Below are 72089 nucleotides of genomic sequence, written 5' to 3'. Positions count from 1 at the left end.
CCAAAATGGGTGTAGTGTAACTATGGCAATAGCTTTAGTGTAGCAGGTCATGAAAATGGATGTAGCATAACCACTGAAATTCATGTAGTGTGACCATATAAGTATAGCATAACAATGAAAATGGGTGTAGTATAAACATGGAAATGTGTGTGTTGTAACCATGGACATGGGTGTAGTCTAACCATAAACTATGTGCAGTGTAAACATGGAAATCATGAAAATGGGTCTATCATAACCAATAAAATGTATGTAGTGTAACCTTGGGAATGGGTGTAGTGTACCCATGGGAATGTGTGTAGTGTAACCATGGGAATGGGTGTAGTGTAACCATGGGAATCGGAGTAGTGTAGCCATTGGAATGGGTGTAGTGTAACCTTGGGAATGGGTATAGTGAAACCATGCGGATGGGTGTAGTGTAATCTTGGGAATGGGTTTAGGGTAACCACTGGGAATGGGTGTAGTGTAACTATGGGAATGGGTGTAGTGAAACCATGGGAATGGGTGTAGTGTAACCATGGGAATGGGTTTAGTTAAACCATGGGAATGGGTGTAGTGTAACCATGCGAATGGGTGTGGTGTAACCTTGGGAATGGGTGTCGTGTAACCATGAGAACAGGTGTGGTGTAACTTTGGGAATGGGTGTCGTGTAACCATGGAAATGTGTGTAGTGCACGATTATTACCACTATATGTGCAGTGTAACCACCGAATTGTGTTTAGTGTAACAATGGAAATATGCGCAACGTAACCATGGAAATAGGCTTAGCGTAATCATGAAAAGGAGTGTAGCATGACTACGGAAATGGGTGTCGTATAACCAGGAAAATAGATGTAGTAAAACTATGGAATTTCTTGCAATCTAATCCTAGAAATGTCTGCAATCTAACCATAGTAATGAGTGTAGTGCAACCATGGTAACAGGTGTAGTCCATTTATCCATGGTTTAGCTCTACTTTAGATGAATTTGTTTCTGTTTATAAATTCTGTTTAAAACATCTGGATTATCTCAGTTAGACAGCAAGAGAACACCTACTTGGTGACTGCACCCTGCTGGCTTTAAAAGTAAAACAAAATCAGAACTTTTTTTCAAATGCTAAAAAGGTCAAAAAGGTCAAAAGGTCAACTATTAAAGACAGCATTCAAAGTGGTCCTCAGCCGACCTCCTTGAATATGACCTTTGTGCCTCAAAATCCTTGGAAAACCTTGAGCTGTGAGAGTGTTTGTGTCAGAGGTGGAAGCTAAGGAGTCTAGTCTTGTTACAGTACTTGAGTATATTCTTCCCTGAAATTAGTTTTTTGAGCTCAATCCCAGATGATCTCTTCTCACTAACAAAGTATTCAACTCTACACTTCTCATAAATCAGCTTCTACTCTGAGTAAGCATTTAGAGAAAACGACTGATCTTTCTTAAACAGCTGCTACATTCACTTATTATTTCTCTAAAATGTGTATTTTTACTATATTTAGATTAACAAACACAATTGATCTCTATTAAACATAGAGATGCTGCATATACATTCTATTTTCAGTGCTTGTTAGCTAACTAATATGACTATCGTTTGCTATGTTCAAGGTCAGCTAATGTGTTAGCTTAGATAGTCCGTAAAACCAGTGAAACACTGAGCATTGGAGTTTCTTTCTGAAGGAAAATATTAATTTAACCCCTTAAATGGCCTGGGCCTACTGTTGGGCCCAAGGTTTTGTTATCTAAGAATAGCTTAACCAGTTTGTATTGAAGTCCCTGTAGTTACTGAATAATAAGACTTAGTATGTAATAGGCCTGGGATTTTAGAGGGTTAAAGGAAGTTAAAATAGTTACTGTAACATCCTGTGTTACCCTGTTCTATTCTTTGTTTTCCCTTGTTAACCTTCCCTCATGCCTCTGCCATGTGCCTTTGTTTCTTTCAGTTTTCAGCCCTGCCCTTTTGTCACACCCCTCACCTGTGTCTTGTGTAAAACCCCACCAAGCAATTACTCCCAGGTGTTTCTTGTTGGTGTTCCTGGTATATAAACCCCTGTTTTTGTCTTGTGTTTGCTTGGCATTGTTCTTCTAGTGTTTATTAGCTCTTTCTTTGTTTTGCCATTTTTACAGTTTGCTTAGTTTAGTTCTTTAGTCCGGTTATATTCTTTCTTCCTGTTCCCTGATTTTTTTTCCTGTTATTTTATATGGGTTCTAATAAAACCAAAACGCACATGCATCCTGTTTTGTCTCCTGCTCGCCTCATGTTACAAGTACACTGCAAAAAAATAGTATGTTGTAAAGTAAAATTATCTCAATTCTTGTCGATCTATGTAATATTTCCCATTATTAGATAGTTGTGCACTTATTATAAGCTTATGTAGTTCATTTCTAGATATTTTCACCTGTTTTGAGTATTTTTATTAAGAAAGTTAAAAATATATATATATAAACTTTAAAAAAAGGACATTTCTTAAAACAAGCAAAATTATCTGCCAATAGAGTGAGATACATTTACTCAATAAAATCACTTAAAACAAGTATAAAAAGTGAAAATAGATTAAATAATCTTGACATAAGCTACAACAATCTCAGCAGGAGAAATATTAGATTTATTGACTAGATTTAAGATTATTTTACTTGCTAAGATACCATTTTTGCACTATACTGAACAATTAATTTGATGAGTAACTTACTTTTTTAGTACTTTAACTTGTACTGACGTGAACTAGCTCTACAGTAGCAGTGCTCTAAAGTAAGCAGGAACTTTCTGTACTTTTTCCAGTCTTGGCAAAACACAGCCTTAAAAAGAATAAAGTCAAATATGCACAAAGCCTCGCCAAGAGCTGAAATGAGATCAGACGAGCTGCTGTCTGCACTGGGTTCTCTGAGTGTCTGTGGTCTGTGGGGGGCTGGAGTGCTGCCTGTACACATCACTGCACTGTCAGCTGATACATCAAGACTGGAGTTCCAACATTCGTCTAATTCACCCCTAAAGTAAGATTTAGCAAGAGTCATACTGGCTCTGTTTGGTGAGAAGGTTTCCAGAAGGTTCATCAGATGTAGAACCGTGCCATTTGTAGCGCAGTTCCTTTTAGTTCACACTTAACTGATTAACCGTTAACCAACTAAAACATAAATGTTATTTGTGTATTATGTTACATGTTCGACCAATGTTTTCAGTTAAAAGGTTCATTTGATGTCCAACTGCAACTTTTCATTCATCTTCAGAAGCGTTTTTGAACTGTAGGGGAGCGCGGGGAACAACCTAACACAGGGCACAATTTAACACACACTTTTTACGAAGTTAAAGGAGATGAAGAAGTACCGACTTTTAGGCACTTCACCACATTCCCAGCTGTGGTCTCCCACAAAAATTCAGAGCAAATCCTCAGCATTATAAAGAACAGAGAGCAGGCAGTGATTTGCTGTAGTAGCAGAATGTGCTGCTCCTCATTTAGCTGAGGGTGTGAATAATGCCTCTTACAATCAGTCTCCATTGTGTGCTGTTGGAAAGAAGTGTAATCAAACTCAAGAGCCTGAGATTGATTTCTTTAAAATGCTAGGTAGGAGACAAGAGTGACAGGCCCATTGTTGCTGCATCAAGACCCCACATACTGTACATTTTCCATTATTTGCATTAGAAAACATGGCTCTTGGGTGAGTTCTGGGGACGCCATGGAGATATTTTATCTGTCTAGCTACAAGACCTATCTACAGTTATTAGAGTCTTCTCTAATTGTTGTACTTTCACTCACAGGCCATTTTATTAGAAACACCTACTTTGTGGTTCCACTCATTGGTCACTTTATTAGAAACACCTACCATATAGGTTGACTACATAGGTGTACAGTTACAAATTGTAGCCCAACTGTTGCTGCAGTTTATCAGCTCCCTTCCATTCATCCATCCATTCATCCATCCATTTCTATCCATCATTGGTCAATTTCTGACCAAAGGACCTCTACTGATTGGACATTATTCGGATGGTGTTTCTTTTTACAGTGAAGCTACGAGGCTACTGTAGCTAGCAAGTAATGGAAGCTTATATCCTGTCCATTAGCATGCTAGCTTGCGAACTGCATGCTGAATTCTTTACACATGTGCCTCAAATCATGTGGAGCTGTTGAGTAAACCTCCTTATGTGGTATCTGACATGGTGTGACACGCTCTGATCTATAAACAAGGAAAAAGTATGGACCAAATTCAGGCTTTAACCCTTAGAAACCTAAATTTTGGGGAATTTTTTGGTATTTTTTGGGTCAATTACAATTGCAATTATAAAGTACATGTGACAGTCACACATGCCATATGTTGTTATTTTCAGGAGACCTACTGGGCTACTCAGATGCTAACAGAAATTTGATATCTTTATGAATTTGGGTCATTTTTGATCAAAAATCTACCTAGCGCCTGCTAAATTTTGTATTTTTTTAATTATAGAGATCTTGAAAATGGTAGTAGTTATCGTTTCAGAAATTGTTAGTCTGGAGTGTCTGTGAGCTGAAAGTGCAATAATTTTGATAGTGATTCATTTTATTGGTTATTAAGAGTAAAAATAAACAATCAGCATAACGCAGACAGGTACTTAATACTCAAAATCAATGTAAACTGAAAGCCCTTTGTTTATAATATGAAGGCTAAAAGCAGAGATGTAATATAACAGTAGCGAGTGGGTTTTGGGTGATTTTGGAGCTGGATTGCTGAGTTTGATGAATGATCTGATGTGTGAATCATGGCACTGTTTTAACCCTTTGTTGGAATATGAAGGCCAAATAGCAGAGCAATATTATCAGGAATTTAGGTGATTTTCCGAGCCAAATTACTCACAATGCTGATGTCACAGCTTGATGACATGATGCTTGCTAGTCTGCTGAATGTCCTGATATGTGGATGATGTTTGTATCTTAAAACGTTCTTAAGTTATGAAGGCTAGAAGTGATGTACCGTTTTGTCCGCAAAGTGCGGTCTCCGGATCCTGAGGGTTAACTGCTGTATAGACAAATACAGTAGTAACAGCTAGCTTGAAGCTTGAATTTTATAGATACGTGTTTAATACAGTGCCATACAAGCAAGTCTGAAGTTTGAAGTGAGTATTTATTACTTATTAGCCTCGTAGCTCGAATGCAAAACTAAGGAAGCTTCAGACACCAAACATGCTTTGGCTGATCAACTACTGAATGGAGTAAACTTGAAGGCGAGTAAACTTAAAGGGAAAATTGTGTCAATGTGAATTTTCACCAAACTATTTGCTTAAATATCAAATATCATTGATCCTAAGAGGGAATCTTACCTAATGTTGACGTGTGACAGCAATTAGCCGTATGTGGGTCAGTGTCACGGGGGAGGGGTGAAGTTGAGATGTTTCTGGCTGATTCACTGATTCATGCTAATCTGCAGAGAAATGGGCTATTTTGAAAGGGAAGAGGGGGAGGAATAATATGTAGGGCAGGAAATGTGGGGCGCATTGCACAATAACCCCCACACATGTAGATTAACAGCCATCTACTCACAATAAGAGACACTGGATCGCATAACATCTCTCAAACGCAAACACACTCCCATTAACACGCTTAATAAACAAGGTCTCTTTACTCCCAAGGGTGAACATTGGGAGAGAACTAAAAAAGTTCAATCAGGCTGACGTGTGAAACTCAGTTGGTGAAAAGTACATTTATGCATGCATTAAAAAAGTACTGTACAGAAGGTTCTTTGCTCAAATGTGCACATTATTCCCACATGAGCGAACATTACATTATTAAATTATATTAAAGATATTTTATATAATACTTTGAACACTATCATGCAAAAGTCATAATAAAGAAAATAGTAAAAAAAACAGGAGTTTCCAAAACTGAGGTTAATAAAATTAATGGCTAGAGAGAAATTGGGGCTCCTAACAACCACCTGGAAGACCTAGTAGACCAACACTGTCCCCATCAGCTAAATAGCACTTAAAGCTTGCATCTTTGAGGGAGAGGAGAAAATCAAGCTGCTTCAGATCTGAAAACATCTACAGGTGTTTCTGTCCATCCTTCCACTGTGAGAAGACGACTCAGCGCTATGGGTCTAAAAAGGATGTGTAGCTGTTCAAGAAGCCTCACTGAGAAAAGGAGACGGACACATCAAACAAAGAAGCTGAACAATGGACTGACCACCCCAGAGTCCAGACCTCAACTTCGCTGAAAGTGTTTGGATTAGTTCAGAAAATGATCAACCAGCTTCTAAGACTGAACTTTAGAGGTGTGTCTGCAGATTTCTTTGAGAAACTGAAAGTGAGGAAAATGTGCCATAACTTTTGCACAGGCCATATTATATGTTTCATTTTTTTCCCAAATATGTTACATTCAGAAAATAAACAGTAATTGTGCATTGAAATATGCAGAAGTGTGTTCTCTATAGAGGATGTGTTCAAAAATCAACAACACATCATTTGACAGGGGTGTTCAAGCCTCTGCATACGACTGTATATGAGTTTATTCTGTCATCTTTTAATTCTTGTGATGAGTTTGTAAATTTTTTCTGCCGCAACTTTTTTTTGATTTCTGCTGTAAAAGATGCCGAAAGATGAAACTCTAGATTTCTTCCCTGTCTTTTCTTTCACTCCGCCTCCATCCATATGTTCTCTCTCTTTTCTTATTTCCCTCTCTCTGTCTTTTTTCACATATGCCTCTCTATATTCCTCTCTCTGTCTCTCTCTCTCTTTCTCTCTCTCCCTCTCTCTCTCTCTCTCTCTCTCTCTCTCTCTCTCTCTGTCATCTCAGAGGCAAATGAAAGATGAAAGCCAGTCTGAGGTCTTACTCATTCCTCCTGTCACTTGACACTGCCAAATTTACAGTTTCTCCCCTCATTACTGCATTGCTGCTACCTCAGGCCTCTCTCTCTCTTTCTCTCTCTCCCTCTCTCTCACACAACCCTCTAAACACAGTGTCATCAGATCAGTCAAGTCCATTAACCCCCACATAACTGCATAAAAACCATTAAAATAATAATAACTTGCAACATACTGGACAGATTTTATCATTTAACTTTGTAAAGAAGGGCAAATTAACTGAAAAACCGCACACAGCCAACAGAGCTGAAAACTTGGCAAAGTTAGCTAAAGGCCTCCATACAGTAATCTGAAGGCCTAGCAAAGTTAGCAAAAGACATCCATATGGCAAGTTATCTAAAAACACAATGTAGCATCTGCAAGGCAGAGGCAGGACCAGGAAGCCACTAAGACCTACCACAGTGTTATTGTTATCTATAAAAACTGGCAAAAGTATGTACAAAATTCAGGCATCTAGATGGATGCTGCTTGTGTTTTAGCTATGCTAATATACTTTAGTCTGTATGTTTGTAGATATCAGTGTGTCAAACAGTGTCACTCCAGCATACCTAGAATGACTTGCAGGTCTGTCTCATTATAAGGAGTTAAAGCATACAGAAACTAAGCCACAGAAATAGTACATGGTGAATCTGATGCTACAACTATGAACGAATTTGCATGTGATCTGCCCATTTAGCCTGCAGCAGGTTAGCATTGCTCATTCCCATTGAAGTTACATAGAGTGTTGGTCATGCAGGCAGTCTGTAGCAGAGTTATTGGAGTGGAAGATGTACGGAAAACGTCGTGCTGTTCCAGGCTGTCAGGAAGCAAATGGATCACTGTAGCCTTCCAAAGCATCCACATGTTTCAGCCTTGTACAGTGTAGGGGTTTTACTCCACTTGACATTGTGCTTAATGATGATATTAACCTTAAGTGTAAAAAAAATCACTGTAACACAGGGCCACTTATGGCTTATTGCTTTGGTAAAATGAATTATGACTGCTTTGGTACATAAACCCACACAAACGTTACAAATACACATCATAAAATAAAATAGAAAAGAAATAGAAAAATAATAAAAGAAAACATACAATAAGTGACCTATAAGGGTGAGGCATACATTCAGTGTTCAAGTTTGGAAAAAAAAAAAAACATAGGGAGATGGTGGGTTCAGGGTCAGCCTTTGCACTAGGCAAAGGCAGGCAGTCGCCTAGGGCCCCAAGAGCCAAGGGCCCATGAAAATATACCTTAAATATACTGTATGAGACGATGTTAATTAACCAATTCCAAAATGTATATACAATGTATAATGTATAGCTGCTCTCTGCCATTGTGGTTATCATTTTCAATAATGTCAATGTACCCCCTCCTTAGCCATGATTACAAAGAACTATACCATTTTGTTGCATGATGACTCAACTATGTCAAGTGTTATGGCCCTGCAGCCAAATCTAGGGGACAATGGGGTCAGTAACATATGATTTAAATGTGAAGTTTGGAGGACGAACCAGGAAAGAGCAAGACATCAGTTTCTAGTTTTTACCATTTATTGCACACTAGGGTAATGTTACAACCAAGCTATGACCACAGTGAGACCTCCAGGAATGTGATTATTTACATTTAACAATATTTACAAAATGTCAGTTATACCTGCTGCTTAAGTGAAAGAGATTCTGGACCTGGATGGCACTAAAGGAAAGAAGTCATCAAAACAAACAAAAGAAAAAAATACCCTTGCTCTTTAGTTTAAGTGCTTACCTAACAGCAAACAAAAGAGCTATCTACACTGATCTTACCTATGCTAAACATATAAATACAAGCATGGCACCCACCCCTTACCTAATGTGTCCATACACTGGGCTACTACATGGTGTAAAATGTATGAGCGCGCCCATCTAGCCTGTCCAGAACCCCAAGAAAGCACCACAGTATGAGAGGGAAATAGAACTAGAGAGATGTAAAGCAGCAAGGGAGTAAAGCTAGTATGATTTAACAACTCGAGGCATAGAGGCACAAAGCTGACATGATTAAGACAAATGACCAAACTAGCAAAGCTAGCACAGATACTAGAGTCAGCCATATACAAAAGCTGCATGAGTAAAAGAGTACAAAGCTTATGCGTCTGTGTCTATAAACAACAAAGACCAGTACACAGCTATTAGCACAGGGGGATCTCAGGCCTCTCGACAAGCTTTGCCGAGCTGCTTTTAAAACTCAGGTCCCTCCGCCAGTGCTGGAACTCTGCATGATGATTGGTCATAGAACGGTAAAAAGTAAAAAGAGATAGGAACCAAACAGGAGAGGAGACATTTGAGACAAACAGGGGAAAAGAGAACAATGAGCAAATGAGAGAGAAAGAGAGACACTGGACCAGATATCCCTTTATCCAACCTGAACAAGTAACACAAGATAGATTGAAATAAACCAGGCAATCAAGCAATTATCTACATAATGGAGAGGAAGTTGTTCAGTGTGATTTTCAGACTGTTGAGAAAAATTAAGGTTATCCAAGCGCAACTGAGAAACACAAGAACAGGGAGAACAGAGTGCTGCACAGGCTCAGCAGCCTGAACACAATGAGGTCGGCCTTCAGGGGTTACTGTGCAATTACGAATCATGTCAGAAATTGGAATGTTTGATATTTTAATTTATTTCTTTAAAGCCTGCAGCTTAGTATACCAATGTCAAATGATCCATCTGTACTAAACTTAATAAGTTATCATACCATAGAAAGGACTTAAGGATCATGCACCCTCTATCTGCAAAAAGGCCCCGGTCCAACATATTAGACCTAATTGAGCTGACCGGCGCTTGGACCCCGCAGATTGCCATTTGCGGCTATATTTTATATTATTTTTACCTTCTATTGGATTAAATATTAAGATAATCCCTGAACATTTTTCAGTTATCTTAATTTCAAACATATCTCACTGGTTAACGCTGGTTGACGAAATGTTACACTGCTTCCAAACAGGCAGCATAGCTGTCGTACTGCATTTACAGTTTTGTTTTATAACACAGATCCAAAAGGGCTGAAACTAGAACATCAACAACATCCTCAGGCTAGAAGTTAACACTGTGAGAAGAAGCAGCGGTGAGAGAGAAAGAGAGAAGGGTGAGAACACAGGCAGAAAACGAATAAAGGAACAGTCACTGTGCTTCACAGATCAAAACATCGAGCTGAAGATTAACCTGGCATTGGTCACAGAGCATTATGGTCAGAATTCACTCTTCAGAGTATCCGCACACAATCACACAGATGGGAGGATAGCAGGATGAATGGATGGCCATATGGATGCATATGTGGATGAAGTAATGGACGAATGGAGGGAGGAATAGATGAATGGATGTACGGATGGATTAATGGATGTACAGAAGGAGAGATTTAGGACAGTTAGAGGGCAGGCTTTAAAGATCAGATCAGATTAGATAAGCATTATGCATAAAAATATGCATTAAAATAGCAGCCTTCAGAAAAAAGATCCTCATGCTGGCAATCATTGTTTATTTGCTAAATTTAACATATTGGGGAAAAAAATTTAAAGCAATAGCACATTTCATAATATATATATATCACTGTTGCACTGTTGTCAGGACAAATCCTTGCAACTCCATCTTTGTCATTTTTCAGTTTTTTACATAATTTGAAAATGCTTGTTGCTGTTTACATTGTGTGTCAATTTCATGAAGAATGGACCAAAAGAAATGGCCAAAAATGACTTGGAAAAATGTCTGGTTCCATTGACTTACAGTAAAAGTAAAGAAGGTTTTTCCTTTTCCTGTTAAGTGTAAAGTTATCATTTTGGAGATACAAGGTATATATATAACAAATAAACAAATAAAATTATAAGTATTATATGTTGTGTTATAAAATTGTAAATATATATTTTTTCAATATGTTCTCAAGTCTAGTCAGGAAGAATTACATTTTAGTGTAATAAATAATATTTCAGAAATGCTAAAGTAAAGTGAACACAATAAAACAATACTTAACTATATGAACTACTACATTGGCTGCATAAAATAAATACAAAGTAAATAAAATACAATAAATACAAATAGAATGATGAAAAAATTTAAAGTGAAACCATCAACGGTGTCATCATGAGACATTTTTCTACCAATATTATGATAAACAGAAATTACTTGTGAGGCCCCATGTGATTTGGGGTGCCTAATTTATTTTCATTTTTAATTATTCATCTATAATTTGTGTACAACATTTACTCGGCATGCACAGCATATTTAAGATTTCCTACAGATTGTCTATGATGTTGAAGTCAGGGGATTGTGAGGGCCATCCCAAAAGCTTTAGCTTGCAACTCTTGAAGTTCATGTTGGATTTTGAGGTATGTTTTGGATCAGTTTCTTGTTGTAGAAGCTAGAATCTTTTAAGCTTCAGGTTCTTGACAAACTGTCTGACATTTGCTTCCAGAATTTGCTGTTATTTAGTGGAATCTATTCATCCATCTATCTGTGCAGTGCTTCCTGTGCCATGGGCTGCCACGCACCCAGCAAAGGTGTTCGAATGCTGCCCCTTTTCCTTTCATGATTGTGGAGTTCAATTTTTACTTCTTCAGTCTGCAGCACTTGTCTCCAAACCATCTCTAATTCATCTTGTTCTGTATATTTCAGACATTGACTTTTGTGATGAGGTTACAGGTAAGGTTTCTTTCTGATGACTCTTCCATGCAGATCATGTTTGTGCAAGCAATGTTGCACAGTCGAATGGTGCACCACCACTCCTGTGTCAGCTGAAGCTTCCTGCAGGTTCTTTGCTGTCATGTGGGGGTTTTGCTTTGCATTTTTTGGCCAGCATATGAGTTTTTCTGTCTGAGAGATTTCTTGGTCTTCCAGATCTTGCCTTGCTTTACACAGTGCCCCTTAACTGCTGTTTCTTAATGACATTTTGGATGGTGGAAACTGCAACTCTAAGCACATAGACATATTTTACAGCCTACTCTGCTTTGTAGGCATCAGTTAGCTTTATTTTCAGATCCTCAGCCAGCTTTTTGAGGAGGCCTTGGTTGTTTAGTATTAGCAAGATTTGAGAAGTCAAAGAATTTATGTGGAACGGTCATCAGCTAATAATTCTTAATGACGATTCTTGACCTACCTATCCAGTCCTAACAAGTCAATTAAGGTTTAACAATTGAAGTTTAAACAGGTTCTGAAACCACCTAAGCAAGTCTATTGGAGATTACTTAACAACTTGACACGGCTTAAAGCAAGTGTGTGTTTATTTAAGCTTGCCGTTTAAACTGAGGCTAGTACATTAGTAAGCGTTTTACATAGCTCTGCTGAGTGTAGGCTGCAGCTTATGAATGCATTATGCCCCTTTATCAGAGCTTCTGTTCTTCAGCTTTTTTCCAGCTAACCAAACATCCTGTCAGCATGTGTAAATACAGCCCTCTGATCAACACCAGCCTTCTTTCCTCTTTTACGAGAACTGATTTGATTCCCCCTGCAAATAAAACACTCCAGCTCGTTTGCGGTCAGACTAATCGCTGTATGGGACAGTGAAAACACGCTCCATTTCCATATTCGAATTTTCAGTAAATCACACAGAGATAAAGGTGCAAAAAGGGGCTTTTAGAAGAGCTTCTTAACAAGGGTCATTACAGAAAAGCAGCTGACCAGCATTGTACGTTGGACCATTACCCCATTTTGATGAAATTTCCATCTCAGCATGTGTAGATATTGGAGCTGATAAGGTGTGCTGGAAGCAGAGATGCAGGGAGGAAGTCACACGATGTAAACACTGGCATATGGCACATATAAACAAAGAAAGCTCAGACAAATACACTGAATTAGGAGGAAAAGCTGCTACACAGAAATTACAGTAACACTTCACTGTTGAAGCTGTGCTTATAAGGTTACATGAGACTTATAAGTCATAAAAGCTGCTTTTGTCAAATGTGATGACAAGTTAAGACCTACACTGTGTGGCCAAAAGTATGTGGACACCTGACCATCACACCTATATGAGCTTGTTGGGCATCCCATACCAAAACAATGGGCATTAATATGGAGATGCCCCCTTCTGTGAAGGCTTTACACAAGATTTTGGAGTGTGTCTGTGGGAATTTGTGCCCATTCAGTCAAAAGAGCATTTGTGTGGTTAGACATGGATGTTGGACGAGAATGCTTGGCTCGCAATTGATGATCCAGTTCATCCCAAAGTGACGAACCCAGTGAGGTTGAGGACAGGGCTCTGTGCAGGCCACTGGAGTTCCTCCACACTACACTCTTTATGGAGCTCGCTTTGTATACAGGGGCTCAGTCATGCTGGAACAGGAGAGAGTCGTCACCAAACTGCTGTCACAAAGTGGGAAGCGCATAATTGTGTAAAATGTCTTTGTATGTTACAGCATTAATCATCATCCTTCACTGGAACTAAGGGGCCTAAACCCTGAAAAACAGCCACAGTCCATTATCCCTCCTCCACCAAACTTTACTGTTAGCCCTATGCACTCTGGTAGGTAGCGTTCTCCTGGCATCCACCAAACTCAGATAGCGAAGCATGATTCATCAATCTAGAGAACATGTTTCACTTAGAGAACACGTCACTGCTTGTGTTTGTTTAAAAACATCACAAATTGACTTGCGGCAAAGCTGGCATCCTATGATAGTGCTACGTTTAAAGTCACTGAGCTCTTCAGCATGACTCATTCTGCTGCCAGTGTTTGTCTATAGAGACTGCGTGGCTGCGTGCTTGATTTAATACACCTGTAGCTGAAACACCTGAACTAAATAATTGGAGAGGGGTGTCTACATACTTGTTTGTAGTGTATGTCAGGTGATATTTTCTGACATTGAATTGTATCAACTGACTTTGTAGCTTAGTGTATGTCACAGTGACATATATATCACATGTATCACATATCACAGCAATGCTGATGATGTGATGTAGCTTTAATCTTATAAACAGAGAAATGAATCACACTTCACCTAAGAGCCACAGAAAACTTACTATTTTTCAACAGCCTGGCTTTTCAAGCCAGGTTATTTTATCAGCACTGTGTCACTGTGACATACATTGAGCTACAAAGTCGCTTCAGGAGGTGTTATGACACAAACTAATGTGAGAAAAAAATCACCTGACACAGAGAGGTCAACTTGACATCAGAGTTGGCAAATACGACCTTTGAGATAAAAAGAGGTTTATTGGAAAAACTGTTTATAAATGCTAATGTAGGTTTATGTCAGTGGTCATGATGGGCTTGTACAGGTGTCTTGTAGCATTTTAAATGCAGGGGTCAACATAAATTCCAACATACACCAAAAACATTAAATACACATTACATAAAATCAAGTATCTGTGTGCTTATCTGCAAATACGATACTCAATCGAAGCATGAGAGAAATAGAAATAAGAGAAAAGAGAGAGGCCAGTGCATTTTTCAGTGCCATAAACAATCAGCATCATCATTAGATTATCATATCTCACTCTGTAGTCTTTTAAGAGAACCAGTCTGAGCGAATGACTGTCAGGTCTCCCCCTCCTTCTCTCTCTCTCTCTCTCTCGCTCTCTCTCTCTCAAGTCAAGTCAGTGTTTATTTATAAAGCACTTTTTACAACAGGCATTGTCACAAAGCAGCTTTACAGAACAATCCAGGTCCAAGCACCCATGAGCATCGCCAATGGCAACAGTGGCTAGGAAAAACTCCCTAAGAACAAGAGGAAGAAACCTTGAGAGGAGCCAAGACTCACAAGGGGAACCCATCCTCCTCTGGTAGACAGCGTATAGCTAAACAATACCAAATAAGCAATATGAACAGAGAATAAGGTTTTAATGTAAGTATAAAATATTAAAATACAGAAAATGGGAAAAGCTGGTGAACCATTGATTAAAAAGTTTGAGTCAGCAGCAGCAGCAGTATTATCAGGAGGGTCAGTTCATGCAAGTGAGGTTTGCACAGCATTGTACAGCGGGAAGCTCCATGGTGGTCAAACTGATCCAGAAAGTGTGCAATCACTGGGCACCTGATGAAGGTAGATGAAGAAACACAAAGACAGTTAGTTTTATTAAGAGAGACAGTATACAGTGTTAAGAGAGAGTAGCAGAGACTCTGACAGGCCAAGCTATTACAGCCTCACTAAAAGGGTGAGCCAATAAGGTAACAGAGACATGAGGGCTCCCTGAGATGTCAGCGCCCCTCCATTCCACTGTCAGCAAACTTGAGTGAATGCGTGACAGCAGCGGGACGACCGCACAAACGCTCCCAGTTTACCATAATACTCTATGACCATGAACCCCCAGATCTGCACCTTTTGTCCAATGGGAAAAACTAACTACAAGAGGCTCAACTAAACAAGCCTAGACTTAAAGACTGAGGCTGTGTCTGAGTCCCGAACACTGACTGGAAGATTATTCCAAAGTTGGGGAGCTTTGTATGAGAAGACTCTCCCCCCATGATGTAACTCTATTAATTCTAGGTACTAATAGGTACTAATAGTAAACAGCACCTTGTGATCTAAGTAGGCGTGATGGTTTATAATAAGAGAGAAGTTCACTCAGGTACTGAGGGGCAAGTCCGTTTAGAGCTTTATGGGTCAGTAAATGAATTTTGTAGTCAATGCGGAATTTAACAGGCAACCAGTGTAGGCTTGATAAAACTGGGCTGATATGGTGAAACTTTCTGGTTCTTGTGAGGACTCTGGCTGCAGCGGTCTGGACTAACTGAAGCTTGTTAAGGCTTTTGCTGGAACATCCAGACAGCAGGGCATTACAGTAATAATAAGTAGTAATGCACACACACACACACACACACACACACACACACATATATACATACATATATATATATATATATATATATATATATATATATGTACATCCTCTACAGAGCACAGACTTAAATATGTCATTTTTCATCAGTTTTTAGCGCAGTGTTTCATTGCTTACTTTAACAAGTTTAAAAAACATAAATCATAATGTAATATGTCATAACTTGTATGCAGGCAATTTTATGTTTTTTTTTCAATTGATGGCTGTCTTGATAAAACCACAGTTATTTTGAAAGAACATCTGCAACAACACTGTACAGAATGTCTCAAACAGGCAAACAGACTTCACTTCCAAAGCAATATTAGCTTTTACTTGATTACACTCACAAGACATGCAGCAGGTCTTCCCAGGAAAGTCATTTGCCTACCAGAAATGTACTTTAAACAATGGCATCAGTCAAGGTTGTTCCTCAAAATGCGATGATTTTTCTATGATAGTTACTTCTTCCTTTACATCAGGATGTGAACAAAGTCATCCAGGAGTGAAATGTGTTAACTTATTTTTACTTTGTAAGTTCACACCATGCCTTCATCTCCACATGGTGGTGGTAGTATGAGGGAAGATTGATTGAGGGAAGGGGAGAACTCTGAGAACTTGGGCTGGAGTTCTGGGCAGCTTCTGCCTGTAGCTAAAAGGCCTCCCTCATAGCTGTAGTAGGACTGATATCGGACTGAGGAACAGGGAGGAGATGAGGTGGCAGTGGGGATTGTGAACCTTCTTCTTCAGAACAGAAGGTGAGGATGTGAATTTATAGGGCATTAGATTGGAAGAAGGAGGGGTTTAGGCATGTTCCTCCCCCCAAACTTCAGTTATTACATAACTACATTTAGAAAATCAACAAAATATGTCATTGGAGCAAGGGCACCCAAACTTTTGCATACAACTGTAGCAGGCTATTTTACATTCTGCCAGTGTCCTCAGATGACACTGATGAGGTGGGATGTTTTAGATTTTGGGCCGCTAAGATCTCTGAGTTTTAGGCTTTTTATTTGTTTTGTTTTTTTCTATATATTTCTCTTTATTTACTTATTACTTTATCCTTTTAATCATTTTCGTTAACCACTAGCACTAGCATTCACTAGCTCTCTTGTCAGTAAAGTTTATTTTAAATCTGAATTGTACACTTAACTGTCACCCTCTTGTCTTCCAGCTCAGCAGGACTTTATTGACCTTCTCGTCTTTCAGACAGTTCACTTTCCCTGGAGTTTCTAAAGAAGTCTCGACTCATGAGTGTAAACATTTAGAGAGAAAGAGAGAGAAAGAGAGAGAAAGAGAGAAGGTAGAGGAGGGTCGGGGACAAACCCTTTGGACATTTCCAAATTCAGCTTAGAGACAAGCAAGCAGGCGCAAAAATAACGTGTGTCTGACAGATTGAATTCAGGCTAACCATAATAATAGACTGTTCAGCTTCCATGATTAGTTCAAGCCTGCAGCAACGATTGATTCGGACAACACTCAAAAACATCAACATTATCCTGTCCTCCTTCACACTCAAGACACAGAAACAGTCAAGAAACAGAAGCGGGTCAGCAGTGGTCAGGAGTAGGCCAACCCAGTGGCTCAAAAGCTTCAGGCCTCACACCACAGGGTTCCTGTTCTTGTTCTTGTTTTGGAACCAGGGCTGTTGACCCAATAATGGAGAACTCTAAACTCAAACAGTCTGAACACCACAGCTGGAGGATGTTTGCATCATGCTGTTCTGCATGATGGCACCTCTGATCTTTGTTTTGATGGGGGCGGAGAAAAGGTCCTGTATGTTTTTAAAAGTCCAGTTTTTGCCTCGCACATTTAAAAGTCGGCTTGAGGTTGTGGAGGAAATCTTGAAATATTGCATGTTTACTTTTTCTGCTCAGCTGTCATAATCCAGTGATAGAAAGACAATTATTACATGGGCTGATTGATTAAAATCAGAGGTAAAACCATAAATGGATCAGTTGGCTACACTTACTTCCATGGTTACTCTACATCCATTTTAATGGTTACACTACACCTATTTCCATGGTGACATTATGTCAGTTTCCATGGTTACACTATACCCCATACTTACACTACATCCATTTTCATATATATATATATATATATATATATATATATATATATATATATATATATATATATATATATATATACACACACACGTAACAGTAACATTGAGTAAAATTGAGCTGAAAGCTTAAGGACTTTTAGATGACTTTATGTCTTATTTAACTTTATTAAATATCGGGCTCTGCCTCTTCATGTGAGTCCTGGAATGGAAACAATTGAGAATATATGCTTTACAGCATATAACATGCACACGCACTCACGCACTCTAACACGTACATTCTCCCTCTTATCTGACTCATTCCTGTTTTCCACTTCTGTGTTCGATGCAGTATGACAAACACATGCAGAGACACGTTCTCGATCTGTCTCACCATCTCTCCTGCTCTGTTCTCCCTTCTTTCCCTCTGTACTATCACTGTTTACCATTTCACGCTATAACACTCGTCTCTCTGTTCGACTCCATGTAACACCAACAGATATGTATTCATTCCCCATCTCTCTCTCTCTTTCTCAGTCTTTCTCTCTATCTTTCTCTGTCTCTCTCTCTCACAGTCTATCTCTCTCTCTCTTTCCTGCTCATTTCTCTGTCTTTCTGTCTCTCTTTCTCTCTCTCTCTCTCTCTCTCTGCCTCTCTTTATCTTTTTTCTTTTGTCTTTCCCTATTTCCTTTTCTCTTTTTGCCTCTCTTTATCTTTCTCTGTATCTTTCTCTGACCCTTTTTCCTTCTCTCTCTCTCTCAATCTCTCTCTCTGCCTTTATCTGTATCTCCCTTTGACTCTCCTTCTATTTCCTTCTCTCTCTTTCTCTATCGCTCTGGCTATCTCTGTGTCTCTCTCTCGCTGTCTCTCTCTATCTCTCTCTCTGTCTTTCTCTGTATCTCCCTTTGACTATTTCCTTCTCTCTCTTTCTCTGTCTCTCTTGCTCTATCTCTGTCTCTCTCTCTCTCCATCTCTCTCTATCTCGCTGTCTCTCTCTCTGTCTTTTTCTGTATCTCCCTCTGACTCTCTATTTTTTCTCTCACTTTATCTCTCTCTCTCTTTCTTTCTCTCCCTCTCTCTCTCTCTGTTTAATGCTATATGACATTGGCACAGTGGGACAGCGGCTGTCTTCTCATCTCTCCACGGTGCACACAAACGCACCGCCTGCAGACATACACACTCCCCAAAGACACACACACACACCCTGCAGATGCACATACACCCCACCAACACACCCAAACACATAGACACACACACTCACACACATACACACACACAGACACCCTGTTGGTCCTCTCACTCAGAGCAGAGCTTGTGTGGAATAACACACAGTCAGAGTGCTCTAATAGCACCATTACAGCATTTTGATATCCACACTTCAGTTCATCTATCTGGAGCACATTTGCCTTTATTGGCCAAACATTTACTCCATTTTTATCTGCTATGACAACTACTAAACTCAGACCTCTGCCTTTTAGCTCTGACATTCAGATTAATGTCGACCCCACTCGCCCTTACAAACCTTGCTGTATGTCTATGATAGAGCAGAACTATGAGCACCATTCGCAGACAGTTGAGAGACTTTCACTTCGAACACTCCTGCTATGCTGAATTTTAATAAAAATGATTTTAAGCGATCCTGGAGTTTCAAAACTTGAAACAGAACTCCATGTGAACCAAAGAAGGAAAGCACACATGGTTCTCAGCCCCAGTAATGAGGACCTTTTGTACAGAGCTTTAGCACACCTGCTTTATCAGACATCAGCCGTGTCACAGCAGCAAAAACTAAAATGTACACTGGGTCCCAGAACTGGAATTGAGACATAATGCCTTCCTCAATAACTCCACCATCACGATAACCTCAGCACTAAAAGCACACAGTGTTTGACTGAGTGACTCATTTCCACTCTGTAGTGAAACTGCAGCAATGTCTTGATCTCGATGTACTTTAGGCTGGCAGCCAAGGTGATATGTCAGTGAGGGGCTTCCACAAATGGCATGAAAACATGGCAGAAAAGGGCAAGCAAGGTCGGCCTGACTCAACAGCTCTGAATGTCAGTGCTCCAAAGGCAAAGATCTGAGGTCAGTAGTGGTTATGTCACTCAGCCAACAAAAGAAAACTCATTTCTGAATGAATCACTGAAGAGTGAAACCCACTCACTGGCCACTTTATTAGAAACACCTTATACCTCCACTCACTGGCCACATTATTAGAAACACCTACTTTATACTTCAACTCACTGGCGACTTTATAAGAAACACCTTGTACTTCCACTTACTGGTCACTTTATCAGAAGCACAACTCTTGGACGTATGCTCACTGGTCACTTTATTAGAAACATCTGCTTTGTACTTCCACTCACTGGCCACTTTATTAGAAACATCTACCTTATACTTCCACTCACTGGCCACTTTATTAGAAACACCTATAGTCTACTTCCACCATCCTCTTTATGAGCTACACCTACCAGGTCCAAAATGCAGGTGTACACTTTCAGACTGTTAGTCAGTTTCTGACCACAGGACCATTTTTGACTAGATATGATTTGGGTGGTGGTCCAGTCTCAGCACAGCAGTGACACTGACAGTGTGTTGTGCTGGTATGAGTGGATCAGCCATGTTGCTGGGGTTTTACACACATCAGTGTCACTGCTAGATTGAGTGTGGACCACCACCAAACAATGATGCAGTCAAAAGCAGCTGACCATCAGTGAAGGGCTAGAGGATGACTGACGTGTGCATCAATAGATGGACTGGAGTATCTAATTGCAAGCAAAGTGGAGCTACACTCCTGAAAAGGTGCCACAAAGGGTTCTTTGAGCAATGGAATGGAAGAAACATTTTAGATCCATAAAGAACCATGTTTAGAAATGAGATGTGCATGTATGAAGAACCTTTTAAAGATATGAAGAATCTTCACATGATTTAAAGTTTCTTTACAAATGTATTAGTGTCTTCCAAGAACATTTACATTTTGTGGAGACTCTTTAAACTATTAGTAGGTTTTTCATGCTCACACATCTCATTTACAGAACCTCCATTGAAAGGATTCTTCATGGAAATGAACATAGTTCTTTAATGGCATTATGCAAAGAACCCTCTCTGGCACCTTTTATTTTTAAGAGTGCAGGGGTTCCTGATAAAGTGGCTAGTGATTTTTATTCAAAGCTGCAGCTGTTTTGCATCACAGCTGCTTACTAAATCCACTAAGGGGAGAGCAGATAAAAGCTATAGCTGCTCTATACTTTATTTTTGCCTTTACATAAAATAGAAAACATGCACTTGTTCAGTTTTAGGGCAACATCAAGCGCAGGGCAGGTTTCGGCAAATGCAGCTGCTTTTCTACCATTGACTAGTATTCATTTCTACACACAGACATATGCGTACTCCACACCCCACCCCCTCCCCCAACACACACTCTGTGAGCAATTTGCATGATGCTTTCTGACTGGTCTGTTAGATTTGCTGGCCATGCATTGATTCGCTGAGGTGAGTGAGGGGTGGGGCTTCATAGAGACTGGGGTGCATATAAAGCTGAGCCAGCACCTGCTACGAGACACAGGCTTCCACGAGCCATCTTACTACTACTATCAGCAACAAGTGTGCAGTGCAGCTTGCTGCAGAATAGAGAGGGGAATCGTCATTTGAAGAGACTGTTGCTGTTGGGAAGTGCAGTTTTGCTAAACTGGTTTGCATGACTCAGAAATATTTCTGACCATAGCTTGTAGACCAAAGAAGAGCAAACATTACTGCTTAAAGAGTCTGACGTTGTTGGGAAGCCACGTTTCTGGAGAAACTGGACACTTGCTGCAGTCTAGAGGCAGAACAAAGTAGTTGTGAAGAGATTGACACTGTTGGGAAGCTACGTTTCTGCAGAACTTGGACTGTAAGTGAGTGCAGAACTGGAAGGACACTTGTTGCAAACACAGAGTGACCCAGCAGAAAGCTAAAATAGAAACTGCAGGCAGACAACAGCATCTCTCTGACCAGTCCAACATGTCTTTAGAAGTGAAAGACAAGACCCAGGTGCGTCTGGTGTTCATGGGAGCAGCTGGCGTGGGCAAGACAGCGCTTATCCGCCGCTTCCTGCAGGATTCCTTCGAACCCAAGCATAGGCGCACGGTGGAGGAGCTCCACAGCAAAGACTATGAGATTGCTGGGGTCAAGGTCACAGTAGAGATCATGGACACTAGTGGCAGCTACTCTTTCCCAGCTATGCGCAAGCTGTCCATCCAAAGCAGTGATGCCTTCGCCCTTGTCTACGCCATCGACGATCCCGAATCCCTGGAGGTCGTCAAGAGCCTGCGGGACGAGATCCTGGAAGTTAAAGAGGACAAGCTCACGCCTATTGTAGTGGTGGGCAACAAGACTGACAAGACAGACCGGCAGGTGCAAGCCGACGACGTCCTTTCAATGGTGGAGCTGGACTGGAACAATTCGTATCTAGAGGCTTCTGCCAAGGAGAACGAAAATGTGGTGGAAGTCTTCAGAGAGCTGCTCCAGCAAGCCAATCTGCCAAGCCGCCTGAGTCCAGCCCTGAGGCGCCGCAGGGAGACCTTTCCCAAAGACACAAACTTCCGGCCACCCATGAACAAGACCAACAGCTGCACGTTGTCTTAAAGTGATCACAAATTTTGCATAAATTTTCCTCTTATGCCAAGTTTCATCAGTTAACAAAGGCACGTTTGTTTCTTAAGCTTTGCACTGGAGCTATAGGGCTAATGTAGCTAAAAGGTAATGGTCTGCAAGTTAGTATTGCATCACAAATAATGTAGCATTGTTAAGCACTCTCAAATAGACTTGCACATGTGACTTCTGACTCACAGTGTCATGGTGTGATATATAAAAATGGACATGTCATTTGATTGATGCTAATTAGTGGACATGCTTTGTTAGCTACTTTCCAGTAGCTCCAGTGCAAAGCTGAGCCAATTGACATCAAACATGCCTTGGCTGACATTTGGAATACAGGGGGAAAATTGTGCAAATAGTATTGCTGAAATATACCTTTAGTGGAGGGAGAGAAGAGAGGATGGAGGACAGAGGGGCGTCCCCCTGTTGCAAGGGACATCCTATGATCCTGAAGATACCTGTGGACTCACTCGGACGGGATTCCTATTCTCTCAGCTGCCACAGCAGAACAACAGCTAATGCTGAACAGGACACACCAGCCAAAGAGCAGCTGAATACTACATTACCCAGAATTCCTTTCAAATCGCATCTCTGCTTCCTAACTGCAGGTGAGAATGTTCCAGTGAAGATAAATGAATACAGATGTGAAGAACTGATAAAGAAGACTGATTTTGTGTGGCAAAATCAGTCAATGACCTGAGATCAATGTGTTGATTCATATTTCGTGACACTTTGTAACAAAAGCACATTGCTCCATATTGTGAAAGTGCTTATATATATATATATATAGTGCGTTATGGACTGCAAAGTAGTTTTATTAGATTTAGCAGATGTGTACATTTTCCACAATACACTGTATGAAAATGACGTTATGTTTACAATAGGGGCTTGTATATAAATGAACCCCCTATGTTCTGTTAAGCATGAATTGTGTAATGTCACTGTATTAATTTCAGTAATGCTATCATGCACTTTCACGACAAGTTTTACATGTTTTAAGTATTTTTTTATGTGAGAATTTTTTTTTTACATCAGCTGTGCACTGTGGGCTACCATGTAATGAATGTTTAAAATGAAATAAATAAATAAATATATTTCTGAACGTCATTTTGCATTATGACCATATTCCCTTAAGCACAGTGGCCTGAGTGTTATTCACACCACACAAAGAAATAAGCAAAAAGGTCAACACAGCATGTGTGCAGAAGTGATATGGGCCTATTGACTGACAATAATTGCTGCAATATCACATAATCTAGCAGCCTTTCAAATAACCGAAGCTGTAAAATCAGAATTCAACAGATGTTCCAAATCCAGGGCCTCCAATTAGCCAACACTGTTCATAGACACCTGGGTTATAAAACGCTACCTGGCACAGGTGAGCCAGTAGTTGGCACTGGATGGAGGGGCACTGACACGTCCAGAAGGACGAGAGTCCACCTCAAGGAACCTCTTTTTTTTCTTCTACTTAATTATGTGCATGCTGGCAGACAACACAATAGATTAATACTGCCCCCTACTGGAAACATGCAGTGAGTGCAGGCCAGTGCTGTCAATATCAATGCAACATATTCAAATTCTTGCACTACAAATTTATGATTTATATTATTATTTACATTCATTCATTTTGTTTTTCAATTTAAATATATTTTATTAAATATTTTTATATAATTGTTTGGATTATATAAATCTGACAAAAAAAACAAAGAACAACACCGTCTGTGGTATTGTAACCTTTCCCAAAAAAAGAAAAAGTTCTTAAATTCTTAAAAAGTTCTTAATGCAAAAAGCTTTTATTCAATTTCATTCAATTTTGGTGCATTTCTGTTGTTCCATTCGTCATGAAATGTTCACACAGTGAAAAGGACAGCTGGTGCTTTCAAATAGTGCAAAAATACACCACAAAAAAAAAAGAGGAAATCTATCAGACCGTCCACAATTCCAAGATATTTGGGAAATTTGACAAATTTCAAATTTTATGTTTAGGTAGAATAACATCTTCACAGAAATTAAAGGGGCATTACAGTGAAGTATCAACATTTCTGAATAATTAAGTGTTTAAGATGTAAATAATGTCATTCAGAGAGGTTTGGTGTGAAATACTTCTACGTTCTAGAGAAACAAATCAGAACTGTTCACAGTGGTGGTGATAGGAGCCCGAAGTTCACCTGTAAAACCTCCCTTATGGAAACTTATTACATGAAATGTTTTATGAATACGATGTGTGATGTCTGAAACATTATATTTTTAATCTAAAACTTACGTTTCTAAGGATATGTGAAAGCACACAGGACATTTTCAGCAAAATAGCAGCAAAAGAAAACTATTTTTTCAGATTTACCACTATTTTACTATATTTTACTGATGTTCTTGTGTTTTATCTTTTTATTTCCTTGCTTGTGACTCTTTTCAATCCCTTGTTCTTTGTTTTAATGCTCAGCTACACTGTAAATGAGGGTCAGCCTCAATGGACTCCAACTTTAAATAAAGGACCACTGATTGATTGGTTGAAGGACTGATTAGTTTATTGATTGGTTGATTGATTTGTTGACACAGGGTGTTGTAAGGCAAAATAGTACCCCAAAACCTATTTTGCCATCATCAGTAATCCATATATAAACTCAGAAAACACATGCAGGTTCACTGGTGGTAAACAAAATGACTGTATTTGTGTTGTAGACATGGGAACCCCTGGTTCCTATCACCTCCACTGTAAAGAAAAGAGTGTCTACAAGTAACTATTTCACATTGAACCACTCTGAATGACTTTGTTTACACATCAACCATTGTATTGTTACAGAAATTTTCAAAAAACGATGGAATTCTCCTTTAAAATGAACTAAAACTATACAAAAGCATACAATTACATGTACAATTACAGCACAATACATGCCGGTACACAGAGGGGGTTTTAGTTACATTAATTCAGGCCAATGTACTTGTAATAGATTTGTAAATTTCTGAATATTTCCAGAAGTTTCACACTTTCACTTTACTTACATTTAGTTCCTAATTCCTTTTAATGATGTTAATATCATTCTGTTCTGCTTTACTGTCATATCTCTCACTATGGGCCTTTATTGTTTTATTTCAGACCAAAACAATCCAAAAAGAGAAGAACACATCAGTTCAGCTCTGTTGCAGCCCTATGATGAGTTCAGCCCTTTTTGGACCTCATGCTTTTTAACTCAAATTAGTTTTTATGGCTATTTTCCCCTGGAATCCTGATCTGACTGCAGTAAGAAGACTTTCAATGTAGGTTAGGGGCTGCTCCACCCCCCTCTGCTCTGTGCAGGTAGGTGAATTATAACTTTGCCTTAAATGGCACAGTTCCTTGCACAGAGCCCACATGCACACAGATGCCCCCACATATAGCAGGCCCTGTCCATGTGTTTCCCTTTTCCTGTCTCAGCTGTGATAGGGGCAGCATTGTCTCGCAGGAGGAAGTGGCTCAGAGTCGGTTGCTCTGTAGTTCCTCTTTGGCTCACGTTAATACACACACATTTCTTCCTCAGTGCGCACATTTCTCTCGCCTCCGTACACAGGGAGCCAGCCACTACTGCGGCCCACAGCATCGGGTAAGTGCTTTCGGTGGGGCGAAGCAAGAGGACGTTTCGGGGTTAAAGCGTCTGACCAGAGTAAAAGTGAGGAAAAGCATTATATCAGAGCTTCACTGTACTTTTATTGTCAACAATCTGAAACGGGGAGCACATTCACGCCAGGTGGGGGAGAAACAAGTCGCCTATGTTTTATTTCTCCTTCTCTGTTTCTAGCAGTGGTACACCAAAATTAGACACAGTATCTCAGAAAGACTTACTGTCTCAAAATAATGACTTACTATCTCAAAACAATGCTATTTCTTCAAATTTAATAAGTCATTATTTAGAAACTGCACGGAATTTTTTAGAAGTCATTGTTTTAAGATGGTACATCCAGTGCCAAAAAACAGAAGAGGAGAAAATGACTTATTTTCTCAAAATTGTGACTTAATATCTCAAAAGCTATGCCTTTTCTTGAAACGTAATCAGTTATTATTTTGACAAAGCAAGTAAATATTTTTAGAAGTCAGCGTTTTAAGATGCTACATCCAGTGCCGGAATCAGAAGAGGAGAAAATGACCTATTTTCTGGGGAAAATGACCTATTTTCTCAAAATAATGACTTAATATCTCCAAACAATGACAGTTAAACGTGAAATGTAATAAGTTATGTCATAAACTACATCATTGTTTTGAGAAAACGAGTCATTATATTGAGATACTACAACAATGTTTTGAGAAACTGTCATTTTGTGATATTAAGTCACTATTCTGAGAAAATGTCACATTTTAAGCAATGTTTCCCAATCCTGGTCCTAGAGGCACATTTCAGTGCTTCCCCTGCCTTGACACACCCACTTAAACTCACTAAGGCCTTGTTTAGTTGGATTGGGCGTGTTGGGAGCAGGGAAAGCTCTAAAAGGTGCAGAGCAGTGTGCGTCCAGGACCAGGGCTGAGAAACACTGTATTAGAACATGTGCAATTTAATAATATTTTGTATAACTGTCAAATGAGATAATAAATCTATCTATCTAACACTTTCTGTTGATGATGAAGTGTGGGTGTGACTTCCTTTTAATCAGTGGTTCCCAGCCCTGGTCCTGGAGCCCCCTGCCCTGCACATTTTCGTGTTTCTCCTGCACCCCAACACACCTAATCCAGCTATTCAGCTCATTAACAAGCCCCTCATGACTTGAAGTGGGTGTGTTAGGAGCAGTAAATCACTTGATTGTGTAGGGCAGGAGGTACTGCAGGACCAGGGCTGGGAACTTGTGCTTTAGATAATGATGTAATATATAGGATGATAAATAATTTGACATATTTAAAGTTTAACTTGGAGTATTTAACTTTGGCGTTTTATTTTATCTAGAAAGCCAGAAAGGTCAGCATGTTCATTTTATTCTCCCTAAAAGAAAGTCCTGTATTCAACTTCCCAGCCTATTCTCAGTGGAATCCACACCTTGCAGACGCAGCTGAATCTGAAGACTGTGGACAAGCATTCAGTCTGGGAGGTGGACCAAAGCCTGGAGCCATCTGAACACACCAGGGTTGATTTACTGCAGCATGTGTAGTTTAGATAACGTAGTGCTTGGCAGCGCAGTTACTGGATGAGTGATGCAGGCTTTACTAACTTACTAGTGTTAATATACTCGGCACTTTCACAACCAAATTGGTTTCATCTGCAGTTAAAAAGATTATCAATGAGATCCATGATTTTAATCTAGTATGAATCCACAGTGTTTAGATTTTAGGATTTGACAGTAATAAATGCGGAGTGATTTTAATCCAGTATGAATCTGCAGTGTGTGTAGCTTTTACAGTCTGACAGTAATAACTGTGATTTTAATCCAGTATGAATCTGCAGTGTGTGTAGCTTTTACAGTCTGACAGTAATAACTGTGATTTTAATCCAGTATGAATCTGCAGTGTGTAGTTTATACAGTCTGACAGTAATAATTGTAGAGTGATTTTAATCCAGTATGAATCTGCAGTGTGTGTAGCTTTTACAGTCTGACAGTAATAACTGTGATTTTAATCCAGTATGAATCTGCAGTGTGTGGTTTATACAGTCTGACAGTAATAATTGTAGAGTGATTTTAATCCAGTATGAATCTGCAGTGTGTAGTTTATACAGTCTGACAGTAATAATTGTAGAGTGATTTTAATCCAGTATGAATCTGCAGTGTGTGTAGTATTTACAGTCTGATAGTCTGCTTATAGACACAGTCATGCAGAGTGTTGTTACTGTTATTGAATTGGTGCAACTCTGACATGACCCTTCAATCCAGGCTGTTCTGTGGGAACTTTGTCGCAACAAAAATTGCCAATCAAATCCCACAAATTAGATTACAGAGCATGACTTGTTAAAAATAACCCACCTCCAGTAGGGCTTAACAGCTTTTGTATGTTGTAATGGGATTGGACCCAATACCCAGGTGAGTGAGTGAATGAACAGAAGTTTAGTGCAAGTGACTGAATGACAAAATGAAAGAATGGATGCTCACAAGTTCTGAAAAGCTCATCCTCCTAAAACAAAGATGCTATACAGACTGCAGTCCTGCTTGTCTTTGTCCCTGGACTTGGTCGAAGCTCCACAGTGGCTCAAACTAATCCTGCGGAGTTTAGAACAAGTACAGGGTCTATGACACTACGACAATACAGCCTTTTTACTGAGATAAAGTGTTATTGCCAGTCATTCTGGGGTGTTGTTTTTCATTAGTGAGAGTAAACAATACGGCGTGTACTTTGTGTGTGCGACATGATAAACATTCAGCACATCAATCATGTCAGTAATTTGCTACTGGTCATATCAAAGAGAGAGTGTTAAAGAAGAACAAAGATTAAGCCTATTTCTAGACTGTATTACTCAGATTATGGTAATTCCCCACAGAAAACCCTGTCTGGGTCAGGACTCTCCCGAAAAATACAGCTAAAATCAATCATCACTCATTAGTATTCGGTCCACACCTACCCTGCATAAATGCGGTTTCAGTTTAAGGAAACTAGTGGAGGGAGAAGTTTGCCTGGGGCCATTTGAGTTGCTGTAACTTCATCTATTTATATAACTTTTGCAGCTCCTGTCTGGGAGGAGTCAGGCCTGCTTTGATCATTTGAGAAAATTCAACTGTGATATAATGTCAGTTAAATGGGTTATTTATATTAGCCAGGTTGTACAGAACATGAGAATGATTATAGAAATAAAATTTCAACTTTCTAAAGGCTGGGTTACCTATTGTTGTTATTGTTTCAGAAGAAGAAGAAGAAGCGGAATCTGGTCATATTTCAGAAAGAGAATTCTAAGAAAATTATTGGTCAGTTTTCTTGGTTTATTGGTCAAACATCTTTATACATGATGACAGACACAGAACAGAGGAGAATACTGCTGAGAGGCAGTGTATGGACACGTGGTCTCACTGCATGTGCGTGTAAATGTTAAGAGAACAGGAGGGACAATATTATCTCTGCGGGCTGCAGTTTCACAAAACCTGCAGGACCACAAAGACCACCTTAACAGTGGCAGAGTGACCTTCACTATCAGGGTAACAGTGGAAAAGTCGTTCAGAGTGGTTTGGGGTCAAATCCCCCGAACTGTTCACAGTGGTGGTGATAGGAACCAGACGTTTAAAGTCTCACGCAAGTTATCATATAAAACAAGTATGAACATGTTGCCTAAAGCTAGAGACACGAGTGCGTTTAATGCATTTACATAAAATTCAGCTGTTTTATTTGATTTTGGTTAGTACTTATTTGACTGCTATTTTTTATTATTACCATTATTCTTTTATTAATTTTATTATCATTATTATTTTATTTAATCTATTTTATTCAGTTATTTGATTTCAATAATTATTACTCAATATTATCTGTACATTCTGATTTGATAGTTATACTAGGTTATTTGCTTAAACTTTATTTTGTCTTTTTACTGATTTGATGTGTTCATATGTTTTATCTTTTTATTTTTATTTATGACTTTTTTCAATCCCATGTTCTTTGTTTTAACGCTCAGCTATACTGTAAATGAGGATCAGACTCAATGTCTTCCAACTTTAAATAAAGGATAAGTGATTGATTTGTTGATTGATTGGTTGATTGACTGGTTGATACAAGGTGTTGTGAGGCAAAACAGTACCCAAAAAACGTATTTTTTAACATTTATCACTATTTTACCATCATCAACATTACATATAAGACCAGAGTAGGTTCACTGGTGGTTTTGGATAGTAAATAAAATGTCTATATTTGTGTTGTAGTCATGGTGACTCCTGGTTCCTATCACTACCAGTGTAAAGAAAAGAGTCAGCAAGTTTCTCTACAATTAACCATTTCACATCAAACCACTCTGACTTTTTTGCATCTCAATGACTGAATTATACAGAAATTTTGAGAAACAGTGGATGTTCTTTAGAAGTTCCTTGACTGGCTGGATGCTTTAGTGTTAGGTGAGAGGGGCAGCATGTTAGACGCAGGTTGTAACTAAACTCTGCAGGAAAATGGAAGGAGGATCAGTGGGCGATGTGACAATACAATTTCATTATCACAATAAATTACTTCACAATAAGCTTTTCAGAGCATATCGCAGTACCTCCACTGACTCACTGCATGTTACATTAAGAAGAGTTTACAATGAAGCTTCCGAGTGGTCTTACTGTGCGAAGTTTCACCCTAGTGTCGCAAAATGATTGGCGTAAATCTCGACGACGCCACATCTTGGAACACATATTGGGCTTTTATTAAGCTTTTGTTCTTTGTTCAGTCTGAATTCGACACTTCTGAATGGTTTATTCACTGTGCATTAAGCTTTATTCATTATAACCTGTAAGGACTGCAGTCTGAAAATTACTAATAGTTGCATTATCAACTGTGATAATGTACAATAAACACGACAACCTTGTTATGCAAATTACTGAAAATGAATTAATCATAAATTAACATCTTATCAGTGTATGATTGGCATCATTTCCAATAGGTTCCAGATAGCATCAAGTCATTTGTGGAGTTTATTAGTTAAGAGCTAGTAAAAGTTAATAAGTCACTAATACTTCAAAATGTGTTCCATGTACAAAACTATCCAAATACAGTTTTAATAACTAAATTAGAGGCTAAAAAGCAATTTGCATTCTATATTCTAAAGTAAAAAAATATTATATTTTTTAATATTAATCAGATTTCTTTGCTTTTTGGTAGACATGCAAGCTAGGAAGTTCGTTTCAACCCATTTTAACAACCGAATGTAGATAAATAATGAGTGAATGTCATGCAGATTGACATACTTAAGAAGCTTCAGTGCTTTTAAGCCTCTAATTAGTGATGACAACTCCATTTTAAAACATGGGACAGATTTTTTAACATTATTAGTAACTTATGAAACTCTTTATTACGTGTAACCTAATAAACTCCAGACGTCACTTGACTCTGTCTTGCACCTGTTGGAAACGTTGCCAATCACACTAATATAATGTGAATTCAGGCTCATGACTGCTCAACAGTTCGCATAACAAGGTCTTAACAAAAAGTTAATTGTGCATTATTTCATGATTACGTAAGTTTTACATAACAGACCTCCTATTATGTACTAACGTTGTAATGCCTACATCTTTGAGCACGTGTCAGGCTCCAGTCCTCGCGGGCCAAAATACTGCAGACTTCAGCTCACTGCCTCATTAAACACACCTCATTCAGCTCATCTGCTAATTAGTAAGGCCTCATGCATTAGATGAGGTTAAAGGTTAATATCTGCAGTATTTTGGCCCAGAAGGTTCCCAAAGTACAGTGAATAAACCATTAAAAGTCTCTAACTGAACAAAAAACAAGACCTTAATAAACCTTAAGACAGACCTTCAAATAAAGTGATACTCCATCTCCCTCTCCTTCCATATCTCTGGCATGCTAAGACAGATATACTGATAATTACGCCTGTTCTCAGGAAGGTACTGCAAGCATGAGTTTCCTCATAAGGAAGGTTCTAATACTGTCATGCTTTTAATAAGATGGGTCCCGGTTCATAGGCTGGTCTGCAAGTACTGTCCCAAATTTAGTGTCCATCCTCCAAATCCCAGACCACCACAAGAAAAGACCCCAAACTGGTCCCAGATCAGCGTGAGGATTTCCTAAACCTTGCAGCTAGTCGTCCACAGTGACATTGCGGAAAAGGTAGGCCATGGACTCTCCGTTGTGGATGCGGCGGATTGCCTCGGCTAGAATCATACTGACGTCCACCGTCTTGATTTTAGGACACTGTAGCTTCTGGACCTCATGTGGGACGGTGTTGGTCACAACCACCTGAGGGACACAACCAAGACAATCATGAGAAAATGTGAGAAGAAGCTAACAGAAGTAGAATATACAGCTTACAATAAATTAAAAATAAGCAGTTAATATCGACCAGCAAAACTAACCCATTAACCCCTTAAAGTCAGTGATGGTGATAAAGCACATTGTTATTAAAATATTAAGTATTTCTCACTCATAAGCCAAAAATTTCTGCCAAAACTGCATGCTGTGTTCATTATTAGAACAGGTAATATTATACATGTCCAAGAACTTGTTTTGCAGATGTTCTAGTCCAGTGGTCAGCAACCCAAATGTTAAGAAGAGCTATTCTGTCCTTCTAACAAAAATCTAACCACAACATTTTATGTCCATTTTACCATCTTGGCTGTAAATATGTCTCAGTATGTGCTAATGTACTAATATAGGCTAACAAATATAAACGAAAAAGCAGCCTTTTTACCTTTTCAACCAAGTTTTAGCTCAGCTATAGCCGCTTTTCTCGCATCTCCAGCTGGAAACTTTTTCTCAAAAGTAGAACAGTTTCTTGTAAAATGTCTCTTAACGTTCGATTTTTTACGAGGCTGAAGTCAGCTTCTCATTCACTGGCTTCTTGTTCAAATTTTCCGTTCCACCTTAAATGATGCCTGAGCTGCCAGAATGTAACTGCTGCCCTATTTAAGGTGGAACAGAAAAATTTGAATGAGAAGCTGACTGAAGCTTCATGACTTTAGTATCTGACAGTTTCTTGTTGCAGATTAAACATATCTGCAAACCAGCTGGAGTGACTATAAATGCAAATAAGTCCAATCGTCTCCAAATTATCATTGTTTGTCTTAAATCTCTCTCTTTGCCTTTTCATTACTAGCTAGACGAGATGTCTGCGTTGCTATGGTGACCAGCAGTCTGCGCACCACCCTTCAGGGTTAAGGGGGGTGAATTAGCATTTCTACATTAACTCCAGCGTTTAAAACCAGTTATTTTTATAACTGTGTTAGAATGATCAGCAGAGCTTTATTTTACTGTAAAGGAGGAGTATTTTACTTTTACCTACAATTCTAATTCTGCTGTGGAGCCGCAACGGGACAGTAAAACAGCCGCATGAAAATCATGAACTTCTGTGGCCAATCCCAATTTCGTGCCAGCCAAATAGGTCAATGGACCAAACTGGCTGATTTTTATTAGATTTATTATTGCATAAAACATACAAGCACGTTTCGAGTACTTTCTATCAGCCAATCACAATCTGACTAGCATTCGCTCATTAATGGTCCACCCCTCCCTTCACCTCCTCCCCTCCTCACCGCTCACACAGCATAAAGGTTAAAGAAACACTGACACGGTCAGTAAGGAATGAAAGCTAGAGGGTTGTGGGTAGCACAACTCATTTGCATGATGCAAACAAGTACCTGCTAGAGCAACAACTTTTGAATAATGGCAACAACCCTAAACAACCCAGTAAAATTATTCTACAGTGGCTTTGAGAGTATCTAGCAATATGTGCAGTAGGTTTGCACTGCAGTGCAATATATTCTCATCCACAGCACCTCAAAACATAATAGATCTGTTGTGACTCTGGACTTTTTTTATCCAGCAAATGTATCACATTGTGCTGTTTCTAAGGTATTATATTTCCATGCTTTCTGTAAACAAACTGTTCCCCCATAACATGGTGCAGCATCCAGCCGTTAAAGGAAAATTATTTTTCCATTTATGCAAATTGCTGCACTGCAGTTGTACAAAGTATGGTTAAATGACTGTTACTGTAGCTCTCATGCAGGGTGTTGTGAGGCAAAATAGTCCTTTTTTTCCAGAATTAACACTCACCACCATTACTACTATTGCATAACATATAAACTCAGAAGACTCGTGTAGGTTCACTGGTGGTTTTGGATAGTAAATAAAATGGCAAAATTTGTTAGTGACCCCTGGTTCTTATCACCACCACTATAAAGAAATCTGGACCATTTCACACCAAACCACTCTGAATGATTGTTTAAATCTTAAAGACTGAAATATGCTGAAATTTTTAAAAATGGGTGGAATTGCCCTTTATTGTTGTGTTTCAAAGACATCCTAAACCTCTTACTGAATTACAGTGCAGTTTCTCACTGGACCTCTCTCTCTCTCTCTCTCTCTCTCTCTCTCTCTCTCTCTCTCTCTCTCTCTCTCTCTCTCACCTCATCTATGGCGGACTCCTCTATGAGACGAGGAGCGTCTGCAGACAGAAGCCCATGAGTGGCCATGATGTAGATTTTATATGCTCCTCTCTCCTTCAGGATCTCCGCCGCTGCTACGAAGTCTGCCACATCATCAATGATGTCATCCTAAATAAAAAATAAAGAAGAGAAAAAACACAAAAACAAATGTTTTCTGCAGGAATGTAAAAAAAACAGCCCCTGGCGCTCCAGTTAGGTCCGTAACTAAGTTGAAACATCTGATACAGTTCAGAATTTCAGTACTGAATAATACAGTCAGGCGGCTATGACTCAAAAAAGGGATCTTTCTGTTTTGTTTCTGCTCTGTTATCCCTCCTCCATGTGGAATTTTCTTTCATATTTGACTGTAATGCATTTTTTTTATTTTGTCTGTTATAGTTTTGTAAAGCGACTCTGAGTTCATGTATTATTATTATTATTATATAATAAAAAGTATTATTATTATTATTATTATTATTATTATTATTATCATATTACTAAAAAGACTGAGTGAGGGAAATAAGGAAGGGAAGACTTGCATGCGTGGGGAAAGCACTATCTAGTACTACACACTCCCTCTAGTGGTGAAACACTATAACTACACAAACACTAAAAAATATTCTAATAAAAATTACTGCAATATTCTGTGAAACATGCTTAAGCCATTAATGTCCATATCTGACACGCTGAGTTTCCATTGGTCCAGATGTTCTACAAGCCTGAGCACAAATCTGAAGAAAAACTTCATATCAATCAAATCTTATGGTTAAAAAGAAAGCTTTTATCACTGAATTTATTATATTAAATTTTGTATTTTGGTCTAGCAGGTGTAAGGTGTAACAATTACATGTGATCAAAAAAATACAAATAAATGACAGCATGTTCTTCAGGTTTATTCAGCTTCATTTACCAGCATTCAAAAGTTTCCGATCAATGATTTCAATAATATTAAACAAATCTGGTTGTAGATAAACAAATAAAATGATTCTAATATGTTCGTTCTTAGGTTTCAACTCATAGGTAGAACACTGGGAAGCTTTAAATAACATGTTAAATAATAATAATAATAATAATAATAATAATAATAATAATAATGCATCTTTATTTCTATATAACTTTTTTATTTTAGTCACAAACTGTATTATAATCAATTTTCTTGTTCAAAGAATACTTGAAATATTGAATAAATCATCTACAGTGCCATTTGGTGATTATTTTAAAATATTTGAATTCACACTGTCTAAGCTATTACTGCTTATAAAACAACATTACTAATAAGGCAAATGATACCAAACTTTTATCTGCTGGTGTAACTGTACAAAATCAGCAATCAGAACAAATTCTGTGTTTTTTGTCTACATTATATTAAATTTAGCTGTTGAACATAAAAGAGTTCAAATAAACCATAAATATTAAATCTTTCTAATAATGATCGACTAATTAGTCTATTTCTCTTCTGTTCAAACCAAGTGAACTTCACTTACGATAATGATGGCGATTCTGCCCCCGACATCTCCGACTACTGTGATGGGCGGTTTCTCTTTGGCCATCATCACTGTTCAGGAAACAGGAGTGAATATTATATTTCATATTTCAGTGGCAGATAAGAGGTTAAAAAGCCTTGATCGTAAAGTTCAGTCACACACACTCAGTACTGCTCAACTCCTTACAGTTTTAAAGAAAATTTAAGGCTACGTTCACATTAACAGGACGTGTGGCACAGATCCGAGTTTTTGCCCTAATGTGACTCAGATCTGATTTTTGAGCTCTGTGGACACGCAAATCTGATCTGTTCAAATCTGACCTGAGCCACTTTCATATGTGGTCCTAGATCGGATACGTATCAGATTTGTGGCCAGGCGACCTTAATGTGAAAGTTCAGTTTGGAATTCACGTTTTTTTTTTCCACTGCGTGTGCGCCATCATTCAGCGTTACCATGGCAGCAGCGCTGAACAGACGTTAAAGCCTGTAAACGGTGGAAAAGCAACACATCTCACCTTTTTGCCTTCGTCTCGCTCTAATAATGAACAGCTGAGAGCTGATCAGAGTTAACTACCTTAGCAGCAAAGACTCGTACCACTCGTTAGTTTGTTTGCTGATGATGAACATGATGCACGTGATTCATTCATGTGACGTTACTGAGTAGGATGTGCTCATGCGGGTCATGTCAGGACGCCCGTTCGTTCACATTAATGACAGATTTGACAGAGATTTAAATCACTTACCTAAACAATTGTGAACCGTCAAGTCAGAGAGATCGGATTTGAGCAATGAGGCTTGTAATGTGAACGTAGCCTAATGTTTCAAAGAGTGAAATTCCACAATACGGTGTTTATAATGACCCTCCGAGCCAATGTTCACTACCATTTGACCTGTGTACACCAGGGCTGCACCATATGCTACCATGACCTTACACAATATTTGCAATACTGATACTGAACAAGGCGGCGATACTCTAATCAATCTCAGTGCTTTTTACTGTGTGCTGTGAGCATCCCGGTAAGTCATAGCTCCAGATGAGTTTTGTTTTTAAGGTGAATTGAAGGGGAATTCCGCCAACTTTTCAAAATTCCTGCATAATTCAGCCATTAAAAGGTAAATCAGAGCTGTTCACAGTGGTGGTGATAGGAACCAGGGGCTAGATTCATAAAAGTGTCTTAAGAAAGAAAATCTTCTTAAATGTGTTTTTCTTAACTTCATTCTTAAGAAATTAATATATATATATATATATATATATATATATATATATATATATATATATATATATATATATATATATATATATATGTAATTTCTCAAGAATAATTTTAAGAACAAGTAGTATCCTTGAAAACATTATGTTCTTATCAAACATACTGCATCTGTTCTCCTGCCCCTCCTCATGTCTCACTTACAGCCAGGACCCAACAATTTTCATATTTTTTAAGGAGGATTTTTCCCTGTTGGCTGTTTCTTCCACCATCACCTTTAGTTCTTGTTTGCTAATTTTTTTTTAAACACTTGGTTTGATGTTTTTCCTCCATTTTGCTCCTCTGAGTGCGTTAAACTAAATAATGGAAATACCAGTTAATACAAATTCAAAATGTATTTTGTGTTGTCTATGGTAAACTGTAAAATGCAATGTGGGCTACATAAGAAAACTATCTTAAAATCTTAAGAAAATAATTAAGATTGTCTTAAAAGAGTCTTTGAGAACTTGTTGTTTCGAGAACTGCACTTAAGAACATTCTCACGAACATCTTCGTGTTTGTCTTAAGAACTTTTGCAAGTGAAGAAAGTTTTGTGAATCCGGCCCCAAACGTCTAAAGATCTTAATGCCTCTAAAATCTCTCCGAAGATTCTTATATGCCAGAGAGAGTGTTTTATGATTGATTTGTGATAAAATAATTGGCCTAAAACATTTTTTACATTGTTTAAATCCATGTAACAGTCTCTAATAGTATGATAGTAAATGGCTGTATTCAGAGTGGTTCCCATCACCACCACTGTAAAGAAATCTGAGCCTGTAAGTTCCTCTACGATTAGCCATTTCACATCAAACCACTCTGAATGACTCATCTCAAAGATTGAATTATGCAATTTAAAAAAAAATAGTAATACAGATAGTACATAATCTATAAAAAGTCAAATTATCGGCTGACCAATGCATTCAATATACTGCAAGGCCTATCGCATTTGAAATATGCAGCAATACAATTACAATACTAGTATTTTGTCCATATTGTGCAGCCCTGCTGGACACTGTGCGGACTGATGTTCTACCATCCAATAGGCAGAGTACTGGTGGATTACAGTTGCAGTAAAGAGGTGAGCGAATGAGTGCATGACTGTGGGCTGCAGTTAATACATCAATCACCCCAAATAACATGAGAAGAAACCTAATCAAGCCATGCCAAAGAAAGATATACAACAAAAAGATCAACATCTGCATGCTTTCGAATTCAAGTCCTGGGTTAGGATCAGCAATCAATCGTGTCAGAATGTTAACTAAGGCCCCGTCCACAAGTATCTGGACATTTTTGAAAACATAAAGCATACAAAGTATCTTCCCTCCCCTTCCCAACCACACAAAACAATGCATTGTGGGTAGGCAAAATGCCTGCCTGATGAGGACTTTGTGGACATTTCAGAGACGGTGGCGTAACTGTGGCCATGTAAACAGATAAACGGCTGCAGACGATAAATCTGGTTGCAGATAAATGTTTGATATGATTCTAATATGTTCATTCTGTGCAACCTCTTAGGTTTCAAATAATTAGCAGAACACTAGGAAGCTTTAAAGGTGCCTTTTGGTGATTATTTTGAAATTTCTGAATTCACACTGTCAAAGCTAGTACTGCTGGTAAAACAACATTATTAATAAGACAAATGATACCAAACTTTTGTCTGTGAGTATAACTGTACAAAATCACAATCAGAAAAAAATCTGTGGCTTTTTTACGTGGTTATAATAAATTTGGTTGTTGAACACAAAAGTGTTAAAATAAACCAATGAAATATCCATTTAAACAGCACCACAGCAGGAAGCGGTGGATTGTTCCACTTTTTAAGCTTTTATTTTCTAACAGACCTTTGAATCTGTGTGAGATGACGAATTATTGACGACTGCTGGTCTTCATGAAACTGAACAAGCCCACTGTTTGCAACACGTCGCCGTCTCTTTTGTTAAAAAAATCCCAGCTTCAGCTTTATGCTCTACACCGATCAGGCATAACATTATGACCACCTCCTTGTTTCTATGCTCATTGTCCATTTTATCAGCTCCACTTACTATATAGGTGCACTTTGTAGTTCTACAATTACAGACTGTAGTCCATCTGTTTCTCTGCATACTTTGTTAGCCCCCTTTTACTCTGTTCTTCAGTGGTCAGGACCCCATGGACCCTCACAGAGCAGGTACTATTTGGGTGGTGGATCATTCTCAGCACTGTAGTAACATTGATGTGGTGGTGGTGTGTTAGTGTGTGTTGCGCTGGTCTGAGTGGATCAGACACAGCTGATGGACGTATAATTTGCCCAATTCTTAAGGTGTGTGACATGAAATTTTACGAGATATTATTACCCCCCTTTTAAAATACAAAAGACTATGATACACGTGGACGAGGCCTCGGTCAACCAAACGTTTAAACAAAGAAAAATCATACAACAAAAGTGAGTACAACAGCTTGCATGTATGACTCATTTCAGGAAGAGCAACACAGCTGGTCTAGGATCAGTCCTTCATTCCGTCATTTGTATAACTGAACAGTGGGAAGCTGATACCAGTACTGGACACATACAGGCCACTTTTAGAAAACACCAAATCAAAGAAGCTGCACACACGATGATTTCATAAAATCATGCTTGAAAACTGCAAAACCACAGCCTGAACTTATGATTAGGAAAGTTCATCATATCACTACAGCACCATTATTTTCCCATTAACAAAGAGGGCTATTAGAAAACAGCCGCAGGAGTTCAGCAGCAGGAAAATGCAGAAGCACAGGATGCGCAGCTTTGTGTTGTGTCTCTCTGCAGCTGTGCTCCAAAACAGCCTTGCAATATTAAACACTCTGCATTTGTAATATCTGTTTATAGAAATAAGGCTTTCATTCTCACACACTGTAAAAAATATGAGGGATAAACATCTAATAACATCCAGTTTCATATGAGGGGTTTCTAAAATAGGCGTATACTCCACTCGGCCCACCTGATTACACTAACGAGCTCCTCTGATGAGGAAACTAATTAGAGAAGGCTAGTGCCAACAAGCAATGGAAGCTTATGTACACTGATTAGCATTATGCAAATTACACCTACCTAGCTGTTGAAGCTGCACTACATAAGTTTTGAGGATCTGGAGACCTTTCTGCTGAAAATGTTCATCCACTCGGGGGAACGGGTCCGACGCACAACCCACGTTACAAAATGTTCTTCCACGCGTTGTGTGCAATTATACATTTCCACCAGAGAGGGCTCCAAATCCCCACAACCTACACAGTGTAGCTTTAAGTAATCTCTAAAAGACTTGCTTATGTGATTTCTGATCAGGGTTAGATAGTAACGGAACACGACACGGCATTACATAATCAGGATACCAAAAAAGTAACTGTAATCCATTAAAAATTACAGTGATAAGATTACAAGTACATTATAAAAGCAGAGTGATTACCCGCAGGATTATATACAAACTCACACTTGTTGTCTTTCATCAAAATTTGTCGTTTTAATGATAAATATGTCGCATGAGTGTGCAGATTTGAAGCGTTTTTAATTTAAAACCTTAACCAGACAGGTTTGAACGAACAGTCTGAAACGTGAAAAGAGAGCGAATTAAGTCTCATGAGCAGTACAGTTAGTTTAGTTTTCACTTGTATGATGTCACTTGCAAGACACTCCCTCTTAATGCCTATTTTAATGCCTATTTAAACTATTTAAGTAGGATTTCTGTGGACTGAAACTGCTTAGAACTGATTACGGAGTGTCTAAAAATTATGATCATCAAAGTCTGAACTTGACACACCAACATGAACCCTTATGAGCCAATACGGCCTTTAAGCCGATGGAACACAAAGGATGGGCAGTTAGAGCTTTAAGAATGACCTCTATTCATGATTACTTTTGATAAGGGTTGATCTTTTGACTTTGGCATGAAAATCAAAAGATATTTAATAAACAAGTTAAATAAGGAAAAGTCTCATTTGTATATAATCGAATGTACTGGATGTACAATGTACTTCAGTCTATAAGCTTTTAGTGCAGAGTTCCAATTTATTTTCACCCTTTAAAATCACACATTTTTTCCTGGGGAGCAAAACTCGACTTCTGACCTTGAACTCAAGCAAATTGTACGGTTATACTAATTAAATATTTGTTAGTCTTGTTGGAATTATTTTACTTGTGTCTTAATTTAATTAATCAGCCGTAAAAGAAAAAGACAAGTAATCCAAAAGTAATGGAAAGTAATCAGATTATATTACTTTAATATATTAATCCTCTGGATTAGGTTACAATTACATTTTTAACAGGTAATCAGTACCTGGTAAGTACCTGGTATCAGGTAATCTGTAACAGAATGCATTTTTCAAGTAACCCCCGAACCCTGTTTCTGATACTGTATAACGAACTGTTATCTATCAACATGGACTAAAGTACATCACATAGTAGCAGCCATCTTGCAGCCTGAATTTTGTCTGTAGTGTCCCTTTAAACAATAGTATGTTATCTGAATTTCAGAAATCACAAAAACTCCTACACTGTTAGAAATAAAGGTTCTGTGCAGGTACATTTTTCAATCATCAAGGTACAAAACAACGTAAATGTTGCCTCAAAGGTGGTTTAGCTCCAATTGTGCACCTTAAATAAGTTTTCCCAGGTGAAAAGTACGTATTTGTGCCTTTTCATAACCTAACGTTTTAAAACAGAACAGGAAAATAAAAAGCCTGGAGACGAGACGGGGTGTGTGGAGTGAATACAGCTTAAAAAATATAATTTCAATGGATTATGGTACAATTACGTGCCCTTACTTGAAGGTACCATCCCAGTGACAAGAGGGGTACCGCCCCAGTGACAGTTTACTACCTTTATTTCTGAGAGTGTAGAGTGGTCTAAGTCTATTGTAAGTCTTGTTAAGTCTATACATTTCTACATTTGGGGTAGAATATGCGGGAGAAAATTTGCGCAAACTTGATTTTTCCCTGGACTATTCCTTTAAGTGTCTCTTGAATGTCAAACAGGCTTAGATTTCCCTGTCAGGCTCCAATCACTTCCTAAAAAGGTCTTCTAAAGGCCACTGCATCCCGACAGGCTCTAACGTCTCTGGCCAGTCTCCAGTCAGCCAATTCACTCAAGCCTTTGATGCGAGGAGACAAAGGCCTCCTTACAAACCCCGACGGGCCGAGCAGAACGGGATCTAGAATGTGTGTCTGAATCACACCTTTACTGCAGATCAAAAGTTTGGGGACACTTGGCCTTCTTTCGAATCCCTCATTTGAGATTTGCTGTTGCTTTTTTTTAATTATGCGAGAAAATACCTGCTAAAGTTTGTTTAGGGCTAAACCTTTAGGAACACTCAGCGTCATGTTTATAAAAGGGTCTTGCTTGGTATGAACTGGTATGAACTATTGTTAAAATAGTGGCCCAAAGTTGATTTAAATACCGAATCTGACATCACAAGAGAAGAAAATGTGTGGTCTTTTTCATTATGTCCATGTTAGCACTGTCACTAAACAGGGCTCCAGACTGTGACTGAAGTTTTGTAATTATTAATTTGTGAGATTGTTGTAAGCTTAATTTAAGATTATTTAACTTATTTCCAAACATTTTTTACTTGTTTTAGGTGATTTTATTGAGTAAATTTATCTCACTATATTGGCAGATAGTTTTGCTTGTTTTAAGAAATATACTTGAAACTAGCGTAATTATTTGCCAATACAGTTAGATCATTTTACTTGATAAAATTACTTAAAACAGGTAAAAAATTTTTGGAAATAAGCTAGATAATCTTAGAATAAGTGCATAACCATCTCCAAATATGAAATATCAGATAGATCGACTAGAATCAAGATCATTTCACTTGACAAGATATTGCCATGTATTATTTTTCTGTATTTATTACTTGTTTGTCTTTATGTATTTTAGCGTTTTTCATCTTAAAATGTAACCGATAGGCTATAGTGTCACAGTGTTTTTTTACATCTTTACTTGCCAAGTGGGCAGTTCTTATCACGCTAAGCGGTGAAACACCCCAGACTCTCAGCCGACAGCCTGAAGTCTGCCTTACGAGACGTGGCATCACAAATCAGTGCACAAATCAGAGTGAAAGCAGCTGAGAGAGAGAAAGCCCAGCAGAGAGAGCACAGCACAGGTCAGTACACATGCAGGCCACTGCAGAGCATTCGAAGACAGCCGACAAAAAAGACAGCACAGAGGAGGTGGAAATGGCTGCCGTACTTGGAAGCTCGATGCCGGGAAATGGAGCTTGGTGTCTCCCTGTATCGCCAACAAACAAAGGACTGGTTAAAAAGCACATTAAAACAGCAGATTCAGTCAGCCAGTGCACCACTCTCTGAACGAAGAGACTAGAAAGGAAGCTCTAAACGTCAAAAACTGATCTATCCATGCTCCGCACAATTATTTCATAGCCACCCTTGCAGGCTTAGACAAGCTTTACAAAAACTCCAGTTCAAAGTAAAGAACACACAACTATAGCACAAACATACATTTAGAGTGTGTACTACTGCAAAAAATAACAAAACTCCTCATTTGGAATGTTATAAGATCATCATCTTGTTTTTATACATTTATTATATGTTTATTTTATCTAGAGAATTTTTCTTATTCGATTGGCAAATCTTTATTTATATAAAGCTTGAAACTAGCAAATTGCTGCTGTAACCCCATATTTCCATTTTTGCTGTTTTTTACGTTTTTGGATATAATTTGAAAATGTTTGTTGTCCTTTACATTATGTGTAAATTTTAAGATGATTGGACAAAAAGAAACGACCCAAAACTACTTGGAAAAAAGTCTGGGTCCACTGACTTACATTAAAAGCAAAGTATGTTTTTTCCTTCTCCTGCAAAAGTTCTTGTTTTGGAGATACAAGGTTTTGCTCCAACAGCAGCGATATGTATCTGCTAATACAATAAGATACTCTCAGTATAGAAAATAGCCAAAAACAAGTAAAAAACTGAACTAAAAAAAAGTGCAATAATATTATAATATTCTTTATAATAGAGTATGAGAAATTTTAGTCATACACACTTAAAAAGATGGTTCTTCAAGGGTTCTTTAGTAAAGAAAATAGTTTTAAATAGAACCACGAATAATAAAAGAACCATTTGCATGGTGAAAGCGTTCTTCAGATTGATGGAAAATGTGCTGTAGATGGTTCTACATAGAACTATGTTGAAAAGGGTTCTATATGGCACCAAAAAGGATTCTACTATTGTTACAAGCTTGACATTATGACAGTAGCAGAGCCCTTTTTGGTTGCTACATAGGAGCCTTTTCAAAAAGGTTCTACAGGAACTCTTTCACGATGCAAAGAGCACTTTAATCATGCAAATGGTTCTTTGAGTGTTCATGGTTCTTTATAGAACCATTTTCTCTACTAAAGACCCCTGAAGAACCAACATTTTTAAGTGTATCAACTAGATTTTTAGATGATTTCACTTGCCAAACATATGTTTTTGTAGTGTAAAATACAAGTTTAAGTACATTAAAATTCTGACAATTTTGTAGGCCTGTCAAATTTTGATATGATGTGTTGGGAATAGTTTTTCGCTGTTTAATTGAGTTGGCATTAGCATTGAGGCAAATTCTATGTTGTAGTCATTTCCAATCTGCCCCATTTTCAGTTTAAAATGCAAACAAAGCAACAAGCATCTATATAATCTGAAATTAATCATTTTCAGGTCTTAACAAATACTTGAGTTATAGCTTCTCATTAGGTTGAGCAGGATTTTGCCAGCATTTTATAAAGCCTGTCCAAGCTAGCAAAAGCTGTAATGTAAGGACGGGTTTGTGGTCAGAGCCTGAATAGATCAAGTGCATATCATTTGCAGAAGGTTTGAGAGCTTCTAGTAAGTCTGTTTGCGGTGCACAGGACACATCAACACAGCAGGACACTCAAATGGCTTCAGCAGCAAGGGTTAACTAGCGCTGCAAAGAGCTCTCGTTCTTTTGGGGTTTGGCTTTAAGTTTAAATGGACAGTAAAGTTAAAGGGACTAGCAGTGAATAAACAGTCTCCATTAGGCTCATAATAACTCAGCAAGTGCAGAGGAATAATCAGCTTACTACAGTACAAAACCCCGTGGCATTAGGGATAGATTTATCCTTCACTGCTTCACTCAGACCTTCAGAAGCACAATGAATGTACAAAGCAGACAGTGTTATAAACATACGTCCATTAGGCCAATGAAATTAAACAGAGGTTGAACCTGAAACATCACACTGGATTTGCTTTAATCTTACTGTCGTTTAATGGCCTGCTGGGAACCAGATCACAGGCTGCAATCATCTCCACCTGGCCTTCGACAGAATACGTCACCCAGACTACCATGCTAACGTGGCTAAAATGAATAATCTCTACAGGCAGTCAGTTAACATGTGAAAGAGATCATAATAAAAGGTGATGCTTGATACTTATATCGGGCTAAATCCATGTACAACTATTTTATTCAAAATTATTTTATTTTTGGGCAATTTATTTAAAGCAATGGTTTGGGGAAATAATCAAATGTACACAATTTTCCACTTACTCCAGATGTAGTAACACTACAAGGTTAACATTGCTAACAAACACTATGAGTCAACAGTCACCCAAATCCTGTCTGTAAATACATCCCCAAAACGTCTCTCAACCCACATGCAGCTCTTCACTGAGGTCGTGCAGACTGTCAGTGTGGTTTAGGACTGGGTTTCTCAACCTTCGACCACTAGTGGGCCACGAAGCTCCCTGTAGTGGGCCATGAAGCACCCTGTAGTGGTCCGCGGGCCTGAACTCTAGGAAGGCAGTAATTCAGAATGGGCCGGTAACGTCACTTTAACAGCAAAAACACATAATTGGGAAAGGATTAACTTAATAATTAGGAATTGAAAAAGTAACTTTTTTCAAATTATAACCAAAAACATTGCATGTCATCAGTTTGAGAAACGCAGCCGTGGGCGCGCGATACAGACCGTCAGTGAGCCAGAGATGGAGACGTTTCTCAGGGCACTTTCGCATCCACGTTGTTTGGTTTGACATATTGAGCATACTTCACTGTGTAGCTGGACGCTGAGGGCAGCCAGTGCAGACAACAGGTGTTGTGCCGGATTTCAAAGTTGACCAACGTTTCGGAGATTTGGGTGACTATTGTCTTCTACTGTTTGTTAGTAATGTTAGCCTCGGAGCTCCAGTTTAAAACAAAAGAAGCAAAATATGGACACCGAACATGTCTTGGCTGATCAACTACATATAGGGTAAATGGACCATTGTGTAAATCTGATTTTTCCTTCTTCCTTAAATGTGGTCCATCCTGTGTGAGAACCTATTTACAGCGCTCATCCAGGAGGCTACACCACCGGCAGCAGTTCAGTGATTCTACACAGTTCAGCAGTTTTCAGCAGTGGGCTGTTTGTGTGTCTTACAGGGCAGCTCAAGGCCAGGGGGTCCGCAGGAGGGTCTGAACGCGGGAGGAGAATGACGGCCGTCGGCCATGTCTGACTCAGCACACTGTGCCTCACCGTGCATCACAGCCAAACCCAACCTCAACCTCTCAGCATATGACTGAGCCCTGAGAGAGAGAGAGAGAGAGAGAGGGAGAGAGAGAGAGAGAGAGAGAGAGCACAGAGAGAAAGAGAGGGAGAGAGAGAGAACACAGAGAGAGAGAGAGAGAGAGAGAGAGAGAGAGAGAGAGAGGAAGAGAGAGAGCACAGAGAGAGAGAGAGAGGGAGAGAGAGAGAACAGAGAGAGAGAGAGAGTACACAGAGAGAGAGAACACAGAGAGTGAGAATACAGAGAGAGAGAGAGAGAACATACAGGTAAAAAAAAGAAAGAGTGAGACAAAGAGAACGAGAGAGAAAGAGAAAGAGGGAAGAGAGAAAAAAGAAAGAATAAGAAAGAGAAAGATAGGTGAATGCATACATATATATAAAATGACTTTTAAGCTAAAAAAGTACTAAAACAAAAGAACATCAATTATAAGTTTCTAATTAAACATCATCCTCAGCTGAATTACACAACACCACACGAGAGTAAAGGTATTCATCAACTGTGCAACACCAAACACTTGCCAACCTTTGGTTTACCTCTTTGCAGCCGAGGGGGATTTTGCAACTATAATAGCGTTTCTGTAGTCTGGGATCTGTGGAGGAAACAAGAGTTTCTTAGAACAGCACAATCCCTAAAAACATTCATCTGGAGCTTTCCTACAGCCTCTCAGGCGTTTTCTGAGTAAATGATCTTGTGGCGGCTGGACTGAGGTGCGCACAAACGCAATCATAAATCCAATAATCTGCCTTTACGCCTCGGGGCTGAAAGAGGACTGAAGGATAAATGTTACCCAAATGTGTATACCATGAAACTTTTTGTCACTTTTATTGAAACATTCACCATTTTCTGAAATAAGAGAGTTTGATAAAGTACAAAAAACATTGTTAAAAATTGTCAAAACATACTGTTCACTCTCTAGTCCACAAAGACACTAAGCTGCTAAACAGCCTGGTTTTGTGATGTCATATATATCTATATATATATACACACACACACACACACACACACACACACACACACATATATATATATATATATATATATATATATATATATATATATATATATATATATACCCCAATATATATACACATATCTGTCTATTCAGCCTATAGTAGTTTAGCCCCGCCCCCTCATGTTGTTATAAAGTTATAAGGAGTGTAAGTCTGGACTGCCTTTTGAATGAGCCCAAAAAAACGGTTTAATTCTAAAAGAGAGGCTGAAATACCTCCCTATGTGGAAAAGCTGGAAATTTTCATGTAAGAATGGGTACAAAATCACACACAAATATCTAAATGTAGGCCGCAGGGAGAAACTAAAAAACATGGAAAATGTGCCAGCAGTGCCCACTGTTAACTGGACAAAATCATTTATTATGAGCAATTTTAGCAGATTTACAGAATAACCCTCTTTAACTCCGGTGGGAAACGGCCAGTAGCCACGTTTACATGTAGCCTAATAAATAGCTCAATTGGAACAGAATACATCCATGTATACACCTCAGTCGGAATAAACTAGTCCGATTGAGGCCATTTGGAATACAATTTCTATCCGATTGAATGAAGTGGGTAATCCTGTAAATAATCTGTTAAATAGAAGAATAAAAGCCATGTAAACACCTGTATCTGATTACATTTCCAATCAGAAAGTTTAAGTATGTTCTGGGCATGTGCGTCGCATCATAGCAAAAGTTTATAACATTCAGCATCGCGGGAGCAGAAACTGGTCTGCAGAGGAAACAAAGTTTATGCTCTGATCTTTAAAAGACAACAGTGGGACGGGCGTCCAGCTTATGTGTCTCAGAACATGATGTCTTCCTCTCGCCCTTCTTTAATAAGTACATGTGAAGTATGCTTTCCTGAGTCTGACATCATTTTAAAGTGATCACAAGCACTGCTCACTGCTGCTTGACTCACTCTGACTGGACTCGCGTGATGCTGGTTGTCATGGTAACGTTTACACTAAGTGGTACTTCACACGTGCGTAATTTTGGATCAGATTAATTGCAGTCTGCATGTAAATGGAGATTTTGCATCAGATTGTTGAGTAGAGTGAACATATAAACACCTCAGTCTTAATCTATAATCGGAATGTGTTCAATCCGATTAGCGAAAATCTTTGCCTGTAAACACAGCCAGTGTTTGTGTAACAGTGCTCTACCTCCTCCTGTATGTACTGCAGCAGAAAGGGTGAAGCTCGCAGATTGTCCACGGGGAAGCTGAAGAAGCCCTGGATCTCTTTCTGATGCAGATCCATAGTGATAATGTGGGTCAGGCCTAAAAGGGGAAGACAGAAACAAACGGGGGTCACAAACTTGCTGTAAAAATGTACTGATCACTGTTAACGGGAGATTTCACCAGTTTTTTCACATGTTCTACATAAACCAATGTTTGGAAACAAAGATGTAAACAAAGTAATTCAGAGTGGTTTAATGCAAAATGTTTCATTGTAGAGAAACTTACAGAGTTCCACAGGGTTGGTGGTAGGAACCAGATGTCTGTGTGTGTGCTGGGGACATATCAACCCTGGTTCCACTACCATTGTAAAGAAATCTGGGTTCTCTTTAATAAACAATTTCGCATCAAACCACTCTGAGTGACCATGTTTACGTCTCAAATACTGAATTATGCAGAAATTTTGAAAGATTGCTGGAATACCGCTTTAATTACACTTATGAAACGACAGAACATCGTAAAGATGTTTATTCATGAGACATTTTGTGAGGTTCTGAGAGACAGGACTGTTGATCTGACTGCAGGACCACTGAGTGTGTCTTTTTTGGCCTTGCAGTGCTCCAGCTGCTAACAGGTTATATGTTTTATAGGTTAACACGTCAATAGGTTTTGGCAGTCTCCATGTACGTTACACCTGGTTCAGGGCTCCAAATGTGTACTGCTTGCGGATTTATTACAAATTTCAATCATAACCCTAAAGGCTTATATTTACATTCCAATAAAATCCTAAAACGTTTTGCATACGCTACAGTTAAATGGCTAACATGCTCAGGCTAATATCTGCTGCAGCTTCTCCCCTGCTGAGAAAGGACAAACCTAACGGTTTGCTTTCTAATTGGATTCAGCTCAATGTTTTCAAATAGCAACCACTAGTTTTCTGTAGAACACCTTCAGATCCCATTAAGAGACCAACACATGTATTTAGAATCAGGTATTAGTCACCTGTTAAGCCATTAGGATCCTTTACGTTGTGAAACCAACCCAACAGGAACACTTAACAGGTTTTTTCAGCAGGGTCCTTAATTTGCCAGAGCTTTTCAGCAGGGGACGTACAGCCAATGTGTCAGAAAGAACAGTTGGACTGTGTGTGTGTGTGTGTGTGTGTGTGTGTGTGCGTCCACACTCCATACGGACGTTAGCATGCTAAATATGATTATGCATTTCCTACCAGCTTTAGCCAGCATGGAGGCCAGCAGCTTGCAGACAATGGAGCCCCTTTTCCTCATCTTGCACTGTTTGCTGTAGGGAAAGTACGGAATGACCCCAATGATGTTCTTAGCGCAGGACGTCTTTAGCGCGTACGCCATCACCAGCAGCTCCATTATCGCTGTGTTTACGTCTCTGGGAGGAGAAAGATCAGGAAATGGAATATGTTAGACAAGGAATATCCAACACCTTCAACATTTAATCATAATAAATGAGTAATAATACAAGTAACGATATGTTTTAGCCGATACCGAAGCAATTTTTGTGTTTACACAGAAAAAACAGCCACATGGTTTAGATACAATATGCCAGTCTGCTAATTAATACTACAGTAAAATTATTATATTTTAATATGAGCATTGACTGATATGTTTCCTGTATGTTTTTTTTTAAATGACCATTTTATTGTGCATTTATTATTAATTATGATCCAGTTTGATGATTTGGCTACAAGTGTAATATTCTCCACTGAAATCACTTGTGCGTAGTGGTGTAACATCTAATCTTTTTGGTTTTTTTGGAGTACTTGCATCGAGTGAGAGTTTTACACTTTTATGAACACACAATGAGTGTGCTTACACGCACTCAATACATCCAATCATAATCGGATTTCTGAAGTTATCCGATTATTTAAACAGTAATATAAACACCATACTCTGATCTATTAAGATTAAGAAATTCGATAAAGAATAATCAGACTTCTCAGTGCATGTGAACTCTTACTCTGATTTCTTTCGGCTTTCTCAGTCTGTACCTTTGCGGAACAGACCGCTGTACCAGAAATGAGTGAGCAGCATTGCTGCAAGATCCTTTGGAGTGACACTGAAACCAACCATTTCAATGAAATGGGGGATTTAACTATCCTTCATCTTCTAGATGACGTATGTTCATATTTTAGGTAAAGTGGCGCAATGTTTTTTAAAAAAAAAGCCGCAGCATGAAGTTTGAGTTTTATGTTACGTCACGTCTTCTTCTGTGAGTTTATTGGCTGGTTGCAAAGCAGAAATCCTTTGCTGCCTGACTCATGTAGACCCAGAGTTTCCCCATTATCTGATTACTCAAGTGCATGTAAACACATTGACAAAATATTAAGTACATGTAAATGCACTCAGTGATTTCATTTTGCTCTAACGTTTCTCTTTTGTCTCTATTTTCAATGTGCTGCTTCTACTTACGCCAGTTTTAAACCTCATTCAATGCAGCTGGCGAAACAGATCGTTTCCACAATAGTTTCACTTTTAAACAGTCATGACTTGCAATTAAAAAAGCATGGTGGGAGTGTATTTAGTGCCACAAAGTAGACTCAAAGTATCTTGTTCACATTTTATGTGCCAATGTTCAGATGATGGTTCAAACACAGTGGAACCACCCGTGCTACAGATATTACAAGTTTTCATATTTTACTGTAAAATAGCTCCACACAGCAGACAAATTATGAAAACATGCCTCGCTGCTGAAGGTTGTGGATGACCCCAGGTTATGTAACCTCTACTACAGTGGTGCAAGTAGAACACATAGCACAAGAAATTAAGTATGGGAACTGGATCATGCTTAATATAACCAACGCCTGATCCATTAAAACAAGCCTGGACTGGATTGGATCCTTAATAAAATAAGAATAAATAGAAATTAAGCACTAAATTATGAGGAAAATGCCATATTTAAGTTCCTTGCAGAGGATGTATTAACTTATTTTCACCTAGAAAGTCAATAAAACACTGACCACTGACATTTATGTCTGCATACTTATCAAATTAAATTATCATTCTTTTGGGTACTTATTTATTCAATCATTTAGCTTTTCTTTATCAGGTATGTTTCTTATGTCTTAAACAGACACAGTTGTAGTGTAGGCACAGACACTACAGTATAAAACCCAAAGCAAACTTTAAGCACCTGCTATTTAAGTCTGTTTACCAGCCTCCTGCATGTCACCTTCAAGCCTCCCACACTTACTAAGCAAGCTTTGTTTTTATTCATTTTTACACTCTGGAATTGCTGAGGTCATGACAAACAAGTTTATCTACAGATTTAAAGATCAAATGCTTTGACCGGCCTGTTTGTTCAGAAACGTCACTGATACCGATCGATCCATTATTAGCTTATGAGCAGCGCCTGCTATCACACACAGCCATCCTGGCTTCCTGTCCCGCGTGCTGCCAAACCCAAAACAGTACAGAAGGTCAGTCCAAAACAGCCTTCCATTCACCACCTGCCAAGGACTATCAGTCTGACCTCAAACCTGCAAGCTGAACAATTCAGCTTCATTGGCTGTACACAAAACAGCTAAGAAGAACACAGTTGGTCAGAGTTGAGCTGATTTAGCTCAGAATCTCAATCCATATAAGGGCAGTGTGGACTGTGAGCATGAGACACATCTGTGGAAGCAATTTCCTGCTTTAAAATAGAACCAATTCCTCTTTTGATGAAAGGATGACACTGAATCATGTCTCATATCTTTATTCCATTTACTACTGCCATGCTAATAACAATCAAAGTTAGCTGCTGAACATTAGCTTTAGCGAACCGAGTGGTGTCCAGAGAGGTGGGTATACTACACATTACTATACTACACTATACTATACACTACAGTTCAAAAGCAGGAAATATGTTTAACAGAAAATCATCAGAAAATAACAGTAAATGTCAGTATTTTATTTGACACTTTGCCTTTATTACAGCTTCCATTCTTGTCAGGAGACTCACTTTCAGATGTTGGATGAGGGCCTGGCTCGGGAATCTCTGTTATAGTTCATTCCAAAGGTGTTCTATGAGGTTGAGGTCAGGGCTCTGTGAGGGTCAGTCAAGTTCTTCCATACCAAACTCACTCAGCCATGCCTTTATGGACCTTGCTTTGTGCACTGGGGCTCAGTCATGCTGGAACAGAAAAGGGTCTTCCCCAAACTGTTCCCACAAAGCTGGAAGCATACAATTGTCCAAAAAGTCTTGATGTGCTGAAGCATTAAGATTTCCCTTCACTGGAACTAAGGGTCCTAGGCCAACCCCTGAAAAACAACCCCACAGCGTTATCCCTCCTCCACCAAACGTTACAGTTGGCACAGTGCAGTCAGGCAGGTAATGTTCTCCTGGCATTTGCCAAACCCAGACTCGTCCATCAGACTGACAGATACAGAAATGTGATTCATCAATCCACAGAATGCATTTCGACTGCTCCAGAGTCCAGTGACGGCGTGATTTCATAAGCTGACTTGTGTCAGAAGAGGCATCTTATGCCAGTGCCATGTTTAATGTCACTGAGCTCGTCAGTTCGACCCATTCTACTGCCAGTGTTTGTCTATCGAGACTGCAAGGCTATGTGCTTAATTTTATACACCTGTTAGCAATGGCTGTGGCTGAAACACCTAAGCTCAATAATTACGAGGTGTGTCTCAATACTTTTGTCTATATAGTGTACATATACATAGTATTTGATTAGGAGCACTATCCTAATATTGGTTAGGGCATCTCTGTACTCTAAAAAATAGCCTCAATTCTTTGTGGCTTGGATTCCACAAGGTATTAGAATCATTCCTTTAACATTCTGGTCCAAGTTGACATGACTGCATCACATGATTCCTGCAGATTTTTCTGGTGCACTTTCATGCTGTGAAGCTTTCATTCTACCACATCCCAAAGGTGCTCTATTGGGTTCAGATCTAGTGACTGGGAAGGCCACTGAAGAACACTGACCTCATTGTTAGTTCATGAAACCAGTCTGAGAAAACTTTTCATTGAGAATATCTAGAGCACAGAGCTGAACCTGACGATACAGAACTCGACTCGAATGTAAATGTAATTCGTTACATATCTAACTACATTATGATTATGTAATTATATTTAAATTATTACACAATGGAACTGAACACATTGCAAAATGATAATAGAGCTCCAGACCTCTCTGGGTTAAAGCTATCATCTCTGTAATTCTCTCTCAAAATACTGCATCAGACCCACTCAGAGACTCCCGCACTAACCACAGGTCACCCCCACTATCATTACTCCATTGCCATCATAATTATATTTCATTTGACCTAAATGCTTCTAACTACAGAGTCAGAGGACATTCAGGTACTTCAGGGTGCAACGGTTAGCATTCAAAACCATATGGAAATCAAGCACAAAGTCAGAGCAGTACTAAATGCCGCAGTGTAAACGGTGCACTGACACTAGAGCTGTAATGGATTGGTAACAGCTCAGTGGTCAAACGCTACTCAAATGACCATCTCACTTTACACATGGGGCAAACACATACTTAGAATCAAACGTATGCACACAGACAAAAAAGCATACCAGAGATGCAGGAAGTGGGGGTGCTGAGGGGGCTGCAGAACCCCCTGATGTCAGGACTACTACTGATAAAAACAGTAGCAATAATAAAACTTTCTGAACCTTATGATAATTTGAGTGTAGTAAAGACCCATGTGAGCTTGTTTTATAGTGGATTTTGAATTTTTATATTTTCAAAATATGCAGTAGCTGCTTTGTTTAAGTGAACACCATATTTTCATTACAGTGAGCCAAAAACTGTCTGCTTTGGGGCGCGTCCTCAAACACATGCACACTGACGCTTCAAGAGAAAAGGCCTATGAAGAGTTACAGGCCCAAGGCCGCCCAACATTATATCGCCCACTCTGAGTGCCTTTTTAGTATTAAATCTTACTGCATGCCTGTAGGTGAGACACAATCAATTACCCACATATCATCACATATCACATATCATCAATCGGATTGGTTTCTGCTCAGTTCATTTGTATAAAGTTCGCCCAGAACGAGACAGCTGATTGAAGGTATTCAGTTATATTTATATACAGGTGGGAATCTCAAGGGGGGGTGCTATGTCAGTAAAATATCTTCTAGAAGGGACGCTATATCTCAGCTCCAAAGTGTGCAACATAGTGCGAAAGCCCTGGTTCTCAATGACTGAGAACTGGCGTGCAGACTGCAGGTCTCATAGCAACGCAGTCTCGTCTGGCTAGTAGCTAATGAAACGGCAAAGAGAGAGATTTAAGACGAACATTTGGAGACGAATGGACTTATTCGCATTTATAAGCAGCGAAGTTGGTTTCCTGGAACGTTAAACCTGCAATGAAAGACTGTCAAACACTAAATAGTTGCGAAGATGAAGTCGCTTCTCTTTCGATTTTCCTGTTCCACCTTAAATGGATTTACATTCTAGCGCCTCAGGCAGATTTTAAGGTGGAACGGGAAAATTCGAACAAGAAGCTGGCGAATAAGAAGCGACTTCAGCCTCGTAAAACAGTCGAACGTTGAGAGACATTTTACAAGAAACTGTTCTACCTTTGAGGAAAAGTTACCGGGCGGAGATGGGAGGAAAGCGGCTATAGCTAAAGCTTAAAGCAGAGCAAAGTACGTCTGCGTTTTTGTTTATATTTTTAGCCTATACTAGGACATTAACACATACTGAGACATACTGGACATTAAATGTTGTGGCTCCCAAGGTGGTTTGATTTTTGTTGAAAGGACAAAATGGCTCTTCTTAACATTTGGGTCGTCGACTCCTGATCTAACCTGGCTTTTAATGCAGAGGGTGCCGGTCAGATTTCGCGCTCATCCAGTTGTGTTTTTGCTGCACTTCCAAGTTCCGCCTTTTGCGTTCTGTCAACATTGCGTTGTAAATTAAAATTTAGAAAAAAGATTGACATTTGTGAATCGATTCAGAATCGTCCACGTCCGCAACACGATGCATCTAAGAATCGATTTTTCCCCCACCCCTAATTTATATATTAGCACCTTCCTGCGTCCCTGAACCATACAGTCCAATACAGTCAAAAGTTTGGACCCACCTGACTGAATGTGCTTTTTCATAATCTTGAAGACATCTTAATTTAAGGGCTTAGGTTAAAATGCTTGAAGATTGTTTCTAAGACTATATCAATAGTGACATTGATGCCCATGTACGAATATCTCCAAAACAGAAATTTTAAATGTATGTTTTTAAAATGCCCAGTAACACATGATTCCGATCCTCCAGCATAGTGTGAGCATATGTGAATGTTCTTCAGTCCTGACGCAAAATGGCTCCTCGTGAAGCTGCCTGAGAAAACGTCAAGAGTGTATGAAGCTGAATCAAGGCAACTATCCTGTAAAATCCAGGCATATACATTCACACACACATTCACATCTAGGGGCAATTTAGCATCTCCAGTTGGCCTGACTGCATGTCTTTGGACACCCAGAGGAAACCCACACAGAAGGATCCTGGTCACCTGGAATTGAACCCAGGCACTCCTTATTTTTGCTCAAATGAAAAATGTATCAAATCGAGACACCACTGTACTATATCTAGAGGGGGGCGATGTGGGGAAAAAAAAGTTTTCACGACATGTTACATCATGATATATTTTTTTCTGATCTCTGACATTGGATAAAAATAACTAAGAATGAACATTTCACATACTGTGCTGAACTATATCCAAATAAACAGGACTGATTATGCTCTCTTTGTAATCAAGGGTGCAGTTGGAAAGTACTGACAATATCCATGATATACTCAGATAGCCATATTGTGACAGATTGTGATAAAATTTATCAGAACAATAAATATTTGTGCACCATTGCTACTCCAGAACACTTGAGGATGTTTGCTGTTCCCAGCAGAATATCCCTGTTTCCGGGTTCAGAGCCTTGTTTTTTAGTCACAGCATAATTCCACATGTTATTTCATAGCTTTAATGTCTAAAATGTGGACAATGGCAGGAATAAAGACAGCTCTTGATGAGCAGTGGTGTCTAAAGGTTTGAGAAGGGTCTGGCTGCAGACATGCACTCTCAGCCTGACATGCACCTATTAGCCAGCCTATCAGTGACGTCAGTGCACCCTCTGCCACAACAGTGTTTTTGACGGTTTTATGAGGGAAAAGAGCGAACCACGTACTACACAGAACATACACGAACGCTGCCAAACTGATAAAGACGTAATTAAATATGGAAAGTTTCAAAATAAAACCTACCACAACGATAAAACCTGAATGTCGGGTTTATTCGGAGAAAAAACAAAAAGGCTACCGGTGAAACTCATGAAAGCCATGCTGAAGACGATTAAAGCCATTTATCAAAAACTGTAATATTGATCAAAATAGAAGGATTCTAGGATTCTTTCTCCTAGAAAGCTGTCAGACAACGTTGTCATAACTTTCTGAGGAATTACATTTCAGCGTTGTGACAATGTAGAGAGCACCAAGCAGGCAATGTTGTGGGCACCAAAACAGTACTCTGTCACAACATAACTGCGTTTGAAGGGCCGTTAAGAATAAAACCTGATGGTTTTGCTTCCTAACGGGAATTGGCTTGATGGTTGCCGTTAGAGACCACTTGGAAACGATCAAATGTATCTGGAATCAGTCCCAAAACCCCTGATTAAACAATCAGAATCCTTTACACTGTGATATCAAACCATCAGGAAAACACAGAATACCATTAGCGACTACCGAAAACCACCAGGAACCAACAGCCACTTTTAATGGGTTCTATGAATGTTTTCAACAAGAAGGCACATTAAATGGAGTTCTCTAGACGTGTTATGGAAGAAAAATGGATTAAGTGATGATATCGCTAAGCAGAAGCAGCCAAACTTACCGTGCCGTTGGGCTGCTTCTGCCACTGTGGCAGAGAGTTGATGTGCACGTGACGTCACTGGGGCTGAGAGTGCATCTGTCTGAGAGTGCATGTCTGCAGCCAGACTCTACTGAAACGTTTGACTGTTACAGTATATACAGAGACAGAGACACACACACAGCAGGCTCAGTTATCCAGTAACTCGTGTGACCCAGACTGTTCTGCTATTCTAGAGACACTTAAAGATTTACAAACTGCCATGTCCTTCCATTTCACCCGTATGTGGTCAGTTACGGGCTTTTTGCGGTCACATGGCTAGTCACGTGACCAAGGAACAGCAGCAGTTCCCTGGACCATGGCAGAAAAGAAAGGCCATTTCCTATTGAGTGGACCACCATGACTCTTCACTTCATCACTGATTGATGACTTATAGTGCAGTGATATTTATTTTTTAACAATATATCGTCACTGTCCGAACAAAATTCCGTATTCCAAAAATGGGACTTTTACAGGAGAAAGAAAAATGTTCATAACTTGTAAGGCGAGTTATTGGAACAATATATTTTTGGAGTAATTTTGGACCATTTCTATTGGCACATTCATTATAAAACTAACACGATGCAAAAGGCAACTGGATCTTTTAAATTATGCACAAAACTAAAAAGACAGAAATGGAGATGCAAGGTTTTTGCAGAACGTCAACTACAATCTACAAAACCTTTCACAAAACATCAACAAATGCTTAAGTAGGTCAGCAAGGATTGACAAGAACTAAGCAAAGAAACAACAGGGTACAAATTAACCTGACAAACCGGAGGCTGCTTTGATTACAGTCGTTTTTAAATGCATAGTTATGTAATGTTGCTTGAAAGCAAACTGAAGTTAAACATAGAGGAACCTGATTAAATATAATTGGCAGTTAAATCTATATAAATTTTAGGAGGGAGAAAGAGCAAGGCCCTGTCCATCCTGCTCAGTACATGAGTCACCAAAACAGAATGACAGGCTTATTTATTTTAATTATCCTCTCACCTCCTCAAAATTAAAGGGTTGATCTAGCTGCAAGGAAATCAAGACTAACCTGTTGCTATGTAAGCCAAAAGGATCCTCTGTATTGAGGTCAATGACTTAGGAAGGCATTATACACATCAAATCATGCAGTAAACCAAACTTCACTACACTGCAAAAAAATTGCTGTAAAATAACAGTAAATGACTGCCTAATGGTTGCATTATTCATGTTGACAATAAATAAAAGTAGCTGCATTCTCCTGTATTTTTACATAACAACTGTAAAAGTAACTCCGCAGCCAGTAATTTACTAGACCAGTATTTTACCAGACCAATTTTTACATCAAAATGTAAATTAAGTACTAAATAAACTAAAATAAAATAAAAAAATATATAAGTGAACATTTATCCACCAAGTTGTGCACTGTATATGCACAAAATATCTCAAGTATACATTTTTACATGTAATTTGCTGTGTTATTAGGAAAAATATAGTGAGTTGGGTTTCATAAAAATTTAAATAATTAACAGTGTACAACTGGACATCAGACGAAATGACCTCGACATTCGCAATTCTGTCCTTTGTTGATTACAGTTTTGTAGTCAATTTAACGAGACAAATTGTTCTTGTATTTGACAAATATTAAACTTTGATGTAAACACAATTACTGAGTACGTTTACATGCACTCAGTAACCCAATCACAATCAGATTTCTGCAGTTATCTGATTATTCAAATGGTCACGTAAACAGCACACTCTGATTTCTTAGATCGGAGGAAGGCCTATGCATGTAAACTCTTACTCTGATTTATTTCGGATTTCTCAGTCTGTGCATGTGTTAAAACAGACCGGTGCGCTGGAAATAAGCAAGCAGCGCTGTAACGAGACGCAGCAAAACACTTTTGGAGTGACACTGAAACCAACTATAGGCTTGACAAAATGAAGGATTTAAATATTCTTTATATTGTAGATGATATATGTTCATATTTTCAGGTAAAGTGGCGGAAGGAAAAAATGCTGCATCGTGAAGTTACGTTTAAGTTACGTCTTCTTCTGTGAGTTTATTGGCTGGTTGCAAAGCAGAAATCTGATTACTGCCTGACTCATGTAGACCTGGAGTTTACCCATTATCTGATTACTCAAGTCCAAGTAAACGCATCAATCGGATTACTGACAAAATACAATTTTCTGCAGTTATCGGATTAATAAGTGCATGTAAACACACTTGCTGTGTTTGCTCCCACATCCGCTTTAGTGTTGTTAACTGAGGCAAAATTACAAGTGTTATTATTGTTGTTGTTGTTGTTGTTGTTATTGTTTTGTTGTTGTTGTTGTTATTATATAATAATAATACATTTCTTTTCACTATTATTATTATTATTATTATTATTATTATTTCTATGTATGTAAACACTTTGTGGAAATAATAAAACAAATAAACGAAAACTCCATGTCCATAATGCCCCCCAAATCCAGTTTACCCTTTTACCGCAGTCATTTTTGACACGGTTCCCTGTATTAGAGGATTCTGTTACCAGCACAGGCCTAGCAGTAGCAGCAAAAGCGAACTTTAACCTAAAAAACAAATAAGCTCATGTTTCTGGCCAGAAACGTGAAAGATAACCCTTTTTTTCTTGGTATTGTTTGGTAGTTCTTACTGTGGGATTAATAAACCACACTTTAGCAACCTATAATTAGCTTCTTGCTAAAGTAACAACATTGGCTAAAGCTTACAATGGCCAAGTGCATGCGAGGCAACCACGTACAGGCCACTATTACTATTAATTATTACTCTTAGACTTCTGTTAGGCTATTATTAAGCAGGGCTACTTCTCAATATGCTTTGTGTTTAACAAGATTAGATGTAATCTAGAATCACTTAGATGTGATCTGGTGATTCTCGATACATCATCAGTTGACTGAAGCCTACGAGCCAAGTGAAGCAGGTAGTGAAGAATGGTGGGCCACTCACCTTGGCATGGTCTGGATGATGAAGATGTCCTGTCCTCTCACCGACTCCTTCACATCCACTCTGGTCTCTGTTAAAGAACACACACAGCCATTTTATGTTAGTTAAGTCACTTGGAAGTTAATTGGGGGCAGGATAACATCCCATAACACCATTTATGACATCAAGCGATTTCTATTTCTAAACTATAAAAGCTGTATCACCCCCTACACTTACTGTTCTGTATTCAGATCTGTTAGAATAAATGTGTGTATCACAGCAGCCTCTTTCAGAATGGAAACTGACTTGGAATTAATACAATCAAAATACAGTATTTTCCCCATAGCTCTTATCAAATTAACTGTCGCCTCTGTGTATGAAACATTGAGGATCTGTTGGGCTGCTAATGAGCAATGGGGTGATGAAAGAGGGGGGCTAAGGACCCCCCAGTGTTGTTCTTAAGTTACAGTTCTAATCTGTACTAAAACTGTGCACAGATTAGTGTCATGAGCAGTAGGCCTCACTCCAAAAGCCATAGAGGAAGTTTGCTACATGGGGTCTGCCTAAGGAGGGCGTTTGTTGCAGAACGTCACACAGGGTTCGTACTTTGAACCTAATAGCTCCATGATGTAATAGGCTGTGCCAGGGTCACTGTAACTACACAGAGCAAACAACAACAGAGACAGTACAAAAAGTGAAAAACAGTGAAGAAAAACAAACACAAGAGCTCAAACTCACCTCTGTTTGACTCCTGGTACACCACAGATTTTCCCAACTCCACACCAAGGCGCCTAAGAAAAAAGACATAATGGAATGAAAATGCAGGCAATTCACTAAAATTAAGAATGGCATCTTTGAGACTTGAGCTCTAGTGCTCAATAAAGACCACTTTGTACATGTATGATTACTGCCTCCACTCTTTAATAAGATGAGACAGACGGTTTAACTGAATAAACAGAAAGGATTTCACAAAGTAGGATTTCTCAGTTAGCCAGATAAAGCCCAAAGTCAAGCCTGTTTAACAGGAGAGGTCATTCCTATTGGACAATCCTAACTTTTAACTAAATGGGTTTTGATGCTGGGTGAATTGGACCCTGTTTCTGAAGATATATCATCCAACAAAGCTTTTCCCAATGATATATGTTGTTATACATATACACCGACTGGGAATAACATTATGACCACCTCCTTGTTTCTATGCTCAGTGTCCATTTTATCAGCTCCACTTACTATATAGGTGCATTTGTAGGACTAGAGGACTAGAGGATGACCAACACAAATTGCACTGCTGTGTCTGATCCACTCAGACCAGCACAACACACACTAACACACCACCACGTCAGTGTTGCTGCAGTACTGAAACTGATCCACCACCCAAACAGTACCTGCTCTGTGAGGGTCTATGGGGGCCCTGACCACTAAGGAACAGGGTAAAAGGGAGCTAATAGTAATAATAAAGTATGCAGAGAAACAGATGGACTACAGTCTGTAATTGTAGAACTACAAAGTGCACCTATATAGTAAGTGGAGCTGATAAAATGGACAATGAGCATAGAAACAAGGAGGTGGTCATAATGTTATGCCTGATCGGTGTATAAATATAAATATAGGCACCTGCTCCTTCAGTTTCTTCTGAAATTAAGGATATCAATAGTGAGTTTGTCCCCCTTTATGTCATTAACAGCCTCGACTCTTCTGGGAAGGCTTTACTCTAGATGTTGGAACATTGCTGTGAAGATTTGATTGCGCATTAGTGCGGTCAGGTACTGATGTTGAATGGTCAGTTCTGGAGCACTCTTACTCATCCCAAAGGTACTAGAAGGAGCTCCATCACTCCAGAGAACACAGCTTCACTGCTCCACAGCCCAATGCTAGGGGGCATTATGACCGTCTAGCCCACGCTTGTCATTGGGCATGGAGACCTTAGGCTTATGTGCAGCTGCTCCAGTGGGTTCTATTAGTCAATGCGTTTCTATGGAGATTATACGGTGCATATTTTCAGTGTATTCCAAAATATAAACTCATCTACAGTACATTGTAATATATTCTCAATGCTATGTTTCTGTACATGGGTGCTGCTGGAGCTGTACAGGGTACATTCAAGCATAACCCAGCTCTGATATTCTGGTTGATCTTGATAAGCTGGATCAGGTGTGTCAGGCTTGGAATGAATCGCTGCACGGGTAACGTTGGGGCGTTCTTGCACCCACGCTGGTAGCTTTTGGATTTTAATCAAAAACACTATGATTAACATGCACAAGCCCTGCAGAGTAATAAAGGGGACAGATTTTAACAAACACACTCCACCTACTATAAAAGTCTGGTTTCATGTTTCAGTGATAAGCAATAGGGTAGGGCAGGTTAACATTCCAAGCTCGAAACACGGACTACACAGTTTAAGCCTGTTCTCCCAGGTCGACCAGACAAACGCAGATTTACTCCAGCTTGACTCACAAACACAGTGGACATGGGCTTGCCTCTGAGATTCAAGTTGGAACAGATGAAGTAATACAGGCCTTATAATAGCACAGCGTTGCAGTAACTATAGTGAAACTAGGGCTGCACAATACAGAAATGAAGTGAAACGTTCAATAAAGTTGGATATCGTGAAGAAAAATTATGATTAAAATCGTGTATGACTGAGTGTGCAATATGTACAGAACCTATTTTGCTGTGTAAACAGAAATCGTGTCTCTTTAAGCAAAATTGCTAAATCCTTCACTTTTGTGCAAAGTGCAAAATTAAAATAATGAATTACTAATAGCTGACATCACAACTGCACTGTAAGGCTGTTGGAAAACCAGCGCTTACCAGCGTCTTCTATACAGGCCTAATATAAAAATGCAGTTCCTTAAAAAGCTGAAAATGGTGATGCAGGTTTGTTGTAACAGTCTTCATTACTGCTTCACACATTTCACATGTAACGATCACATTTAAAGCATTTTTCTAGGCTAGTAGGAGAGAGCAGATTTTGAGCTGTGCTTAGGTGTGATTTGCAAATGGCTCTATAGCAGAGTGGTTAAATCACTTACTCTACATGCAAGAGAGTTCCCGCCATTATAACTACATCATTCTTGCACACTGTATGAACCATAATTTGACCTGTTCCATCACTGCAGCCCTCAATGATGTTTTTATCATGGACACTTGTATCACAATGATCATAAAAGTATGTTTAATCGTGCAGTAGTAGTTACTAACATTCCTCTCTAGACTAGAAAAATACAGCATCAGATTTCTGTAGAACCATTTAAATTATTCTTGTTGACTGATTAATAATTTGCTATGATAGATTTATTTGAATTAATTTAACAATACTGCAACCTAAATTCATGCTAATAAAGATACTTAAATTGTTCGCAGTTCAAGTTATTCAAGGTATTTTGGAACAAATCACTCATAGAAGCCCATTTAAAGGGGCTGCCAATGACTGCAAAAGTCTCTCAGTGATTCTGAAGACGTGACTTAAGTCAGATTTAAAAAGGTAATCAAAATGGTTAAAAATCTAGAAAAATGCTGCCTAATCAGGGCAGTGTTGGAGTTTCAGACTAAATGGTGATTGACAGTGAAATAGCCATAATAATGTATACATTACCAAAAGTAAAGCTTTTATTTTTCGGCAGAAGTCTGCTCTAATTCTGATTCGAGGTATCATTTGACATCACCCTCTTCCAATACAGTACCACCCAACTCAAATCTAACAAAGGAAAAAGGGGCTAATTTGAGTATGTTAAAAGAGGGGAAGCTGAAATGTGCAGTAAATATGGTCTAGTAAATTGAAATATGGCTATAAAGTACCAGTTTGTTAACATTTGCACGTTTACTCTTACTAATAAAAGTGTACTGCCCTTGATGAATAATTTAATAAGGAAAGATAGAAAGAACGCTTTCTGTTCAGGCTGCTATGGGTATGACATTCTTCACAGAGGCCGTCAAGCAGAAGAAGCATATCTACGGTTTGTTCATTCCAAACACATTTCATTGCGGTCATTCCTTCGTCCAGGAATTAGAGCTTTTTTCTCTCTCAGTTAATACCATCTCTGCCTGCAGTGCTCTGCAACTGCTAATGAAACTGCCCCAAGTGTCCTGCAAGCTACGAGAATGTTTGCACTCAGCGCAACTGAAAAGCCCCTCTGTTGACAAACCCTTAGGGGGATGTACAGCAGTGTACTGGCCTGGCTGACTTCCTCCCTGATGAGGGGCCCTATAACGGCATGTGGACAGAGAGAAAGTACATGGATCTGGAAATAAATCAAGTAATGCGTAGTGAAATCTACATCAGTTTAACTCTAGCAATTAAATCCACACAGATGTTTCTACTTTAAACACATCTAGAAAAAGTACAAACAGTCAAACTGGAAAAAGAGATTTTGTAGTCTGATCCTAATAAGGATGCAATGGTATGAAAACGTCCTGGAATTACATTAGTGACTGAAATTAGGACGATTTTCAGGACATCAAGCAATGGTAAAGTTTAAAAAGGTGATGCACAGTGCTTAATAGAGTCACATGCAAAAGTCGGTAACACTTTACTAGAAGGCTGTCTACATAACACATTCGTAACATCTTACATAAATGCTTCATAACATGTTTATCTAATTTTAAGCATTTATTGCTTTGCATGTCACTATATGGACAGTAAAATACTCATAAATATGCTTAGGAACAATCATTTGACTAGATCTTAGTATGGTGGTGTGCCTAAATGTCAAAGCAATGAATGACCAAATGAATAAAGCAGGGTCTTTTTTATTTTCGCTGTCCAGAAATTGGACGTTTAACTGAAAACAATATAGTTTTTCAAAGTAAAAAATAAGAACCTTTATTTTGAAAAACGTCTCTAAGTACATTGACATAGTAGTCCATATTAATATCACATAAAGCATATGTGCTTTATGAATGCTGATTTGAACATTCATGAACATGTTATTAAGCGTTTATGTAGGATGTTATGAATGTGTTACGCAGACACCCTTCAAGTAAAGTGTTACCCAAAAGTCTGTGCATCCCTGCACATTTTAATGCCATATTATAAAACTTTTGCCTGTGCAAAAGTTATAACACATTTTGGGTTTTATTTTTTCCCCCAATATGTTGAGCTCAGTAAATAAATAGAGATACTGCACTAAAATTGGTAGAGTTAAAGCTGCACTATGTAAGATTTTTTTTTGTTAAAATTGAAAGATAATCAAAAATAATAATTAAAAGTCACGTTGGGGGTTTTTCACACCACATCGTACATCTTTATGTATAAACGCAGGCTCCAAAAGAAGGTATGGCTCAATGTTCAGGCCTCAACCTCAATATCAACATTATACTGATGAAGATGTAATAACAATAGAAGATAATTTACTCCCATCCTCAAAAGACTCCTTCACCAATTTCTCTTTTAATTTTTAATCATCAGATTCATCTGCTTGGGGAAGGGGTCTGAAGCACAGCCTACTTTGAAAAATGTTACACATTTCTACCACAGATGCTCCAAATCCCCAAAACTTTCACTTATTTTCATGCTGAAAATCAACAGAACGCGTCATTTAACCGGGGGTGTTCAAAAGAGGCCAGATTGACCGAGTAAGAACTGGCCTAAGATGAAATTCCTTTTATCTTCAAAATCCCACTCATCAGGATATGAAAGTCAAATCTGATCCTACATCAACACTATTGAGCTTGTACTCAATGTACATGTTGCTGTCACAGGCCATTGACTGGCAGCTATTACAGCCCATAATATTCTCATTACGGCACACATCTGCTCAGTGTGAGCCTCTGATCTTCCCCATAAGCTCAGACAGGGAGCTGGATATTAAGGAAGATCATTTGGATGCTTTGTGTTGGTTCTTGCTCTGTCTGTTCCACTGAGATATTAAACGGTGTTGACAGTTCGACCAGCGCCGTGTTGACCACACTGCAGGGCGGCAGTTTACCAAGCCCACAGCGTGGCTTCCACATTTCATCACCAACAAAATTATGAGGAATTTGCTTTAATGAGTCTAAACTAGGTGAACAAAATGTATTGGAAATGTATTGTTCACCAATAAATAAGAAACGTGTATTATTATTATTACGATTATTATTATTATTATTATTATTATTATTAAGTCAATCTTGGAATTGTAGCTAAAAAGTGCAACTGATAACACTGGTGCTCATGTGATTACTCACTTGATAAAATGTAAAATGAACACAACAAGGTGTTAATTATCTGTTAATTAACAGTTATTGTTGCTCCTCATTTCTTGTAATATATTCATGAATGTTTACTATTTTAAAAGTCTTATTAAAAGACCCTTCAAGAGAATCTTAGTTTAATTAAAGGCCTATCTTAGGACAAACACAGAAATTAGCATGTCGCTGCTGTCAGAAGAAAACCTCGTATCTCCATTTTGGTCTTTTTTCAGTTTCTGGCATAGTTTGAAGATGCCTGTTTTACTTTACATTGCGTGTAAATTTAATACATAATTGACCAAAAGTAATGGCCCAAATTTACTTGGAAAAAGTAAAACGGAAAGTTTTTTCTGCTTCTGCAAAGTTACCATTTTGGAGATATGAGGTTTTTTTCCGACAACAGCGATATACAATAGCTTCAACTGTTAAGAAACAAGGCATCAGACTGAGTGTCCTTTGTAAAAATGAATAAATACATGATAATTAGTGCCTGGACTTATGTTACACTATAAAGTCTAACACTAATTTTTCAAAGTAAAAAATGTATTCACCATTTTTTTTCAATCAACTCAGCTTAAGACATTAAGTTCATAAGAATTTAGTAGAATACAGCTACATCACAGTAATCTTGTACACCAGGTGACTGAACTTACAGTACACAGTATATTTACTCTTAATATGGTTCAGTAAACTGCAGTGAAAGTAATGCAACTATTGGTCTATAATTTCTTAACATTACAGTAAAACAGCCAAGGCTCTGAAAGGATCTTTAGAAGCCACTGAAAGAACATCTGATCAGGAAGAAATTCATTCAAGACAATGACCCCAAACACTCTGCTGAGAGGATCACAAACAAAGAGGATTATCAAACAAAGCTGCTGTACTGAATGTGTTGGATTACTTGAATTGTGAGAGGCAGAAAATGCAAAACCAACTTCTAAGACTGAACTTTGGAGGTGTGTCTGCAGATTTCTTCGAGAAACTGAAAGTGAGTCTTGTGAAGTGTACGCTGTAATAAAGTTAGAGTGGACACACTAGACACTGAAAGAAGTAGCACTGTATTTAGATGTTGAGGCTTCTGTGTAATCTTCTGTTATATGTACATTTTTTCTTGACAGAGAAAAATGAAGAACTTGTACTTACTGGTCATTTAACTAAATAAATCCAGGACGGTCTCTGATTTAGTTTATTAGTGGTCTTTTTGAATATCCATTAGAAAGGGGGCCAGTAACCTGAGGGCACCAGCTAAATCACAGTTAGAGGAGAGAGCACCCTGAGGTCAGAGGCCTACTGTACTGCAGTGCTATTCAATCCCAGTCTTGGGCCCCTACAGTGCACAGCGTACTGCTGCCCTTGCTCTAACACACCTGACTCAACTCATCAGCTAATTGTCCGGCCTTTGGCGAGCTGAATCAGGTGCGTACAAGCAGGAAAAAGGAGAGGAATGTGCAGGGCAAGGGGGCTCCTACTCTGTAAATGAACAACACTCCTGTACTCCTGTAGAGCCTCCAATTTAGGCTTTGCTGACAGGAGAAGATTGGAGGCAGTGACGGACAAGGCATGCTGCAGTTTACCGTAGCGCTCGTGCTGCAAATCAGCATCCACAGCCTGCCCCCAGCATGCTGCCTATAAGCTCCCAAAGACCCACTTAAAGGGAAAGTTAAGCAAAATTTTGAGATATTCTCACTCCAAGCCCAGATGTATTTATGTTGGCCTCAACAGTTTCAACAGACTGACTAAGAATTGCAAAATGGGCCAAAATTTAGGGCGCACTACTATTAGGTTAATATCCTCGGGACCCACAGCTCCAGAAATATCCTCACCCACATTTACTGACCACAGTCAGAAACGTCAATAACTTCTACGTAGTTAAAATTAGGAAAACAGGATACTATTGTATGCAAATGTTTGGTCAAGTTACAAGTTTTGTTGATTTTCTAAAGAGAAAATAAGTTAATACGGCCAGGAAATTAGCATTTCTCCACAAACATATTGATATGTATATATAAATATATATATATATATATACATACATATATATATACACTTTTTACTTTATTTTTATAACAGTAATTGTGTATTAAAATATGCAGAAGTGTGTTCTCTGTGGAGAATGTGTTCATTTATTTTCAATTAGAACAGACCAGGGGTGCTCAAACTTTTGCCTATGATTGTATGCCCCCTTCATTCACAGGACTTGACATTTTTGTTGTTGTTTATTTATTTCCCTGAGACCTACTTAATATGTTTATGTGGACTTACGTACCAAAAATGCATTTGGAGTTCATTTGGAATTAAACAGGCTGTTTTTATTACTGTGCCTTTAAGACTGATATATGTAAATGACCTATTTTCTGATTCTCATTCAAAAACACAGTCCGAGTTGAAACACTACATATAACTTCAGCGTGAAGGGGCTCAGCTAAACTTCTCTAGGATTAATACGTGCTTTTTTGTGCCATCACAGACACAATGAATTCAAAATGGGCTGTTCTTGCAGCTCAGTTTCCATATACTGATTTTACAGACTGGGGAGTGAACAGTACATTTTGAAACTTCAACTGTGTTCACATACAACATCAAATTCGTATTTATCAGTTTTCCATGATATGGGCCCTTTAATGGCTCTCAGGTCTGCTTAGAAGTATTCAGACTAAACTAGAGGGTTCACATGGTCAAGACTGAATACAGTTCTACAAACTAAAATTTTTTTATCCCCTCTAAGTGCAACAGTCTGCACTTCAATTCCTCATTTTCCAAACTACATAACTGATTAGGTTCATAGTAGCTACCAAACACTTTGTAAAAGCCTTAGGAATAATAATGCAATAATAAGCCTTAAGGGATTAACAGAGAATAAAAGCGTAATTTTCATTTGGGACGCCACACCTTTGTGTGCTGCTTTGATTATAGTTACTTACTTTGTGGGTGAACATAGGCATGCAAGCGAACCAGTGAACCACAAATCTCCTGAAGGGCCGGCCTGTCACATTTAAACTGCATTGTGACAAACAGCTGACTGGCCTATTATCTCATTGTTATAACACTTATTTATCATCTAAATTTTCACCAGTTTTATTAGTAAATAGTTTATTTTTGTAAGAAAATCTTAGTTGGTCATTGCCTTTAACCCCTTATTCTCTAAAATACTGCAAACTTTAATTATTTACTCTCATTACTTCATTATAACATTATAGTTTAGGTATAATCTACGGTAGTTACTGCGTAATAAGCCTGAATAATAAGCCTACAGTTTAAAGGGGAAATGTAACACTACTGTTTTAGTGCTGCATTGTGTCAGTTCCTGAAAATGAATTATGGAGATGAGTATCATTCTTATATTTTTTTCCATATCACTCAATTGTGCACTCACCAGTCCCATCTTTAATGGGAAACTCCAGTTTTTCCAAAATCCTTCAGAGTGGTTTGATGTGAAGTGGTGGTGATAGGAACCAGGGGTCGCAATGTCAACAACACAAATATAGACATTTTACTTGCTACCTAAAGTGACCAGATGACCTACACAGTGTATCCTGAGTTTTATGTCTAATGCCGATAACTGTAAAAGAGCAAATTATCCATCAGTATGTTTTCTTTGGGGACTATTTCGCTTGAAATTGCCCTACATGTACCTCTCTACTGTAAATATAGCGTCTCCGTCATGCCAAAATTGTGTCTTCATTTTTTGTTTGTTTTGTTTTTTGTTGATGCATAATTTGAAAGCTTCAGTGGACAATGACTTCTTCTCTTAACTTTCACTACAAGTTAAGAACATTTTTGCCTTCTCCTGTAAAGTTACCCATTCAGAGACACAAGGTTTAGTTTTCCAAGCCAGTATACTCATATTATTATTTCATGCAGTAACTTTCTGTGAGGGAGCTTTTAGAGGTGGACATCTGGTTCCTATCACCACCACTGTCATCAATTCTGACTGTAGGTTTCTCTAGAATGAAGCATTTCCCACCAAACCACTCTGAATGACATTGTTTACATCTTAACCACTGGATTATGCAGAAATGTTGAAAGATTAGTGGAATTCCCCTTTGATAAAGTGAGTTAAACGAAAGCACAGGTTTTCTACTTTTGTGAGAAAAAAATAAACCATAAAGTAGCTTTAATACTCACTCAGTGATCTTCTTGGCCAGTTCAGTGCATGCTGGAGTGGAGTTGGCAGAGAAGACCCGGTAGCCACTTCTCCCCACATTCATTGTGGACTTATAACCATAGGACAGCTTGGGTGTTTGAGGGTGAGACAGAGAGAACTTATGAGGGCCTGCTCGACTTTTGGGCATTTTTAGACAGAATTGAGGTGTTTCTATGCGTAATTTGGTCACTTCAGCCGCAACAAAAGGCAACTAAATATGCAGTGATACAAATTTATTTAGCCAAAGTGGAAAATTTAGGGACAAATGTGGAAAGTTGAAGAACTAGTCTAGAACAAAAAATAGTATAGAACTTTTATTTGAAGCTTTTTGGTGCCAAAATCCTCTGACTTACCAACACCAGTCAGGGAGGGAATGTCCTACAACACCACCAATTTGGAGAAAACAGCAAAAACAGACCAAAAAAACACAAGACTATTCCAACACAGTTCCAGTAAACAGCTTAACACTTAGAGAACTCAATGACCTGGATGACTGGAAGCCTTCAGCAGAAGGTCCATGAACCTCTCACCCGCTTTAAGAGCAAAACGAGGGCCAGCTTTGATACTCATACACGATACACTGGATTATCTCCGCTGTTTTAAACAGTTTCACCAAGATAGTAAGCAACTTATACACGGACGAGACTTTAAAGAGGTCAGCAGAAAGCAGGGAATGGTCTCCAGAAAAGAAGAAAGCAGTGGACCGCAGCCTGGAGCTGGAAAACTGATCTGGACTCGAGACACGAGGCCAAAACGCAGACAAAAAATAAAAATAACGAAGCTCATAAACAGCAGAGAGGCTGAGAGTGTCCCGGAAAGCTCGATGGATTTGTATCACTGCAAACTTGGTTGCAATGCGGTGGGAAAGAGAGAAAACACGCCACGAGTTTGCTCATTGGACGTCCCAGTTACGTGATTGACACACGGGCTGGCCAATGAAATCCTGCGCGCCGGAGGAAACGGGGCGGCGCTCTGGGGCGGCTAATCCAATCAGGTCAATCTTGTGTAAGTTTTAGGGTGCGTTCCTAATCGTTCCCTAAATGGAAAGGTAGTGCACTATGTAGTGTGTCAGCCATATTGTGGTGGTGCTCCAATTCTCGTTAGTTAATTCTCGAAGGAAAACTCCACCGATATTTTTATTAATTCCACAAAATTCAGTCGTTAAGATGTAAACGATGTCATTCAGAGTGGTGTGGGTGAAAAGTCATAGAGAAACTTACAGTGAGAAATGTTCACAGTGGTGGTGATAAGAACCAGACGTCCGAAAGCTCCTTCAGAAAGTTATTACATTAATGGTAATGAATATGCAGTCTGATGTCTAGGACGTTGTTTTATGATAGTTT

The 72089-nt window shown here is 38.8% G+C and overlaps 2 protein-coding genes across 4 annotated transcripts; one reads left to right on the top strand and one right to left on the bottom strand.

Annotated features, from left to right (window-relative positions):
• Nucleotides 1-21150: 21150 nt before the first annotated feature.
• LOC118807951 (GTP-binding protein Rhes-like) lies at nucleotides 21151-23322 on the top strand. Its single transcript, XM_036570160.1, has one exon. It carries the CDS (start codon nucleotides 21580-21582, stop codon nucleotides 22201-22203), a length of 624 nt encoding a protein of 207 aa, XP_036426053.1. The 5' UTR covers nucleotides 21151-21579; the 3' UTR covers nucleotides 22204-23322.
• A 5736-nt stretch (nucleotides 23323-29058) lies between these two features.
• Nucleotides 29059-71664, bottom strand: LOC118807950 (phosphoribosyl pyrophosphate synthase-associated protein 1-like). Of its 3 annotated transcripts, XM_036570159.1 has the most exons (12): nucleotides 71100-71663; nucleotides 70728-70834; nucleotides 61173-61225; nucleotides 60459-60525; nucleotides 49864-50036; nucleotides 48622-48737; nucleotides 46998-47053; nucleotides 46338-46483; nucleotides 43154-43192; nucleotides 35706-35776; nucleotides 34204-34350; nucleotides 29059-32035 (listed from the first exon to the last, which is right to left on the bottom strand). In XM_036570159.1, exons 2-12 carry the CDS (start codon nucleotides 70808-70810, stop codon nucleotides 31877-31879), a joined length of 1110 nt encoding a protein of 369 aa, XP_036426052.1. In that variant the 5' UTR covers nucleotides 70811-70834; nucleotides 71100-71663; the 3' UTR covers nucleotides 29059-31876. The 3 variants fall into 3 exon arrangements, with proteins under 3 accessions (XP_036426052.1, XP_036426050.1, XP_036426051.1); XM_036570157.1 differs by having other exon boundaries at nucleotides 70728-71664; XM_036570158.1 differs by lacking the exon at nucleotides 43154-43192 and having other exon boundaries at nucleotides 70728-71664.
• Between the last annotated feature and the right edge of the window lie 425 nt (nucleotides 71665-72089).

The sequence above is a fragment of the Colossoma macropomum genome, unplaced genomic scaffold, assembly GCF_904425465.1.
Source record: "Colossoma macropomum unplaced genomic scaffold, Colossoma_macropomum, whole genome shotgun sequence".
Taxonomy (NCBI): Eukaryota; Metazoa; Chordata; class Actinopteri; order Characiformes; family Serrasalmidae; genus Colossoma; species Colossoma macropomum.
This window is presented reverse-complemented; position numbering and strand designations above follow the sequence as displayed.

Bases quoted from the DNA above. Each gene is read 5' to 3' on its own strand.
- LOC118807950 (XM_036570157.1), bottom strand. From the start codon at position 70,894: ATGCCCAAAAGTCGAGCAGGCCCTCATAAGTTCTCTCTGTCTCACCCT. The intron at 34,351-35,705 runs GTAAGTGAAGTT...TTTTTTATTTAG, and splicing joins GCAGAATCGCCATCATTATC to GATGACATCATTGATGATGT. The intron at 32,036-34,203 runs GTGAGAGAGAGA...TGTGTCCCTCAG, and splicing joins AGGAGTCCGCCATAGATGAG to GTGGTTGTGACCAACACCGT.
- LOC118807951 (XM_036570160.1), top strand. From the start codon at position 21,580: ATGTCTTTAGAAGTGAAAGACAAGACCCAGGTGCGTCTGGTGTTCATG.